The following is a 69,931-nucleotide window of genomic DNA, read 5'->3' as shown; positions in this document are numbered from 1 at the left end:
GTGATGAGGCTAATCCAGCTAAAAGTCAGCCAATATCTTTTCTGCAAATACACACCCAGATCTTCCTGCGCTTGCATACTCATGTACTCAGTAAATAGTCTGTATTTACAAAGTGGAATCTTCTGGCGATAACCTGCCTCCAAACGTTAGGACACATATCCTAGGAGACGTAAAAGTCTCCTACCAAACTGCAGTAAGGAAAAGTAGAGAAGAGAAAAGGTAAATGAATAACATGTAAATGAATCACATGTAAATGAATCACATGAAAATGAATCACATGTAAATGAATCATATGAAAATGAATAAATCAATTAAAACGAGGAGAAGTAAACCCTGTTGTTCAAAATGGCCACCCTGATAATGCTACAGATGTTAGCGAGAGTGTGCTTTCTTCGTGTAGACTACTGTAGTCGACAGTCTGTGTGATATTCGAGTCAAATATTTACTCTGTGTACGTGTGTGTACAGAAAAGATTTCGGATGGGATGAACATCGTTACGTGTGGCATCACCGGTTAAAGCTTAACATGTTTTTGTGAACTTTTCAGCGCAAATGCTAATTGAACTACTTCACTGCGACACTGAAGGTATGAGTGTAGCACTGAGAGTCGCACCGGCGACCGTTCTCCAGAGCTATATATTAGAAGTGTCGTGTCTTAATTCGACACTGTTGCGGTGCAGCAGCGACGGCTGCACACACTTCCTCGCCACGGCTCACAAAGGTCACATTGATGTTATCATAAAGGGACGATATACAGGAAAAGCAAACAGCGTGGGCGTCGCGTATTGTAGGTCATTCCGCCCTGCTCTCGCTCGCAGCCTTGCCTGCGTCGGTGTTTACGTTTGGTTTAGACCAAACACTGCAGCGCTGAGCTGTTTCTCTGCAGCCACGGACACGGATATAAACACCCTGGGGGAACATTCGTGACATGCGCTGTGACAAAAATACTCTTTATCCAAAAAAAAAAAAAATTTAAATACGTTTACAAGCAAAATATATTGACACCAGCTGTTGTTTCTGTTAATGCTTTTTAACGTAAGGTAAAATTGTTATATTTGATTCACGCACATAATATATACAAATTGGGTCGAGTAGCTCAATTTTATATGTACCAGAATGCTTTGTCAAATTTACCTAATATATTCGTTATTATTATCTATGTTAAAGATTATTTAATGCAAGTAAACTATATATATACACATATACATATACATAAATATATATATATATATATATATATATATATATATATATATATATATATATATATATACCGTAACTTAATAATCTTATATACACCTAAATACAATTAAGATTGTATTTAATATCTAATGAACACATTAAACACGATTCAAGACAAAAGACCTGTCATTCATTTAATCATTACACAACTATACTATGAAACTATTTTAAGCACCGTTTTAATTAACACTGGTGTTAACGAGTCTCCAAGGCTGCTAAAGTACTTCTTTTACTCTTTTTTTTTAAATGCAAGAGTTTTGTAAAAGCATTAAAGCAAGCTGTGGCATCTGCAGAATGTTTCATATGTACATTAGGGTCAACTTTACGTACATTAGGGTCAACTAGGGTCAATTAACTGTCAATTAGTCATTAAATAGCTTAATAAATCTGAAGCTAGTGTAATAACCACTTCTTTCTCTTTTTTAAGAAGGAAACTGGAAAAAGGAAAATAAAAACAGTGAACCCAGTGTGAACTTATCCAATGAAAACTGTATAGAAATATACGCATGCTGCCATCTGAGCAACCCCTGAGAATCCAGTATGTATGCAATGCTACTATGTATCTATAAACCTGGGCCTGGGCGTGGCCGGAAACCAGGAAAGGTTTTGTTGTTGTTTTTGTTTTTGTTTTTGTTGTCGTTGTTGTTGTTGCATTGTTTTATTTGTTGATATGAACCCTATCGGCATGCCCCCAGAAACATTACACTGTGGTAGAAATGGCAGCAGTGTCAGCATGGCGTGTGAATTCTGCCTCTGACAGTTCCTCAACCTCAGTTCATAATTTGTCTCAACCAGAGATGACTAATCCCGCACATATTACTCAGGTATTATTTTTGTTCGTCGCTGCCTAAATTTAGTTGCTCTTATTTCCCTAAGATATGATTAAACTAGTGGCATAATTTAAACAGTGACCCTGTTCAGGCAGTCGCTAAAGATGAGTGAATGAACGCTGTCAGTGCACGGAGTTCAGGGTTTGTCTGACTTACATGAAAGAAAGTCCGTCCTACTCACGCAAGTTTTTAAAAATTGTGTTTTATTTATTTATTTATTTGAGGCGGGGGGTGGGGGGGGATTGCGGGGCTGATATACACCCATCTAGTCTCAACCAGATGCCCTGTGACCTGCGTTCAGAACACATTATCGGTTCATTCCAAATAATGTATTCATATTCAGTTCCATCCTCAGCATACAGCTTCTGCTTCACTAGAGGAAGGATGGAGAGTCCATCATTCACAGAGAAGCTAGCCAAGAGCCAAGGATATATGACGGCACGCTGAGGGATATCATGGTGCTCCCTGACACCAGCAGTTGGAGTTGGAAATTTGGTGTTCCTAAAATTGCAGAGAGGACACTTAGGCCAGCCATAATCCTACCAGCAGAAACAGCTAAACAAGTGGAGGAAGTAATAATCCCCCTGGAAGACTGGATGGAGGAAATGCATGAAAGGAAACAGGGGAGGTAGACGGGGTTAACGAGTCTTTATTGGTCATGTATACATTACGGCACAGTGAAATTCTTTTCTTCACATACCCCGGCATGTCAGGAAGTTGGGGTCAGAGTGCAGCCATGATACAGCGCCCCCTGGAGCAGAGAGGGTTCAGGGCCTTGCTCAAGGGCCCAACAGTAGCAGCTTAGCAGTGCTGGGGCTTGAACCCCCGACCTTCTGATCAGTCACCCAGACACCCAGTAACATGCAACACTGTTACAGAAAATCAATCACCTTCTGACCAAACACATTTGAGAATTTTTCTTAGGTCCCATGAGACCGTCCTCAGTTCCACTTACTTTCCTGAATGTATGGTTTCTGTATCTGGCCTGCTCTACCGTTTTTTTTTTCTTTTTCATTTTCCTCTTTTCAGATGAAGGCATCATTTTTCAGGCTTGTATAATCTCTGTGACATGGTTACGTAATACTTATTAGAATATGTGCTTTAGTGTTTTAGTTATAATACTGTAGAATGTATATATATATATATATATATATATATATATATATATATATATATATATATATATATATATATATATATATATATATATATACATTCTACAGTATTATACCTAAAACACTAAAGCACATATTCTACTAAGTATTACATAACCATGTCACAGAGATTATATATATATATATATATATATATATATATATATATATATATATATATATATATATATATAATCTCTGTGACATGGTTATGTAATATATATATATATATATATATATATATATATATATATAGTATTGTGCTTTAGTGTTTTGTGAATTGAAAAGTCATTTAAAAAAGTATTATTATTATTATTATAAAACTGTGTGTGCGTGTGTGTGCATGTGTCTGTGTGTGCACGTTTGCAGGCTGATGTCTGAGTTTGTAAAGTGTTCTCTCTCTCTCTCACACACACACACACACCAGGTGTAAAAGAGAACGGAGGTGGATGTTAACGCTCCTGAACACTTTCAATATGGCACAGAAACTATTTCTCTTCTGCCTGTTTGCTCTTCATTGTAAGTACGTGTGTGTGTGTGTGTGTGTGTGTGTGTGTGTGTGTATACTTCTATAAACTACTGTATACTTCTATAAAAGAGGAACTAATCTATTTCTATTGCATGTAGTTCTGTTGTGTACAGTTTTATATGCTGCACATAACAATTAAGGACATTTCAATTCCATAAAATATCATTCATGAAGAATCCCTATCTTTTTTATCTTTATCTTCTTTTCAGTTCCATATGGCTTTCTTTCTTTCCTAGCTTACTTTCCAGCTTTCTTACTTATTTTTTTCTTCCTTTTTTGTTTAAGTTTTAAGTTTCTTTTATTCTGTTCCATGCTTTCTTTCTTTCTTTGTTTTTGTTTGTTTGTTTCTTTCTTTATTTATTTGTTTCTTTGTTTCTTTCTTTATTTGCTTATTTGTCTCTTTCTTTCCTTGTTTGTTTCTTTATTTGTTTGTTTGTTTCTTTCTTTATTTCTTTCTTTATCTGTTTGTTTGTTTGTTTCTTTATTTATTTATTTAGTTGTTTGTTTGTTTCTTTCTTTCTTTCTTTCTTTCTTTATTTCTCTATTTCTCTATTTGTTTTTGTTTCTTTATTTATTTATTTGTTTGTTCCTTTCTTTCTTTCTTTCTTTCTTTCTTTGTTTCTTTCTTTCTAGCTTTCCTAGTTATTTCTTTCTTACTTTTTGTTTAATTTTCCATGTAATCATTTCTGTTTCTTTCTTTCTTTTTCTTTCTTATCCTTCTTGTTTCTAGCTTTCCTACGCATTTCCCACTTACTTTTTCTTACTTCAATTTTTAATGCAATTTTCTTTCTGTTTCTTTCTTTTTCTTTATCGATCTTCCTTCCTAGCGTTCTTAGTTATTTCTTTCTTACTTTTTGTTTAATTTTTAATGTAATTTTTTCTTTCATTTTCTTTCTTTCTTTTTCTTTCTTATCTATCTTGTTTCTAGCTTTCCTGCGCATTTCCCTCCTACTTTTTCTTACTTCAATTTTTAACGCAACTTTCTTTTCTTTTCTTTTCTTTCTTATCCATCTAGCGTTTTAGTTTGATTTATTTGGACTTTCTCCGTTCTTTCCTTCCAATAGAACCGGTTTTGTTGTGTATTTTCCAGCCGTCTCTCTCTCGAACATCGTCCAGTATCCTGCGGTAGTGAAGGCGGTTCGTGGTGAGACGGTCTCCATGACGTGTAATACAGTGGAAATCTTGTCCAGATGTGATTTAGTCTACTGGTATAAAGTGCAGCCGAGAACCAGAGAGATGATCCTGACCACCGCTGTTCACACTGATCCGAGTCTGAAACTGTGTAGAGGATTCATCTACAACACCAGCGTGGCTGATTCGGGCATTTACTACTGCTCTGTAAAACACAGTGTTATCTACTACACGGGCAACGGCACCACCGTCATCATCACAGGTAGACGGTGTGCATAATAAAGCGCAAATAATATGGGTTTTACATTGCATAAATGAGTTTTGAGGCACCTGTACACTCCCGGACCACTTTAATAGGAACACCTGCTCAATCACGCAGGTCAAGCGCTTCAGTTAACGTTCACAGCAAACATCTGGACAGCTGGGGCGAGTCTGTGCCCTCTGTAGCTTCAGATTCCTGTTCTTGGCTAACAGGAGTGGAACCTGATGAGGGCTTCTGCTGTTGTAGATTTTCTGCCTCAAGGTTCAACATTTTGTGCATTTCTGAGATGCTTTTCTGCTCAACACGTTTGTAACGAGTGATTATTTGAGCTACCGTTGTGCTGCCGCCACATGCTCAGTGTTCCTAATGAAGTGAGCGTAAGTGACAGGGACAGCACGTCCCTGAATGTTTTATTCATGACTTCAGAGGCTATCACGTAACAGGAAAAAGTCTTTTGCAGAGCCTCGTCCCGGTCCCGTCGTGACGCTCTACGTCCCGGACGTGAGTGTCGGACCCTCCGTCTCTCTGCAGTGCGTGGTGATGGGGGTCGTCCCGTCTGAAGCCATCGTTTCCTGGGTCGTAGGGGACTCGGAGATTACCGGGTGGACGGAGTCGGGCTGGACCCACGCCAACGCCTCAGCTGTAGAATACACACGCGCTCATATCAGCATTCCCTCAGAGACCTGGCTGGAGGCTCCGAATGTGGAGTGCGTGGTCGAGGTGGACGGCAGGCGCGTCTCGAAATCTTTTAAAAAAGGTGAGAACAATTTATCGTTCAACTTGTACAGTAAACCGAGTATGACGTGGTGATCTGGGGATGATATTGTGTGAGAATTTGTTTGTTTCTGTGCACAGGCTCCAGTCAGCTGTGTTCATGGTTGATGTATTTGTGCGCCGGCGTTGCCCTCGTCATCCTTACCGTGTTCATCGTTACTCTAGTTTCATTACAGACGGGTAAGAGAACTGCAGAGTTCCGCCACGCGTAACTCTGACCCTGTTCCATATGAAAGACATAAATATCATCTTCGAATCTGATGTTTTCAATTCGCTCTGATACGATCTGTACTGTGGAACTTCTCAGCAGGACAGTGTCGTGTGCGTACCAGGTGCGTCTCTCGCTCCACAACAACACCAAATATTAAACCGTGACTCTTACTCATTCCTCTGTACGTGTGTGTGTGTGTGTGTGTGTGTGTGAGAGAGAGAGAGAGACTAACAAAAGGCTCATTTTCCTTTCAGATCAACTGAATCCCGCTTCAATCAACGCAGTGGTAAATCAAAGTGATTTAAAACCTTTCATATTACATATGCTCTCTATAGGAAGATATATATATATATATATATATATATATATATATATATATATATTAATATATATATATATATATATATATATATATATATATATATATATATATAAATATATATATATATCCATATATATGAAATATATATATGGGGGGGTCATTCAGTTGTTTAAATGAAACCGTATTCCAAAGTGTTGAATTTGTACAGGAACTACCATTATTTTGAATTATTAAACAACAACAACAACAATAACAATAATAAAAAAAAACACCTTGTTGAGTTGTTAAAAGCACTAGCCGTATGCAAAAGTTTGCGCACCCCTAGGTTACATATTTGATTGCTTTTCGAAGTGAAAAGTATTACACACAACCTCTGCAGCAAACTATTTTAAAACATAACATTTTTTTCTGCAAATATTACTGCACGGTCGCTTTATATTTCATTCATTTTAAATAAATAAATAAATAAATAAATAAATAATAAAAAAAATTGTAATTGTGTGATGTACAAAACACGATCTAAATAAACCAGAATCATTTAGAAAACAAAAGGGCTTTGGATTGACGAAGTAAAAAATAACCTGTTTGGCCCCGACCATACAAACACACACACACACACACACACACACACACACACACACACACACACACACACACAAAAACCACCAATTATTTGTAATATGTTTATAAGAAATAGAACCTGTATTTTGGTACACGTTTTGGCAGATAATGGTTGTGCCTTTAAAGGGAAAAGAGATCGTTTAAGTCCCGTGATTAAATGCTAAAACATTTAACACTGTATAATACCCAACATCTGGAGTTTTCAGCAGATGATCGTCAATGCAGTTCAATATTCTCTACATATTAATACAGAAAAATCACATGCAATGGCAGTAATCTTTTTTTTTTATTCGTATGTGAGCGTTATTTAAAATGAAAAGAAGATATTTTAAATCGGTGGTCCTCGACCTGAGGTCCGGGGACTCCCTGGCATGAGAGGTATTATATTTATGATTGAGGAATACTCGTGCTAGTTCTAGTAATACCTTGACTCTAATAAACAGCCAACATGTTATTTTACACACAAATAATAATCAACAAATACATTTGCACTGATGTGCTGAAATAATTTCTTTCTTTATTAAAGAATTAAATAAATAATTAATTCGTTAATTTGTTTGTTTGTTTACATTTAAACATCTGAAAATGTTTGTGAACCCCTGTTCTGATGACATTTTCCGATTTCTATGGTGGTTTTTTTTTTTTTTTTCCATAAATATGCTGATGTAAACACATTTTATGGGGTTACAGAGCTCAAATCTAGGACAGAAGATAGGAAACCAGAGAGAATGTAAGAATTGTCAATGTGTTGTTGTGTGCTGTAGCTCAGGGTCCGTCTGTATCACAGCTTGAAGTAGGTAAGTGGAATATTAAACACAGTTACTGTGTAGTTTAATAAACCGATGCATGTTGTGTTTTCACTCTCAGGAGGCAAAAGGAGGACAGACACAGCAAAGAGATCCTCCATAACGGTATGATGAGATCATCAAGGACATCTACGCAGACAAAACATATCCATAAAAGCTGCAGTGTCTGAATAATTCTCTGTGTTTATAGGAAGTGCAATACGCAAGTTTGGATCTGATCAGTAACGGACAACGAGGGAGAACCATGTTAAACAGGAATGTTTTGCTTAATGAGTGACTGAGTGAATGAATGAATGAGTAAGTGAATGAGTGATTGAGTGAGTGAATGAGTGACTGAGTGAAGAAAAGCATTATGATGTCCTGAAATGTCCAATAAAACCTGCCATCTGATCAACTCTTATAATGGATTATTATTATTATTATTATTATTATTATTATTATTATTATTATTATTAAGAAGTAGTAATAGTTGAATAAGCTACACTAAGTGTAGTTCATACTGAGTAATGAATAACAAACCAGCATTCAATAATTACTATAATACAATACTAACATTAATCAAATATAAATTCATCAAATACATGACATCATTTTATATTAATACACTAATATTTGCATATGGTAATAAGCAGAGAATAAATATATAACATTTCAAGTTTATTATCATGTATAGTGTACATGAAATGCTCCCTCACATGTTCTGCTACAGTAACGTTACAAGCAATACACACAAAAATACATGATTTACATTTCGCACAGTTACACACAAGACCAGTAGTGCTGGAGCATGTAGGATAAATTGGGTGTTGAGAGGTCAGCCTTCTGAACTGTTAAAAGTGGCAGCTGTGTGCAAAAGTTTGTGCACCCCTAGATCACACATTTTATTGATTTTGGAAGTGAACAGTATTAAACACAACCCCTGCAGTAAACCAATTTAAAATAACATGCTGTAAATATGAATGTGCAGTTGCTTTATATTTGATTAAATAAAATAAAATAAAGAATTGTATTTGTGAGATGTGAAAAAGTCTGGAAACGTTTTAGTCATTCCTTCTTATGAGTTTTCCTGCATGGAAGAGTCATCAGAAGGAAACGTCACTTGCAACCTCATCACAAAGTGAATGTCGGATGTACGCAAAACAATATCTCAATAAACCAGAATCGGTTTGTATTGATGAAGTAAAAATTTAACACTTTGGCCGTGATATAGCTGGTGGTGTGTGGTGAGCGTTCTGGAGCACTATGGCTGCTGTCGCATCATCCAGGTGGATGCTACTGTCATGTTTTTGAGGCGGAGATGGATGCAAGTGCAGATAAAGAGCTGAATAATAATGAAAACAAACACAAAAGAAACTATGAACATGTGGCCAAAACACTAAGGCAAGGAATATATATATATATATATATATATATATATATATATATATATATATATATATATATATATACATATATATATATATGTATGTATATATATATATATATATATATATATATATATATATATATATATATGTATGTATATATATATATATATATATATATATATATATATAGTTAACTGCAATGTGATTCAAGTGCAGGTGGTCATGTGACCGTGATGTAGTGCAATGGCTGCTGTGAGCTGTAGTCCAGAGTAGGATATCTATGGGATATCTATGACAGCTACACACATTCGTGGTGGCTGGGGAGACAACCCCCCCCCCCCCCCCCCCCCACCACCACCATACTATGTGAAGCGCTTTGAGTGTTAGGTGCACGATACGATGAAAAGACCACCTTTCAAAAATATTAAGCATGAAGGTGGCGCTATTATGCTTTGGGGTTGTGTGGCAGCTAGTGTCACAGGACAGATGGAAGAATGGATTCCAGTACATATCAGCAAATCCTAGAAGCAAGAAATCAAGAAAGAGCTTGGTTTCTACAGCGGGATGAGCCACAACATAGCATACCTCACCATCCACCCTCCACCATGAACCAAGACAAGGAGAAGTTTTTGACCTTCACAGGCCTCTAGTGTCACTGAAAAGTGACCCCCCCCCCCCCCCCCGCCCCTAAGTGTTCTTAAATTCATCAAATATAACTTTGCATGACTGTGGATTAACAGTTGCAGGGAAATGTTGTTATCGTTCATAGTTTGCTGCAGAGATTGTGAACCAAGGGTGCACAAACTTTTGCATACAGCTTTATTTCCCCATCAGTGTACATAAATTTATATGCATACATCATTGTGTCCGGTCTTATATGATCTTATATATGGTTGCTGCTTATGTATACAGAACATACTAGATTACGTTTAGTTATGTTATAGTCTCCATGAACTTCACTAGTTATATGGAATATGAACAACTTTATTTTTCTTCCGAAAAAAATGGATGTGCGTTAAATATTTAGTCTGTGAACTGTACGTATGTCTCACGCTCTCAAACTCTATTTTTGGCTTGTCTATTTGTCTTTTCTTTTTCTTTTTCTTTTTCTTTTTTTTACACCAGGCTCATGCATGTTAAGGCTCAGAGCACATACATGGCCACTGGTTTCCTTGCAGCAGCAACGACAACAACAAAAAAACCCAAAATGTCACTGTTTGCGCGACATGTGCATGCTGGAGGATTACAGTGCGGATTTCAGCGAAGGGCCGTGAAACCACAAGGAGCTGAAGCGAGCGTGTGTGATGGCCCCTGTACACTCCAGCTACGCTTGCCCCAGTCCTGTGTGGTTAGAACAAAGCGAGCTGCAACACACGGCATCAAAGCAGGATGTCAGGTGGAGAAGGTCCTCTCAACGGACAACAGCGTGCACCTGGTCTGAATTTCAGTTCTCAGCACTGATATTAGCCGTGCTGTTACACCACCTGAGCATACGCTGTGCTCTGAACACACACTTCGGTCACTGCGGGTGGTGTGAGACTCGAATGTGATTTAGCGGCTAAACACAACACTGCCTTCTCTGTTAGACCAAACCACACGCTGTCTGATTCTTTTCCTCTGTCTACTGTACAGTTTTATTTACCGAAGTACCTTAATATTAGGATGCATTTTACATGTGTGAGACCTCATATTTACAGAATATATTTTGTAAGCTTTTATTTAAAATATATTAAATATAGATATACATATAGAGAGAGAGAAATGCCATTAAATAATGGATTATGAAACTGGACAGTTCAAGATTTGAAAAACGTTGCATGGTCTTTTTCCGATCTTAAATATTTGTGTCCACTGGAATGGTCTGGTCTGCGCTTCTATAGCGCCTTTTTAACCTTAGGAGTTCTAGAAAAGAACTTTACACTGTGTCTCGTTCAAACATTCACACACACTCACACACACCAATGGTAGCAGAGCCGCCATGCAAGGCGCTAGCTTGCCATCGGGAGCAACTTGAGGTTCGGCGTCTCGCCCAAGGACGCTTCGGTACGTGGAGACACGCGAGCCGAGGATCGAACCGCCAGCACTACGACTAGTGGACGACCCGCTCTACCGCCTGATCCACATCCGCCGAGATTTCTGTAGCGGGACCCGGTGTGATCCTCGGCCGTCGTAGCACAAAGTTGAATGTATTCTGAGATGCTTTTCTGCTCACTACGGTTGTAAAAAATAAAAAGTGGTTATCTGAGTTATCATCACCTGCCTGTCAGCTCGAACCACTGTCCTCTGAATCCTCTCATCAACTTCAGTCGGATGTTTTTTGTTTTTCACACCACTCCGTGTAAACTCTAGAGATTGCTCTGACCAGCAGCTTCTGAACTCAAACTCAAACCAGCCGCCATGCCACGATCCACGTCACTGAGAGCACACTGTTTCACCATTCTTATGATTTTATATTCAATGGAATCATACACCGTATGTGAAAATATTTATCAAAAGTAGTTCTCTTGTAGTTTGTGTGTGTGAGTTATTCCGAATTATTATTACTATTATTATTATGTTTATTTATGTTAATCTATTGCCAGTAATTCTCTAGTGCACTGTCCTGCATTTGGTCGAATTTTTTATTTCATCCATTTACCAAATTAATTAAAGTGAATCGAAAGGTTGCAGGACGCATAAATTAAAACCTGAATATTTTGGAATGATTTGAATCTGAATTATTTGCTTTATATTATATTATATTGTTTTGGTTTTTTTTTAATTAATTTTTGGTGTTTATTGGAATTTTTTTTTGCAACTTTTTGAATATTTATAGGGCTGAGAGGAACTGATTGAATGATTTTACACCAAGAACAGACTTGTACTTGAGTTACTGAATGAATCCCTACTAAAATTCTTTTATGAGGGCTGAAAAAAGTATACTTTTGGGGGAAATAAATACACATAAAACATAAATTAAACCCATAGTTCTCAAAATGGGGTCTGGAGATCCCCAGAGTCTGTGAATCATAGCCACGGCGTCTACGATTTTTATTTATTTATTTATCTTTGTACTTTATTTAAGTAGGGGCAATCACCACAACGTTATCCGACCTATAAATTGCACCAACAGGAATCTCGTGACAGTTTCAATATCGGGTTTTGATTTTCAGAAATGGAAAAAAAATAAAACTGGTTCGAATATATTTTCAGTGAATAAAATTGCAATCGTTAATTTGAATAGTCTGCGGAATAAATCTGCACTGAAACAATCTGTGGTTTTTAATGACATTTTTATTATCAGCGTGGTTTTATATATTTATTTATTTTATTTTATTCCGTCAAAGGGGTCCACGTCTGCAAACAGCTGGAGAGAAGCCCTGCATTGTACGATATATAGTTTAACACTCAGATTTCTAGACAGACAGAAACGTTACACCTCTTTTTATTTTAAATTTGTAGGACTTAAATATATATATATATATATATATATATATATATATATATATATATATATATATTACAGGTCTCTCTGTTGTCTATCTATAGTAGATGAAAGTTTTCTTATTCTTGCTGAATGGAAAAAAGTCTTTTGTTCTTTTTCGCTGTATGTAAGGGGCAGGACGTCACCTCTAGCCCTCAGTGCAAAACTGCCTGACGCTTCCCTTTTCATCTCGAGATGTTGGAGATAAGAGACTGAACGCTTCGGCATGGCGGCTCGACTGCTGCTCCTCTGCTGTGTTTGTACTCTGAGAAGTAAGTGTTACGTCTTTTCTGTTCCCTCCATTTAAAACTCCGTGACCTTCACCAGGGCTTTATAAATCCACCATGAGCAATATGGTAAGATACAGACATTATTCACCAGCTATAATCACATCATCACAGGGCTTGAAGCCTGGCAACTATAACATGACAGATATAAAATAAACATAAATAAAATGTTACAAGTTAAATTCTTTTTTTTTATTTTTTTATTCAACATCAAAATAATGAATAGGACATAAGCTAACGTCTGTTGATAAATACGCTATTTAATCATACACATTACGTTTTTCATCGTTGGTATTTTTTTTCTATTGCATTATTACACATTAGGTTGTTGTTGTTTTTTTAAAGCACAGTTTAATTCTTTTATTCTTTTATTTATTTTATGACGTTTCAGTGCACTAATGCGAATATAACTCATCAAACATTCAGAAAAAAAAATCCTTTATTTTACATTCAATTTTACATAACCTTATATTAATCTATATTGTATCATGTACACTATATTATATTAGTGCACACACATTACTGTGCAAAAGTACAGGCACCCTCATAATCTTTAAACAGATTTTGCCTTGATTTTTATACTTATTTATTTATTTATTTTATTCCTGTGTGAGTAGAAAAGAGACTTTTAGGGTTTCAAACATTCTCTTTTTTTATTATTATTATTGTTTTGTAAATTAATTCATAATTAACGGAATTAAATCCCCCCCACCCAACGTTGTAGTTTATGTTAATGCTGTTAAAGAGCATTACTAATCAATACTCAATACTAAAGCAGTTTTGTTGTTCTTCTTGTTTTTAATGTGGTGTATTAATAAAATACACTACATATATGTCTAATAAATATCATTATCATTCATTTCTAATCGCTCGATAGTTCACAAGTTACGATTAGATATTTTTAATTCGGGCTACAAATTAAATGCAAATAATGTAATGTACAAACATAACCACTTTTATTTAATAAACAAATGACTCATTTCATTGAGTCAATTACCGTGCTAGTAATTCAAACCGTACAAGAAAGATAAAAGGGCTATTAATGAAAAATCTTCAGATAGGATTACAATTCAACTCAACACTTCTAATTTTTTATTTTTTTTTTTACTCTTTACTAAAAGTTTTTATCTTAATAACTATCTGAAATCAGTGAAACTGTTTCTTTTAATGATCTCTCTCTATCTCATTTTTAAAAAAATTTATTATTATTATCACATTTAAAAAAAAAAAGCTTAATATAAAACATATAACATTTATAACGGTTTTATTTCCTGCAACATATATTTTGCTTATACTGTAATGTACTTAAAATATAATATACAGTATTTCACTGATATTGTACAACACGTTACAATAAAAAATAAATACACATTGCCTTTTTTTTTTTTTTTACAATGTTGTTGTCACACATAACATTATGCTCTCGTTACTAAACTTGATCTTTTCAGATATTGAGAAATAGAATGATAAGGAACCACACTACACTACTTTTTAAGCCCTGACATGAAGGTTTTGTCTTAAAATTCATTTAAAAACCTCTTTCTTTTCTTGCAGCCTCTCTCTCGTCTGCGGTGTCTCAGTCCCCTGAGTTCATCAGTAAATCCGTCAGTGGGTCTTTTACATTAAAATGCTCTCGTGACCTGACGATTAGATATTGCTACAACACGGTATCCTGGTATAAAGTGAATCCGATAACTGGAAAACTGGGTGAAGTCAGAAAAACTGAGGAGGACAAGCTAGAAGATGATGCTAAATCATGTACCAGGACAATCGTTAATGCCCAAGTTCAAGACTCAGGCATTTACTACTGCGCAGCTTTACATCATACAAAGATTTATATTGGAACTGGAACCAGAGTCGTCATTACAGGTGAGTTTCATTTAATGTCAAACTACGCCGTTTATCATTTTATCATTTCCCAGACTACAAAAAGCTCAATCGGTCTAGAACAGATGAATAACTTCGACTTCTTGCGTCTTATTTACAAGAAAGCAGGCTAACACAAGAGAAAAACGCAGAACACGGCGTGCGTGTTTTACAACACTAGTGAATGTTCTTTTTACGAGTGGAAAAGTTACGGTACCGGAAAGTCATATACGCTGTACGGCCAAAAGTTTGTGGACACTTGTCCATCACACCCATTCCAGATTGATTCCGTCTTCGCTGTTATAATGCGCTCCACTCACTCTTCTGGGAAGGCTTTCCAATAGATTTCAGGGCGTAGCTGTGGGGATTTGTGATCATTCAGCTACAAGAGCGTTAGTGAGGATGAGGACAGGTGCTGATGTTGATGTGAGGAGACTCCAGTTCCAGTTCATCCCAAAGGTGTTCAGTGGGGTTGAGGTCAGGGATCTGTGCAGGACACTCCAGATCTTCCACCTTCTTCCAACCTTAACACTTAACACACCGCGTCTTCATGGAGCTCGCTCTGGGCCTCTTAGTTCCAGTGAAGGGAAATTGAAACGCTACAGCAAACAAAGACGTCGTGCTTCCACCTTCAGGTGTTCACATACTTTTGACCACATAGTGTACTTTTTGTCCAGTATTCATTTGATCGTCTGAAAATTCCCCATTGAAATGAACGTTTAACAGCGTAAAAAGTTTCCCACGGTGCAACTTAAAATAACACCAAGCGCAATAAAGCAAGAGCTGGCAGTACGACAGGAAAAGAAATAAAGAGAGAGAACAAGATTCGAACGGATTTTCAATAAGAACTTTCGAACGACTTTTAAAAACGAACAGAAAATCAACATCACTCGAATGACTGTACTTTCTATCCCTTTACGGTTACAGTTCCTCTCACCTGCTTCTCTCTTTCTCTCTCTTGAAGCTAATGAAACAACAAAAAAAAACGTAGCTTGTCATGAAAAGTGAACAGCGCTCCATCCCGAAGACCTTCCTGTGGTGGAAAACTTACTGATACTGGAGACTCCTTCCTAAAATGTTAAACAAACATCGCCTTAGAAACCTTATACGTTTTTACAAATCTGTTCATGTGGAGCATCCACCGTCCAAGGTCCTGTGAACGACCTGTTACTATAGACGACAGAAACGAGCGAGCGCGTTAATATCCTATATAATATTTCGTTTAATTACTATTTGATTGATCAGAGCTGCTGTAATAGAAAATGCATTAATCATTAAGCTGCGCTCTGTTATAAACGTAGGCAAACGAATTTCTTGACATGATCATCTTTATGGACTTTATACACAACGGAAGAGAATATGTCGAAGGTGTACTTTGACGTGTGTGTGTGTGTGTTGTAGATAATGTTCCGTTAAAGCCGTCTATTGCTCTGTACACCCCGACGGACGTGGACTCTCCCTCTGTCCTCCTGCAGTGTGTGGTGATGGACGCCGTTCCCTCTCAGATCAGGGTTTTGTGGTTAATCGACGGAGACGAGCGCACAGGATGGACAGAATCAGGCTGGACAGGACGCGACGATTCAGCCTCGGAATTCACTCGAGCTCAAATCACCATTCCTGCGGAGGAATGGAGGGAAGAGGCTCACGTCGTCGAGTGTGTCGTCAAGTATGGAAACATGAGCGTGTCCCGGACTCTGCGACGACAAAGTAAGCGGACTTCAACGTGTTTCATTATAAACCTGACTACACCTGAGTGCGGGATAAAATATCATAGCTAGTACGCTCGTTGAGTAATATGTATTTACAATTAAAAAATGCGTTTAAGTACATTTCTGCGCTCTAATTGTTATGTGAATCTGGTGGAAATAATTAACCATTTGAGTGTTTTGTTAAAAAAAAAAAAAAAAAATTTCCAATACACTGCATATAATGTGGACATGTTGTCGGAATAGTCCAGAATCTCAGTCAATAAGAACTTATGATAAGGAAGGGGTAGAATATTTGAGGGCACGCTGTTATAGAAAATTAATGAACAAAGCAGAGGTACTGTTATTTTCCAATATCACAGCACAACCCCAAAGTGTTTTATTCCTCTTTTGCCACAGAAAATGCAAACAAAATCATTTTATTTATTAAAGAATAACACAACGCACTTTTTTTTTTTATCCATTTCTAGTTACGTTTAACGTTATGGATCATCCGCATTTAATGAACTGAATATTTCTGAAGGAAATATATATGCGTCTATGCGTAATTCTCTCTCTCTCTCTCTCTCTATCTATCTATCTATATTATATATGTATATAAATCTTCACACTAAATCACTAACTAATGTACTGCTAAATACTAAAACTTACACTACTGCATTCTACAGAAAATCTCTTTAGATGTTTAAAAGATATATTTTTACAGAAACATTGTTATAGAAGAAATACAATGGCGTTGAGTCATGAATGTCACTCGCAGGTCATTCAGACGCTATGTGTACGTGGCTGCTGTATGGAGGCTGCGGTGTCGCCGTCTTCACCATCGCCGTGGCGCTCACCGTGGTTCTGTGTTTACGTAAAGGTGAATACGTTTTTAAAAATCACACACGATACAGGTATATTTGAACGATTTAACCGCTTAGTGGTCCTGCTCTAACGCACCTGATTCAATATAGCAGCTACTCAGAAACACTCAGTAATGTGGTCAGTTAGTTCATTAGTTAGTTAGTTAGTTAGTTAGTTTATAACAACAACATAACTTTAAAATAGATCTGAGATTAGGTTAGGTTAGTTTACCTAGCAGCCACCCAGCTTCACAATGGGTCTGGATCTGTATGTGCGTAGCTAACAGCAGCTTAGTTTCAACTGTGTCTGGACTTGTAGATGCTTAGCTTAGCTGACAGCAGTTTCTTGGCCTGCTTGTGCTTAGCTTAGTTAATAAAAAAAACATTAACTCAAGCACTTGTGGAGTTGGGGGGGCGGGCTGCTGACATAACTGCATCTGTAATAAATAAATAAATAAATAAATACATACATACATACATTTACAAACACATCACATGTATGCTGCTCAAAATTTCAGCACCCATCCTGCAACAATTTCAAAATAGTTTTGGAGCTGTACATACTTCACTTAGCTAACAGCAACTTAAGCTTTAAAACTGATCTGGGTAGCTTAGCTAAGAACAACTTTAAAACGAGTCTGGACCTGTACGTGTTTAGCTAACAACAACAACTTAGCTTCAAAATGAGCCTGGATGTGGATTTGCTTAGCTGAAGTAACAACTTAGCTTCAAAATGAGTCTGGGTCTGTATGTGCTTAGTTTAGCTAACAACAACTTAGCTTCAAAACGAGTCTGGGTCTGTATGTGCTTAGTTTAGCTAACAACAACTTAGCTTCAAAATGAGCCTGGATGTGGATTTGCTTAGCTTAAGTAACAATTCAGCTTTAAAATGAGTCTGGGTCTGTATGTGCTTGGTTTAACTAACAACAACTTAGCATCAGAGCAGAACTGGACCTGTATGTAGGGTGTCACAGCTTTCTGTGAGGTATTTCTAATTGCTTCCAGGCCTCTACTCTTGTTTCGGGAAGATTTATTGTCTTATTAATAGTGTACTGGTTTAAATCACGGTTATTTAACTTTAATCTGTTCTTTTTCCCACTTTCTCTCAGAGAGGCGAGCGACTTTACGGGTTGAAAGGTTTGTCTCTCATTCTAGTGAATGCAGTATGATTTGGTGAAAAAGCATCCAAACACGTTTAGCAAGTGAGAAAGCTAAACTGTCTTTTCTGACCGTATTTTCAGGCATCGCACGAGCGCCGATACTCAGTGTAAACACCAGACCCAGGGTAATAATGACTCACGCTGATATTTTGAGTATTTGTATCAATTCTGTGCTTACACGAACGTGTTGAAAAGTCTACAAAAGTCCATTTCCACTCCACAGGAAAACGGGACACGCTTAGGTCGAATCTAGAGAAACCTTCGACAATATCGGTACGGTATCAAACCCCGTCCGTGCACCACACACACACACACACACACACACACACACCACACACTTTTACACGTACTAACGGTTGCTTCTCACGTTTCCATTTCCTTGCAGGAAGTCGAATATTCCTGTTTGAACCCTGAGATCTTCAAACGGCAACCAAATGATCCACCGTTAGAATTAGATTAGCAAAAGTTGTAGGATGTTTCTTAAGAAAACTTAACAACAATGAGGAAAAAAATAACCGGAGTATAGAAACAAACAGAACATGTCTGTTTTGGTTTTTTTTAAAAAATCATTTTAAAATGTATTTATTGAATTGTAAGTCATTTGATTTATTTAAGGGCGCACGGTGGCTTAGTGGTTAGCACGTTTGACTCACACCTCCAGGGCTGGTGGTTCGATTCCCGCCGCTGCCCCCTGTGTGTGTGGAGTTTGCATGTTCTCCCCCTACTGTGGGGGTTACCTCCGGGTGCTCCGGTTTCCCCCTGCACTCCAAACACATGCATGGTAGGCTGATTGGGATGTCCAGAGTGTCCAGAGTGTATGAATGGGTGTGTGAATGTGAATGTGTGTGTGATTGTGTGCCCTGTGATGGATTGGCACCCTGTCCAGGGTGTACCCCGCCTTGTGCCCCATGCTCCCTTGGACAGGCTCCAGGTTCCCCGTGACCCTGATGGATAACAGGTATAGAAGATGGATGGATGGAGGACTTTATTTAAATCTTTGCTTAGTTCTACGTATGTAGACGTTAGACCGGTGCACACAGCACATTCACTTGTATTATTTTTTTTATTTTTTTTTTTTATGATCCTACAATGTGTAAATTACAGTTTTAATGAAGACACTTGAAATAAAAGGAAATTAATTAAATGCTTTTTCTCTGCGACGTGGTTTTCATTTAATTAAACAGATTTCTCTGCTCATCAATTGGTCAGGGATTACAATGTTACTTTTTTGAATCAGTTTATAGTTACGTGTAATGTTGTGGAAGTTCGTTCCTTTCATCGCTAACATTATAGCAGCTGAAAACGTAAAGTTAACAGCTTTACTGCTGACTGATACGAAGAAAGGAGACTCCTTCAACAACAACAAAAACAGAATAAATAAACAAATAAATAAAAATGGCAGTTTGTCATACTACCGAGTCACCACAAAGCATACACTCCTCCGTCCTGAACACAGAGTGTTTCTGATGCTGAAACTGGAGACTCCTTCCGAAGACAACAGGTCCTCGTGTCCGTGTGTGACATTACAGAAAATTCATTAACACCTTCTGGCCAATCAGAATTGGTGATATAATTATACTAGTGATGTAAGTATTTTCATTTTATGCATTATTATATATTTTAATATGCTTTGCTTATGTATATTTTCTTGTAGCTTGTTGCATTCGTTTGATATGAATCAGGAGTCAGTTTTGCATATAAGGGAACAGACTCTTAGTTTGAGCATATCTCAATATACAGTACACAAACTACATACTGAGCACTAGCGAGACAAAACATAAGAAGAATCCGGTGATAATAATGACCATGGAGCTTTGGAAAGATATAGCAGGGGCAGCTGTGAGGAAAACCAGGAAGCAGGAAACAGGAAGCTTGTGTGACAAGGAAGGTTTTCTCCACCGTTAGGAGTTATGACTCTTTACATGACTCATTATTAATGTGCATCTGTATCTGTGCATGCTTTTTCACATGAACGGGACATATTTTATGATAACGAACGGTTTGTTTACATGTAAGATTTAAAAAAAATGTCGAATAAAATAAATAAAAGTAAAATAGAACAATAGAAGGTGATAAATGTGAGTGAAAAAAAAAAGGTAATGTAAAGAGAAGCAATGTTCAGGTCTAGATAAACACTGACACCTACAGGCTGGAAAAGGTACAGGATCATCTCAGTTCAGCTGGACAAGATAGATAGCGTGCTAATTAGTGTGTTTAGGGATGTAGTTATGGTCATTAAGGCCGTAACCAGGATCAAGATTTATACAAAACGAACGTTCCGTCCTAGGAAAAACATATTACATACAGAATTAAATAAGAAAGTGTTCATGTAAACATTTCTAGTGTCTACATTTTAGTTAACATGGTTAACTATAGGTAAACAGGCTTATCCATTACGGGATAGTAAGCATACCTAACGATCTCTCCCTCTCTTTACCTCCCTCTCTCCTTCTGTCGAGCCACATTCGATTTTATGGAGATGTGAGTGATCCGGACCCTTTCTGCTCTCCGGACCTGCCTGATCCATCCTGATGCCCTACCTCTGGATGGAGCTCTCAAGAACTGGAGGCTATAGCCAAGAGATCGCTGAGGATTGGACCGCTTGAAGTACCATGAAATAGTTTTGGACCTCAATTCCACATGGACGTTCTCGCTGTCTTTGCTGGAACTATGGTTGCTGCGATGGCCTTGGGACTGCAATTACTACATACAGTGTTACACTCAGGTCTCCTTTAGTGAACAGTGGACTAGTTCAACAAACAGACTTCATATTAAACCATCATGAACTATCTTTTACTTTCACTCTATCCGTTGTTACCCAGATGAGGACGGGTTCCCTTCTGAGTCCGGTTCCTCCCAAGGTTTCTTCCTCATATCATCTTAGGGAGTTTTTCCTCAACACCATCAGGGATAAATTCACACACTTAAAATCCGTATCCCGTGTTTATATGTTTCTGTAAAACTGCTTTGAGACAACGTCCATTGTTAAACGCGCCATACAAATAAAACTGAATTGAATTAAAACAGTTAAACCCAGTTATACCCCCCCCCTTCCCCCCTTCCCTCCCCAAGCGCCTAGTGGTGACTCTGAAACCCTGTACATACATGTAAAATAAAAACATCACCAAAAAAAAAAACCTTCTAAAACTATTGAAATCTGGACCTCTGTCCTCATGGCTAGTTACGTCACTATACATCTAATGATGTAGAGTCTTCCAAACTGAGATGAGACAGTGCACATATTTACTCTTTCAATTCAATACCATTTTTAATTTGTATAGCGCTTGCCACAAAGCAGCTTTACCGTAAAATATCAATTCAGGATATACATTTTAAATTTAGAGACATATCCCTAATGAGCGAGCCAGAGGTGACTGTGGCGAGGAAAAACTCCCTGAGACGACATGAGGAAGAAACCTTGAGAGGAACCCGGCTCCAAAGGGAACCCGTCCCCATAAATAATTCTCTTCTATAAACGTGGCCAAAAAGTGCAATTGTGTAACCAGGAGGTCCATTATAGTTTTTACATGAAGTCTTTCTTTGTTGAAGTTATCAACTGTTCACTGATGGAGACTTGAGTGCAAAACTGTTCATGGCCATTGCAGTCCTAAAGCCATCTTCATGGTTTTTAAGTGGTACCATACTCAGTAATCTCACGTATCTTCAGGCTGTCCTTTTGGGGCCATCCTCAGCAACAGCAAGTGATGAGAACTCCAACCAGAAGTAGGGCATCAAGATGGATCAGACAGATCTGGAGAGCAGAAGAGAAGTGGCATGTGTAGCTTGACAGAGAGAGAGAGAGAGTGAGAGAGAGACTCTCGCAGCTACAAGTACATCTGAACCCAGCCCAGGGTTCAGTGTTAATGATGGCTTGGTGAAGATTTACTGAAAGCTGGAAGTAGGTAAACACGTGTACCGACACCCTGATTGATTCAGTCTGTCCTGATTGAGAACGGTGCACCACGTCAGCCCGTGAGTGAGTGAGTTCCTGGTTCCAGCACCGTGCCGACTGACTCCGTGTAAAGTGTGAAATGTGCTACGAGCCATCGCCTTTCACCACAAGTTTCAACAAGCTGCAGAACTGTCAGAGGAAATAAAATATGGATGGGAAAAACAAACATGATGAAATGCTCTGAATTAAAGTGGAGCTTGTGGAGCTCAGTACGGAGGAAGAGTATAGAGCTGCTGAGATGACATGGTGGTGATTTATTTATTTTTTTTTTATAAGATCTGAACAAGAATTAATTGATCGACACCACAAGTTAAGTTTCTGGAGATCTGCTTTGTGGTCACAAACGGTTTTATGCTAAAACAAGGGACACACGGACAGATTGATTGACGTACAGTAGCTCGTTGAGGCCACATACATACGTGTGGAGCACTTTTATGGAACATGGTTTATGGTTTCATCTTGGAATGATGAATTAAAGACACCCTGAAGTCATCGGTGTTGAGACATGGATATATTATTAGCCTACTTCACCTTAAGCAAGTAAGACGTGAGATAATTCATATTCAAAATATTTTCACAGGGCCTGAGTCATGATTTCACCCCCAAAAGATCCTGCCCCCAACAACCCCCCCATCTCCCTACACCAAATCTACATATTTACATGAATTCATTTAGCACAGACCATTAAGCAGTTAAGTCATTCGCCGTTTTTGTGTAAAAACGTCAGTGTTTCGGCCATTTAAAAACCCCGCCCCTTATGCGTATCAGCTTGACTCTACTAGCTGGAGCACCGGGCATATGTAAACGAACTCGTGAATATTTATGCCCATGGGTTGCACTGCTTTGGCACACAAGCGGTGAGAATCACTCTTCTCTTCTGGCAGAGTGCGTGATGCATCATGCCACGACAGCTCACCAGCAGTGAGGAGCCATGCTGCCCAGCTGCACATGATGTAACGCCATCCAGACTTGCTATTACAAAGCTTACTTCTACTTGCCTGTTAGCAGAAGTACTTCTGTCTTGTCGAAATTAAGTAGTTACTCAGCATTTAGTGTCTAATGTTCTTTACGTACTGTTTTATGTAAAGTTGATATCGTAAACTTTGTTGTCCGTCATATAGCCCTGAGCCAGGACAGAGCTGTCCAACACTTATTTTAGTCTATCTAGAAAAACATTACGATCTATGGTCTCAAAAGCTGCACTAAAATGAAGCAACACACGCAAGGAAACAACGCTGATTGGAGTTCAGTAGCAGGTCATTTACTACTTTAACCAGCGCTGTCTCAGCACTCTACTGAGGCATATATCCTGACTGATAGATTTTATGAAGGTTATTCCTATGTGAGTATAAGCCTAACTGCTGAGCTACAATGACAAGGGCTGAGGTCAGGTTGTTTTTTGTTTTTTTTTTTAATCAAGGGTTTGATAACTGCTAGCTTTAATGAATTAGTTCCATAGCCAGTGTTAAAGGAGGAATTGGATCGATTGGTTCTGGTAACCTCGTCCAGATGAATAGGCAACAACTGTTTATTCTCCACATTCTCCCTCATGTTATTCTTCACATGTTCTCTACATGAGTGCTTTATTACATTCCTCAGCTTTGTTCCGTTAGTGTCTGTCATGTGGCTTTGCTGAAACAAACACTGTAGCTGTGTGTCAAGAGCAAGAGCTTTTGAGTTTAAGTAACACATTACACATTCTGACTCGGTTATGAGTCAGGTATCCAAAGTGTGTGTGGCAAGTGAGGAACGTCTCTGTACTGAATACGAACATGAACAACGTGTTCTGCGGAGAACTCTTCTAGTGTTCCTCTTTAGATCCATCACTTCTAGCAAAAGCAGTGGCGAGTCAAATGACGTGTACACGAGGAATGTGTCTGACCGTGTGTGTGAATTGATCTGTATGGATATCTAGTCTTGAGATCTCTGGAATTTTCTTCCAAGCTCTCCAGTCACCGTGAGAGTCATCTTTCTGAGCGTCATATTTTCGCATCTTCCTTTGTCGATGCAATGGCGTCAGTCTCTTTCGAATCTTTTGTTGCCTTAACTCGAGCCAGATTTCAAACATTTCCTTCTTCGAAGGGGATTTAAAACATACGTTCACAATAATTTTGTGCTGACTTTAGCATATTTCATTTTTCCTCTTCTGGGAAGTTTTATTTTGTTGTCGTTGTATAAAATGCACATTATTATATTCGCTTGAACAATCACGTCACCTTTGCACGCAGCTACCTTCGGATAGCATTCATGTACATCATCTGTACTATGTTTGTTTAAAGTGTTGCTACTATACTAGAGAAAACGTTCTTTAAGGGGTTCTTAAAAGGGTGACTTAGAAAATTAAGTAGAGCCTAAAAAGGCTCTACTTCAACCCACTCTTTCATAGGTATACACTTTACATAGAACCTTTAAGGGTCCACCCAAAGAGACAACCAAAAAACCCCTTTGAGTTCTACATTTTGTAAAATTGTATTTAGGAGCTGTTGGTATATTGGTGATACTCGCACCTACCTTGACTCTCCTTTCTATATGTTGTCGCGAGGTAACTAAGGGTTATGTGCTTATATAATGTGGGAACAGGAAATGAGCAGAATAACCAAGGAAGTGATTGAAAACTGGGGGAGGGTGCGCTCTGGCGGCTTGGAGAAAGGTTGTCCATGATGGACGTTATAGACGGTATGAACTTACTCAGATGCTATTGGCTGGGCTCAACCACCGAAATCACCGAAACCAATCACCTTAATGTTATTTAAAATGGACTGGGTATCGGGATGAAAAACGCCTGCATAATGTTATCGATATATTGATGGCATCATACCAATACACCGTCACGCCCCGTGGTAGAGGACATGATAAAACTGTGTGAATAGAATTGGTGGAATTTCCTTTAAAACAGCAGAGACAACCAAACACATCAAAGAGCTGAACAACAGCCTGACTCGAATCAGAATCCAGACTCACTGAGTCATATCCTGTACAAAACATTTTCACACAATGAGCATTTCTGTGTTTGTGTGAGCATGCCTAGGAATGGCATAGACACAGGGTGAGAGAGAGAGAGAGAGAGAGAGAGAGAGAGAGACGGGTTTTAATAACAGTAAAGTATTATAATGAATGAGAGAGTCATCAGTGTGATAGCAAGTGAATTTTCCCCAGTGTAATTACTGTCGCTCCTTTCAGTACGCTGAGATCTGTTTCAAGTACATGCTGTAAAATATGCACATAAACTATTTACGATACTTATTATACAATACTGTAAAACCAGGAGATATTCTGACCTGCAATAATGTAAAACCAGGAGATATTCTGAGCTGTAATACTGTCACTATGCAGTTATTCAACTTGAGTTGGAAAAACTGGCGGATGTCACTGTAGCTGAATTCTGGCAACCGGCCAAAAATGTTTTTTTTCTTTTCTTTTCTTCTGCCTGTACTTCGCAACCTCTACTTTAAGAAAATAACTATGTGTGGAGTTCCTGTGCATGTTCTCCCAACGTTTCCAGGGTGTTTCCTGAGTTTCCTCACACCTCCCAAAAATATGCCGTTAGGTGGAACAGTGACTCGAAATGGCCCCTGGGTATGAACATGTGTGTGCATGGTGTCCTGCAATGGACTGGTGTCCTACCCAGCACTCCCAAGATCCAAGCTCTGGATCCGCCCAAATCCTGACTAGGATAAAGCGCGTACTTTAGATGAAGGAATGAATCAAGCTGAAGGGTCAAAAGCCAGTGTTGGGGCTCCCGAGTGGCGCAACAGAACAGCATTCACGGTTTGCTGCATTCGACACGAGCCAATTGTGGACATGTGAGAGCATGTATGCGGAAGAGGGCAGATAGAGGTTTCCTCTGAGGGTGTTACGCTGTCCCGTGGTGCAGCCCGAGCAGCAGAATCGATAAGATGTGATCGGCTGGCTTCACGTATCTCGGAGGAATCCGTTTCCTCACGTGGTAGCCGTTGTAAAGCTGGCCGGCGGATGGGGTTTGATAAATTGAAAGAAAATTGGGAAAAATGAAAAAAGAAAATGCCAGCTTTGGTCAGAATTCTGGTCCGGAAACAATATAGAAATGTTTTGTTTTTTTTATTCAGTTTCTCAACTTGCCTAGGCTTATTGTAAATATCATTTGAAGTAAACAAGGAGCCAGTTCAACAGACACCGCGACGAACACAGTTATTCTGCTTAAAGGTGTTTTAATCGAGCGTTCGTTAGCTAAATGTTAGCTTTCCTAATGCGATGGATGTTGTTTTGACATGGTTTCGATATGTGCTATTGAATAACAAACATACACCAATATACACAGTCAGGTCCATAAGTATTCGGACAGCGGCAAGACCAAGTTTCGTGATTTCGCCTCTGTACGCCACCACGACGGATTTGAAGTGAAGCAGTTGAGCTGCGATTGAAGTGTCGACTTTCAGGTGTTATTCAAGGGGTTTAACAGAAATACTGCATTAACCATTTAGGAATTACAGACTTTTTATTTTTACAGACTCCTTCCATTTTCACAGGCTCGAAAGTAATTGGACAAACGAACGTAATTGTAAATATTAGGATTACTTTTCATACTTGGATGCAAATCGTTTGCGGTCAGTGACTGCTCTCGGTCTGGAACCCATGGACATCACCATATACTGAGTTTCCTCCCTTGAGATGCGTTGCCAGGCCTTTTCTGCTGCCGCATTCAGTTGCTGCTTGTTTGTGGGTCCTTCAGCCTTCGGTTTTGTCTTCAGTAAGTGAAAAGCATGCTCACTTGGGTTCGAGTCCATCAGACATTTAAGAACATTTCATTTCTTTGCCTTAAGAAGCTCTTGGGTCGCGTTCGTGGTAGGTTTTGGGTCGTTATCCATCTGTACTGTGAAGTGTCGTCCTATCAGTTTTGCAGCATTTGACTGCTGATTGAATCTGAACAGAAAGTAAAGCTCTATACACTTCAGAACTCATCCTGATACGTCTATCAGCAGTCACATCATCAATACACACCAGTGACCCAGTTCTATTTGTAGCCGTACACGCCCACGCCATAACACTTCCTCCACCATGTCTGACAGATGATGTGGTATGCAATGGCTCATGAGCCCTTCCTTTCCTTCTCCATACTCTTCAATTCCCATCATTCTAATACAAGTTAATCTTACATCACAGCTGGTCAGACCTCTTTTTTTAATGTTTTTTTTTTTGGTTTTTTTTTGACTAAAAAAAATAAATAAGTGGGTTTTTTAAATAAAAAAAAAACTAGTTTAATTTATTACATGTTAACGTAGATGCGGTTGCTTTGGCATCTCTCTCGTCGGAGACCATATCTCACAATGCAGTTTTGCATGTTTTTACTTTAACTAGAATGTAAAATACTAGAACTTTCCCTGTGATTTAGATACATGCAATGGAGACATTATACTTCATAGAACGTTTCCCCAAAGCCACCACGACGTCTAGATCAGTACAATCTTCCACCACCGCATCTTCCTTCTAAATGAATCTTGCTTGGTCTGAAACCGATTCAAACTCCGAATATTCTGAGAAAACGTTCAGTTGTTTTTTTCTGAGAGCCATTTGCTCTCAGATCCACCGTCACGGCTTTCGGAAAACGGTTACACTTAAAAGCAGTCGAACCCTTTTTACTAAATCTGTTCGACATTTCTATTTACACTTCATACCTGATCCTGAGCACGGCGACTGCCTGGGGGTGTAACTGAAACGTATTTCTCTGCACCCCACTATGTGTGTGTGTGGGTGTGTGTGTGTGTGTGTGTGTCACAAACCTGTCATAGCATGAAAGCGGTCTGTGTGAAAATAACTGCGCAGAAGTTGTAGAGCGAGGTAGCTTTTGTGTGTAATATACATGATGTTGCACAAGATCGAGCGTTTAAACGTGCGAGGGTGAGTGTGCCAGACTTTTGGGCTCGGCAAACGTTTGAGTCGAACTGTGTAGGATTTTAGGATTACTCCCTGTGTGTGTGTGTGTGTGTGTGTGTGTGTGTGTGTGTGTGTGTTAGAGTAACTGGAGAGTCCTAAAGACGCAAACTAGCCAAAGTGCATGATGTAGTCCACTACAGTCTTTATATCCAATATCTCACACACACACACACACACACACACACACACCGTTGTTACAAGATTATTTCTTCATATTCTGATCCCATTCTCTGGTTCTCTAAACTAATTCCACTAATGCCAGCTGGCTCATTATACTGTTACTTCATTTGCAATGCTACTTGCATGATTACGTCGAACTCTCCCCCAATCACACCCTAGCATTCTAAACAACATGACGGGAACTTGGTTTCTCATCATTATAACAAGCGGTGGAGCAAGAACTAAAACACCCGAGGGTGTGCTGTTTTAGGAAAGTAATCAGTGAGAAGGTCGTGTGACGCAGCTGATTAAACCTTAAAGTGGGCATTTCCTAACATTAAATGTAACCAGAAATGGTTAAAAAATCATCTTCAGAGTTGAAACACCGGAACATGGGAACAGAAGACGTGCAGTTAATCCTCCAAAGCCACGCCATGAATGTGTAATAAGACCCGGAGAGTTGTTAGCATTAGCCTTCGTTTATTTAAACCGCGTTTGCTGGCTGGATCGCTGACCGTGATGAAGTGAGCATCGCCATCTTACATTCATGGAGGTACAGTATTGTACTTTGAGTTGCTGAGTCATAAATACGCTTCACGTGCCACCTGAAAAACAAATACACGCTGGAAAAAGACACCAGAATGTCGTTTAACTGCCACGACTAGCGATGAACAAACATTAGCCCCTTGGTTAGAGCATGTGAATGCTAGTGCAAAAGAGAGAGGCTCTCTGGATGACAGGCAACATGATTGACAGGTCTACAGACAGGCAGGACTTTTCGTGCTGATTTGTTGGATGCCGATGATCTTGTTTGCAGTCTGGGGCGCCACAGAGACTCGAGCAGTGGTCACCAACCCTCTTCCTTCCTGCAGGTTTCTTCGACAATCCAAAATCTAACACACCTGGTTTAGTTGATCAAGAACTTCTTAAGGCAGTGATTAGATGGTCAGGTGGACACGATTATGGTTGCTAAAGATGTTAAGCTAAAGTCATCAGGAAGATGGATCTCCAGGTATATGGTTGGTGAACACATCTGGGCTATGGTCAGAAGGTTGTGATCTTAAATCCCAAGCCCACAAGCTGCTACTGTTGGGTCTTTGAGCAAGACCATTAGATCTACTCATCACTAATGGGGGTAGTGGTGGCTTAGTGGTTAAGGCGCTGGGTTACTGATAAGAAGGTTGGAGGTTCAAGCCCTGGTGCTGCCAAGCTGCCAAGCTGCCACTTAGCAAGGCCCTTAACCCTGTCTGCTCCAGGGACAGCATCATGGCTGACCCTGCACCCTGACCCCAGCTTACTGATCTGGGCTATGGTCAGAAGGTTGTGATCTTGAATCTCAAGCCCACAAGCTGCTACTGTTGGGTCTTTGAGCAAGACCATTCATAGTCGCCTGGACACGTGCATTTATTTATTATTTATTTATTATTAAATGCACGTGTCCAGGCGACTACGAATCGAACAAACATGCCAAACAATCTGCTTATCTCTGATTTGTTATTCATTGCTTACAGTTTCTAATTCTTAAGGATTTAACTCGATTCAGTTTCTTGAGCTTTAACTACTCCGTAAACGTTCAACCTTTCCTCTGACAGTGTATTCTACGTGGCGGTTGTTTTAGTTTTTCTGCTTCGCTACAGGATCTCGTATTATCGAGTCAGTAACTCCGGGATTTCGCGATTGTAGACACGAACACAACATCAAGCGAAAACTCCACAACGTTCAGCGTAGCTTCCAAATCGTTCGAAAATTACCGCCGATTTGAGCCGAGACACGTCAGGCGACATCAAGCGCCTCTTCGAGTCACATGCGTCGAACGTGAGCACAGCTAAAGAGTCAAATTTATCAACAAACATCGCCGCAAAAGCACCTGCGATTTCGCCAATCCGTCGACGGCATTCGGCAGACGCCCTTATACAGAACGACTTTTTTTATACAACTGAGCGATTGACGGCTACGGGCCTTGCTCAAGGTGTGATTGGAAGGTCGTGAGTGCCAAGCCACCACTGCTGGGATCTGAACTCACGACCTTCCGATCACAAGTCCAACATCCTAGCCAATTCAAGTAGTTTCCTGCAAAAAAAAAAACCCCACAAAAAAACGCATTTTAGACCGCAACAACTCTGCGAAATCCTGTATGTACTGTCAAGCCTGCGATTGTGTGGGTGCGGGGACATTGCGATCAGTTTGGACACCGTTCTCCTTTCCAGCCCCGCCTAGCTGGGGTCGATTCAACGCTGACAAAACTCTTCACCAGTTTTACAAACGTGTTGCGTTTGCACTTCATGTAGTTCGTTCGTGTCGTCAGGCTGCGTCTTTTTCCTGTTCCAGCGAACAGATATAAAGCCACAGAAACGGAATCTGCTTTAATATCATTAATAAGACTTTCATCTGATTAAGTTGCGCAATCTAATGAGCGATCTCGGTGTAAACTCGAACTGACGGGCGTTTTCCGAGCGCACAAAAGATCCCCAGCTCCAGTCAGTCTGTTCTTGTCAAAACAACAACTGAGATGTGTTCCAACTTTCTGCTGAGAGTTTCCAGATGTGAGGAACTCTGTATGCGCGCGTGTGTGTGTGTGTGTGTGTGTGTGTGTGTGTGTGTGTGTGTGTGTGTGTGTGTGTGTGTGTGTGTGTGTGTGTGTGTGTGTGTGTCCTCTGCTCTGCTCTGGAACACTAGAGCGAAGGGAAAATAGTAGACTATGCACTCATCTCCGCCCTGTCCACTTTACAGTCCCCAAGCATCGAATTACAGGAGTGGTTTTTTTCTTTCTTTTCTTTTTTTTTTTCTCCCCTCCTCCACTGCACACTGACACTGTAGGTGGTGGGTTGTACTTTTTTTTTTTTTTCGCCCTGAGTGGGAGGATTCAGGATCTCAGCCAAGATGTGACAGCAACGGAGGAAGGTCGAGCACCAAATTGCTGAAGAGAAGGAGAAAGGAGCGGCTGAAATGGCGGAACAGGTAATGGCTTTTCTTTTGCTTTTTCGCGTGCGTTTTAGAGAAGAAAAAAACACGAGCGTCTACCTGGAGATCGACGGGTCTTCGGGTTGCTTTGCTAAACGGAAAGTTGTTTACCAGATCCGAGAAACGACACGCAGTTGTCATGTCAGGGTTTTTGCTTTTTTCTTTTCGGACATTAATGCCAGCTCGAGTTTTGTAGAACGATTTTTTCGCACGTTATTAACGAGGATCGTCTTCGGAACGCTACGGAGAAGACCGCAGATCCTGAACGCGCACGGTTTTCCGTCAACATTAGCTACGTGTCTACCGCAGTAGGCATGCCAGGAATTCTCTCTGGACCAGATAAACCTCACTCATAACTCTGAGGATCAGTGTTACCGTGCACACGAACAGCGCTGTCGGGATTCTCATCTGCGTAACTGGGGGGTTTTGTGTGTGTGTGTGTGTGTGTGTGTGTGTGTGAGCGTGTTGAGAAATTTTTTTTTTACATTTACTCTTTTTTTTTAAATCTAATAAAGCGCTGATCAGATGGCATGGAGATGAGGTGGTTTAAGGAGTGTCAGTGAAACGGTCTCGGAGCCTTTTAGTGGATGTGACCCTGTGCGTTTGCTGAATTCATACCAATCATGTTAATTGAGGCCATATGCTCCACTGGGCGTCTCTCCATTGTGTGTGCACGCGTGTGAGTGTGTGTGTGTGTGTGAGAGTGTGTGGAAACGGAAAGCATGAGGAATCAATCAGTTCATCTGCATTCCTTTATAGAACACAGAGAATATGGGGTGTTTCAGTCAGTTTAGATAAAGAGAGGACCGAACGTGATTTCGCAATCGAAATCCGCACATCGTGTCCACTTTATTAGGAACACGCGTACGCCTGGTCGTTCGGTGTGCATGTCAAATTTACATTCACTGTATTTTTGACAGAGAATAGCCCTTATCCAGAGTGACTTTCATTTATCGCATTCATGCATCTGAGGGTTAAGGGCCTTGCTCAAGGGCCCAACAATGGCAGCTTGAACTCACGACCTTCTGAGCAGTCGGCCAACACCTTAACCACCGAGCCACCACTGCCCTTGAATACATGTCTGCATCTGAGACATGGTTGTTTGGGGCACAGTAGTTCAGAAACGGCTGATTCCCTGGGATTTCCACGCACCACACTCCGTAGAGTTGACACGGAATGGTGCGAAAAACAAAAAAGACATCCGCTTCTGCAGGCCTTGTCGATGAGAGAGCTCGGATGAGAACGGCCGGACTGGTTCGTACTGACAGGAAGACCACTTTACAAGCGTGGTGAGCACAAAACGTGAGCTGTTGTAGCAGACGGGCTTCAACAGCGGAAGACCACATCGGGTTCCACTCCTGTCAGCCAAGAACAGGAATCTGAGCTATAGATGGCACAGGATCACTCAACGTGGACAAGGCTGGAAAAACACCAGGCGACTTTTATTTCATCTGACAGTTTAACCTCAAACCTTAACTTCAATCGAGTCGTACAAATCTAGGGACAGATATGACACCGTGCTGCAGATTTCCTACAAATCTTGCAATAACTTGAACTGTATTAACCTTTCATACGGTTACAGCCCCAGACAGACTGTTGTGTCATTCCGGCAAAACGCCGCGTGTTAATCGTTAGATTATGGATCGGTACGGCTTCTTTCAACGAGCTCTAGCGGGTCTTAAACTGACTCGACCCCTATGTGCGTGAGGCTTGAAGACCAGGCGCGACTGGTTTAAACAGCCCTGTCGTTTCCCTGCATGGCAGGATGCGGTGTTTTCAGGCTCAGGTGTGTCTGTGGGTAAAAAGAGTGTAGGGGGCGGGGCTGCCGTGGCTCGACTTACAGGTATTACAGGTATGGGCGTGTAGGTGATGCGCCGGATTTTGAATGTCAATAGTTTTAAGACTGTATTCAATCTATGAGGAGAAGTAAGAGTATATATATATATATATATTTCCTTTATTTTTTTAAATTGAGGATAAATTCTCTCTCTCTCTCTTTCTCTCTCTCTCTCATTCAGTTTTCAGACCTGGAGAAGGCCATCAACACTCTGGTCACAAACTTCCACGCTGCTTCGGGTGATAAAGGCTCCACGCTCAAGGTAGATGAATTCAAGAATCTCCTTTCCTCGCAGCTGCCCAACCTCGTCAAGGTAAGTACACGCCCAGCTTCTTACCACACACTCACAGGGTGTGGCCGCAGATCCCTGTTAGGAAACTCTAAACCACCCGGTCCTGGCTGTCATTTTGTTATGTAGATTTTTAAAATTTCTTTCCTCGGTTCAGTCGATTCGAACACGTGTCAGACGGTGGTGGTGGAAACGGCTCGAACCGAGAGAGGAAGGAGTTCGGGCTGCTTTAGTCAGAGCCTGTCGTTTCCGTTCATGTTTCGGCAGGCTGCCTCGGGCCTAACGTGGAATTTCGGGAAAGGAAAGGAAAAGGGGGAAAAAAAAACCCAGCTGGTTTTGCAACAGGTTTATAAACCAACAGAATAAAACCACAACTTCACTTCAATGTGACATTCAATACGACTACTGTTAATACTCCGTGGCAGGAAACAGGAAACCATACAGAAACACAGATTTCAGATCAGTTCACGCAGCGCAGGGACGAGGTACAGGAGCGAGCATGAGATTTCTGTTAACCTACAGTACAAAGCACGTTTATTTACATTCACTGCTGAGTTACTAAAGAACGTCCGTTAGTTTCGCATCGAAACACTCCTACGCTAAAATATTACACACTTTTACTGTTTACTGTTACCTTCACATCCTTTTACATCTGCCACTCTTTTAATGATTCCATTATTAACCCTTCATTAGGCACACCCACTTCAGGGAATCGAGCCGTCAATAGGACGGAAATGTGAGAATCATTATATGATCAGGTCTGTATAGTAAAGTATAGAATCGGGGCTGTTATTACACTCCAGATCTGTCATGCGAAACGCAGAGATTATTTTATTGTAGATTATTTCTGATATTTTCCACAAACCGCTCGTCTGTGTTATTAAAAGAACTTACGGTCTGTTTTGTCGTGTGTTCTGGGGACAATTTCATGCATTTTAACAAAGTTATTCGGACGTCGTGTAATTTCATTCTGTACGGCTATAAAAGGTCACTGAGGCTTATACATTTCGTAGAGCTTACAGGAATAAGAATAAAACTTGATCTAAAATTGAATCAAATTTAATAAATAAAAATTAACCCAGAGCGACTGAGGAAAAGATGCAGAACAAAGAAACAAAGAAAAAAAAAGTAAAGAAAGCAAGAAGGAAAGAAAGGAACAAAAAGAAAGAAAGAAAGGAACAAAAAGCAAAAATGAAATAAACAAACAAAAGGAATAAAATAAACAAACAAAGAAGGAAAAAGTAAATGTGAATGAAAGAAGCAAACAAACAAAAGTAAAGAAGCAAAGAAAGAAAGAAAGAAAGAAAGAGAGAGAGAAAGAAAGAAAAAAAAGCAAAAATCAAATGAACAAAGAAAAGGAATGAAATAAATAAATAAACAAACAAACATACAAAGAAGAAAAAACGCAAAAATGAAAGAATGAAGCGAAGAAAGAAAGAAAGAAAGAAAGAAAAAGAACCAAACAAAAGTAAAGAAAGCAAGAAGTAAAGAAAGGATGACAAATGAAAAATGAAAGAAAGAAACAAACAGAAGGAATGAAAGAAATAAACAAACAAACAAAGAAGGAAAAAGCAAAAACGAAAGAAAGAAGCAAACAAAAAGAAAGAAAAATAAACAAACAAACAAAAGGAAAAAACAAGAAGGAATGAAAGAAGCACATAAAAGTAAAGAAAGAAAGAAAAAAGAAAAGACAGGAAGAAAGAATATAAATGAAAAGAAAAGAAAGAAAATAAACCATTTACAAGAAAGTAAAACACGGGACCTTTTTTAAGGATTTTATTTTCTCATGAACGTTCATAAACAAAATTCATAAACAAAATGATTTCCTTACATAAAGTTACAGCTTTATCTCTGACTGTTACAAAGCGCTGACACTGGAGACTCCTTCCAGAAATGTTAAACAGAAACCCATATCAACAATTAGATTTTTTTTTTTTTTTTGATGTTCACCGCCCACCGTACACGTCCCTGTGCAAGTTGTTACTATAGAAACGATAAGGTGTTGTGACTAACAGTAAGAGTCCTGTCGTTGGTTCTTCCCGTTTCAGACCGGAGGGTCGGACGCAGGCTTCGGGGAGGTGCTGAAGCAGATGGGGGTGAAGGATGGAGAGGGAATATCCTTCAAACACTTCTGGAGCCTGATCCAAAACGTGGCTACGTCTCAGTTCGGCCTGCTGAGCCACGAGAAAGTGTCCAAATGCACCTGCCTTCTACTGTGAGCGCCGCTCTTCAGTTAGGTCAACACGGAGGGATGATTTCCACATTTTCTAGCCAATAAAACATACTCTCTCTCTCTCTCTCTCTCTCTCTCTCTCTCTCTCTCGATCGCGCTTCATTTAAGCATCGTGTTTTTTCTCTCTCTCACGACACTAACCGTACGTTATTCCAGTGAATATTCCGCCTGATGATGTTGCTGATGCAATCCAACATGACTTCAAGCCATTTTATCCAGCTGTCACCAAAAAAAAAAAAAGTAGACACCGTCTAAAGGGAACAACAAGCGTAAAACTGTACTATCACTTTAAATCATGAGAAACTGGAGTTTTGTAAAAAATTAAAAAATAATAAAAATAAACCAATAAAAAAAAAAAAAAAGTCTATTTTTTTTTTCTAAAATATTTGTAACTGAAATCAGTACACTGCTACTGAACGCTTTTCTACATGTAACACTAGTAATGCCTCGTGACGTGTTAAGTGTGTTTGTGTAATAACACTGTTCTCACCTTCCTGTTTTTACAATACACTACCAGTCAAAAGTTTGTGCACCCTTGCTCGTTTTTTTGTATTTTTTTTTTTTTTTACTATTTTAGAATAATAACGAAGACGTTAACACTATGAAATAACGCGTATACGGAACGATGACGCGAACGAGAAAAGCGTCCGGAATATTTTATTCCGCCTAAATTGCGAAAGAGAACTACATGAAGACCTTTTGATTCAGAAATAAACTGATCTCTGGGCATTATAACGTCACAACACGTTCCCAAGTGATTCGTTATTAAAAATCCCTTTAAAGCCAAGCGAATGACATTTACTCATTCCGGTCCGAACTTTTGACCTCTAGTGTATACGAGTGCCCTAAAATTCTCTAATCCGCTCATACATCCTCGGACGTATTGTTCTGACACCATTTTCTCATATTTATATTTTTGAAATTCTCCTCTTACTATGAAATGGCAACCTGAAACATGTGTTACAATTAAAGCCAAACCATGATCATCTTCCTGTTTCTGTCTTCAATATTGTGATGTTCCTAGTTTTGGTCTCAATTCTACTGAGATACCGCCAGATACATCAACAGACGCAGCGATGTGAAACCTGCTGGACTTCTCGGTCCACTACAGTACACACACAAAGCGTAAACAAGTGAGGAATGAAATATCCAGGGGCTTGCTGTTTATAGGAAAACAATCAACGAGGTGACGGTGTTATGAAGCTGAGTCACTGTTACCGCATTAAAGTGGACAGCAGTTTGACAATGATCCGAATTTATTTGATTAACAATCATCACGTTGTACTTTTTATCCTCTTACGGTTACATCTGACGTTGCGGGACGTCTGCGAGAATAGCTAGGTCCTGTTACGTTCGAGCAGCTATGAACACTCGTTCAATCGCCTCGTTTCTCCCCTCGACTGAAGCGAATCGAGGACGTAAAACCTCGGCTTGTCACGTTACTGAGAAACCGCAACGTGTAAACTCTGACACTGGAGACTCCTTCCGACGACGTTAAATAAACATCCCCTTCCAGAGAGCTTCGTCGTATCTTCGCCGTACGTTATTCCTTGGTTCATAAATCCATTTATTATATTAATACTAAAAAAATGAGCCGTTCCGATAGAAACGATAACATGAGTACAAGTGCAGTGATTTAAACCTGTGATTGGCAGGTGCACTATTGTCAAGGCTGCTGCTACAGGAAATTAATCAACACCTTCTGACCAATCACAAGCCAGAATTCAACAGCACTGCTATATAAATCTTTGCTTGTATTTCCTCGTTTGTAAATCGCTTTGGATTAAAAAAAAAAAAAAAAAAAAGTGTCTGCTGCGAGACTGCCCGTGACGTCACGCCCAGCTCGTACTCTGATTGGCTGGCTTGCATGTTGCGCTTGTATAAGGAAGAAGAAGACAGCCATCTTCGTGAGGTCGAAAGGTAAGTCTATAAATGCGCTTCTACAGACAAAATGGCGAGTATTGTATTTCAACTGCGGTTCAAAGACTCAAATTTCTGTAACGGGACGTTAAAGCGAAGGGTGGGGAAAAAAATATATGAAAGTAATGTGTGTACACATATACACAACAGTGCTGCAGCGCAGCTAGCAACGACACCGGGTTTCAGAATAATCACAGGTGTTTTTGGTAAGCATTTACAGCTACAGATCGTGTCCATCACCGTGACGTGGAAACGAGCAAATACTTATTCGAGATCGATTAAAAAGCTGCCGGGGAACGTGGAGGAAAATATTACACGCTGCTTTGGTGAGCATCAACAATGCGCAAGAAGTACGCAATATGTGTTACTGCGCATGCGTATTCTATATTTAAAGGCGCAGTGCTGAATATCAGGTTTTATGTCAAATTTAGAATACATTCTCTCTCTCTCTCTCTCTCACACACACACACGTGGCAGCAGTTTTTAATTAGAATGTCTTGAAAAACACAGACTAGTTGTGTAAACTTCAGGCTTCCACATGATACAATACAATTTGGATTCTTAGGGCGACGATTCGATATTCGACGATACCACTGGATCTGCCCCGATCCAATATGACTCGGTAGCCTCGGACTGATACGTGGCCACAGAATCTGGGGCAGACCTAGCATTAATTTACGAATAATGACGCAGAGATGGACTGTTTTAAAACTGTCAGAGTTACAGGTGAATTATTTCTACATCAGTTTAAAAATATGAATCATTTTTTTAACACACCACTTCTTTGTCTTTCTTCAGTAAGAATCGCTTTTATACTCGATTGCGATCAATAACAGTTGATTTATGATTGTTGTATGGATTCATTTAAATTCTTTTATTAAAAAAAAAAAGAAAAAAGAAAAGAAACATTGCATGGATGAGTTGATCCAAATCGTCGGGTTGTTACATCCGTAGCCCGAGCATACCAGTAATGGCGTAAAGAATATACCAAACTAATTAACGTACGTAATTATATAATGTACAGAAATATCTCTCTATTCAGTCCATAGAGGAGTTTTTTTTTGTGATTGTTGTGGCCAAAAATGCTTGATTTTGTAGAAAATGACGCGAAATCGCAATCGCACGAGATGTTTGTTGGTAAATGAGACCGTTTTTGCTGTACTCGCGTTCGACGCGCGTGAATCCGAGACGGCTTTGGCTGAGTGCGTGTCGTGATGACGTCACATGACGCGTCTCGACCTGGCTCTGCAGAATATCTGCGGTAATTATGAAAAATTGCGAGCTCCTCCGAATATTGCGGAGTTTCCCTGATTTGGTTCATGTCTGCGAAAATCACAAAATCCTAGAGGGACTGTCTATTGTGTCGTAACTGACACTAAAACTGTCAGTATTTTGTTCTGTTAAACTAAATTTAGGCATACTGGGGGGGGTTTTTGCTTGTTTTTTTGCTTGTTTTTTTCCTCTAGATGCCCAGACATTGCTCTGTCACTGGCTGCAAGTCACGTGACAACAAAGAGGCTCGTTTCGCTGGAGTCACCTTTCACAGGTGAGTGAGAGCTGCTACTTTACTTATGTCTTTCATTTCTGAATTGATACGAATAGATTTTAATGCGAGTACTTGTAAGGAAAAATCCACCCAAGCGTGTGACCTTCATGTGAACTGATTTGGAGGGGCGGGGGTTTCCATGGAAACTTCTTTCATCGAAATGTTGGTCTATTTTCACTTTGATCAATAGTTGCGTACATTACCCAACACGTGTTTTGACTACCAGTGGTGCAGTGGGATTTATCCCTCGCTTCACCTCTACCTAAAGAGAGCGATGCAGCGGCGCTTTAGCAGCATTTTCGCCAACATCTTCGCCTTGAACGTCTTGTTGAACGTCTCCATGTGACATCAGAGCAGCACACAACTGCTAACGTCTCACAGGAATAGCGAAAATACAGCACCAACCAGAATCACTAAACACATCAGAAATCCTTCAATATAAACATATTTAATGTGCTTTGGGGAGGAGTTTCCCTTTAAAGTTGAAACAGTCTTTGTCTTTATGCTGGCACAATATGCTTTTGTTTTTTTTCCTTTTCATTTGATTTTAATGATGTTTAGGTTGCCAAAGAAGGGAAACCCTCGCCGTACTACCTGGATTGTCAATGCTCGGCGCAAAGGTCCCGGAGGAAAAGGGCTTTGGGAGCCTCAGAGCGACTACATCTATTTTTGCTCCAAACATTTCACCCCCGACAGCTTCGAACTCTCCGGAGTCAGGTGTGTGTTTCAGAATGTGTGTGTGTGTGTGTGTGTGTGTGTGTGTGTGAATGAGAGAGACGGAAGAGAAAGAGGAGTGGAGCAAGAACTAAAACGTTATCCTAGTTCCTCTTGAAGAAACGCACCTAAGGCTCCTGAAAACGTGACTTATGAAGTCAGAATACTCAACATGGAGGTGTTGATATTGTTTTATCTTACTCTTTCATCCTACAGCGGATATCGCAGACTGAAAGATGATGCCGTGCCCACACTGGTTGAAATCCCTTCTGGGCATAAAGGCAAATCCTCTAGAGGAAGAGGAAAAACACAGAATGAGGACAGACAGTTGAGGTACGTCTCAGCTCCAGCACACACACAGATAAACTGCTTAGAACTAGATGTGGCCTCCGTGTCAGCCCCGGTGAAGTAGGCGTGGCCTCCATGCCAGCCTCGGTGAAGTATGCGTGGCCCCTGTGCCAACCTCGGTGAAGTGGGCGTGGCCCCTGTGTCAGCCCATATGAAGTAGGCGTGGCCTCTGTGCCAGCCCCAGTGACCTGTCGGTCTCTGTGAAAGAGGCGTGGCCGTTGTGTCCGTCCGTCTAGGTGAAGGAGGGGTGTCCTCCCACAGCCCCAAATCTATTTTGTTAAACATTAATTAAACTTCCTGCACAATATTGAATCACGTTGCGTCATATCTCGGTGAAACAGCTCACCTTTTGAGAAGGAGCGAAACACACAGTAGTATTCTGCTAGTATTTAATGGAGATCTTTACAGATGACTGTGTGTATTTGTAGCAACGGATCAGTCCTATCATTTAGTTCCTGTCGATGATGATATACTGCGTATATAAGAAACATTAACTCTTAGAACACTGATTTGTCTGAACATGCTTGTTTGATATGAATTTCTCTCCAGCACCACGACCAGAGCTGATAAAGAGAGCTCAGACAGTAAGGAGACCCAGATTAAAGTGGCTCTGGTACACATTGTTGGACATGAAGAAGCTGAGAGCGTCAAGATAACCAAAGAAGAACATAAAAATGAAAACGTCGCTCCATTATCTTTACCTTTACAAGAATCTGCACCTGATCAACCCACGGAAATCCCCACTACTCCACCTTCCCCGTCTCGCTACATGAGGCGCCTCCCTCCACCTCCCGGCTTTTACCTTGCCAAGGAGCACAGCTACGCGCAGCTCTGCCCGCTGGAGTGGCGGAAACGCTATGAGAAAGCCACGGACAATTTGGAAAAGGCGCTGCGTTTGCTCAGGGCCGCTCGTCGCCGGGAAAACCGTCTCCGACTCACAATGCTGCGCCTCCAAGAGAGCAGACTCAAGCAGACTTTATCTCAAATTCAAGATCGAAGGAAGGAGAGCCATGAAAGCCAAACTCGGTCGAGTCGGGCTCGTCAGAGTGGGAAGCTGGCCAGACCAGGACAGGACAGGGGTCTGGAAGGGCTGGAAGAGAGTGAGATAGAGGGCACAGGGGAAGAAATGGAGCTTCTTACAGAGGAAAGTTGGAGGAAGGAACACGCTGCTAAGCTGAGGGATGGCGTGGAAGACGAGGAAGGCTGCTGTTTTTATTGTGGACGAGGAAGAGAGGACGAGGAAGCCAAAGAAGGCAGGGATCAAGCGGGATCTCAGAGAAGCACAGCGTTCCAAGGCAGAAGAGCAAGAGGAAGGAACATGTCCAGCGTGTTAAGAGAATCAAAGGGCCAATCGAAACCTCCCGTGCATCAGAACATCAATCCTGAGCAGCTTACCCTTCTTCACCCTCAGCCTGAAATGCTCCTGCAGATGCATGCACTTTCTGGACCTACGCAATCCACAGCAACGTTCCAAGACGTCACTTCTTCGCCTCAGCTACAGCACCTCCACCTCCTGCAACCCGATCTGGGCCTTCTCCATCCAGATACGTCAACGACGGACATCGGCGTGACCCAGAGCGAGGACGGAGGAGATGGGATGTGTCATGTATTTTTGGTTCCTGTGTCTTCTGAAACCAAAGAGAAGAGCAGGATTGGTGGAGAAGGCTCCATTCAGCAAACCCATTCGATACTGGTGACGGAAGAAACCTTGCAGCACGTGGTTAGCGAACAAGGAGACGGGCTAAACGTTCAGAGCGACGACATGGGGCTGAGTCATACCGCGCTGAAAAATGACCAGCAGGCAAACGTCCGAGCCACGCTGGTGGGTGGAGACGTCACGCAGAGACTAAAGGAACATCTGGAAGGGTTTCAGCTGCAGCTAAGCAGTGAATTTATCGATTAGTTATGCTGATTTATTTATTTATGTATTCATTCATTCAGTCATTTGCCTAACCATACCAACTATTTAACGTACTATTGCTTACTTCCTGTACGATAACTTACTCCGTTCTATCTGGAGAAATAATCATGACATACACTTACCGCGTACTTTATTAGAGACACCTGCTCATTACAGTTATCCAATCAGCAACGCGTAAACTCTTTACGACCGTGGTGCACAGAAAAGCATCTCCGAACGTACAACACGTTGTAACTTGACGCGGACGAGCCACTCCAGCAGAAGACCACATCAGCTTCCACTCGTCTCAGACAAGAACAGGAACCTGAAGCTGCGGAAGGCCCGGGATTCTCAAACTGCAACACTGGAAAAAGGCGAAAATGACCTAACGAGTTCATTAAACGCATGACGAGCAGGTTTAAAGGTGTTCCTAATAAACTGGACAGTGAGTGTACGTCACTTAATTTGTGTACGTTGAGTTAACGTACTTTTTTTTACTCGCATTTAAAAGTCCATCGTGTTTTCGTCCGTGACTTCTAGCTCGCTCACGACGCGTAGCTACTGCGACGATAACAACCTCTCGCTCTAATATTCGCGTATCTGGCTTCTCATAAATACTTCATAGTATGTAACGCCCAAGCTAGCGAGTAGCTCACAAATATTTAGGTGTTTACTGATGAGTCACTAAGAAAGAACTGACAGGGCTGGGTTAACAGCGAACTGATTTACGGCCGTTTCTGTAGCGCGGCTGTGACTTCAGCGAAAAAAAAGAAAGCGATATGTAGCGTGAACTCGTTCAATCTGGTGAACAAGGTGTCGTCGTTATTCGTCAGTATGAAAGAGGAATACTCGGAATGCAGTATTTTAGGAAGTGTTCCAAAGCCTAGTTTTGTCGAGCGATATAAGGTTACTAATTACTCGCAAGATTTGTTATTTTTTAAAATTTTTTTTAACTTATTTTCATAATTTGACCTTAAGTCAAGCTGTAATTATAGATCATACGTTTTCTCTCCAGAATTTCTGTCAATGTGGATAAGTGTGTGTGTGTGTGTGTGTGTGTGTGTGTGTGTGTGTGTGTGTGTGTGTGTGTGGCTGATTTAAAAGAAAAGATGACTTTGGAGGATGTACTATATTGGAACAAATGATTTAATGTCCCTCTTTGAGCACTTGTTTTTCATTCATAAATAAACTTATTATTATTATTATTATTATTATTATTATTATTGTTATTATTAGAATTTTTTTTACAAATAAAAGTTTTGATGCGTTCTTCATGAGCAACGTCTTCACTTTTGTTCGGTTCTCATTTCGCCGAGGAAATAACGTTCCGATGCCCTTTATCTTTACGTACCTCGTTACGTACTTTACAAGTCGCACACACTGGATATCGCTTCAGCGTTCTGATTTCCTTTTCGTTTTGTAGACGAATTGTAAAATACAGTTTCCTTTTTCCTCTCCGAGAGACGCACGCGACCGTAGTTCAAGCCAGAATTAGTGTTGCTTATTAAGTATTATTGTAGAAATAAGTGTTCCGGATGATGAGGAAGAATTGTTTTGAACCTGTAGTTAATCACATACCTGTCTAAAGTATACACGATCCATATGCAGAAGGATTTCTAACTGTTTATTTTCTTTTATTTATCTTCGGTAAACTCTTTATCCCGATCAGGGTCGCGGTGAATCCCTGGAACAATGGGCATCTGGGGTGAATCGGACACACACATTCGCACGTAGGGGCGATTTAGGGCCGCCAGTCCACGTAGCGACGTGTTTTTTTTGGAGGTGGGAGGAAACCAGAGAACCCAGAGCAAAGATGAAGAGGAGTGAATGATGACGAAGGAACAATAAAGAAATGATTTTCCAACCAAAAAGGCTTTTACATTTGAGCGTGACTTCACCATGAGATAAACATTTTATTCTAACAAGGTGAAGAGGTTTTTGGTTTTATGAAGTATGCAAATTTATGAGGGGGGTTTTAATTAAGTATGCAAATGTGTGTGGGTTTTAATGAAGTATGCAAATCTATGGGGGGGTTAATGAAGTATGCAAATCTATGGGGGGGTTAATGAAGTATGCAAATCTATGGGGGGGTTAATGAAGTATGCAAATCTATGGGGGGGTTAATGAAGTATGCAAATCTATGGGGGGGTTAATGAAGTATGCAAATCTATGGGGGGGTTAATGAAGTATGCAAATCTAGGGGGGGTTAATGAAGTATGCAAATCTAGGGGGGGTTAATGAAGTATGCAAATCTATGGGGGGTTAATGAAGTATGCAAATCTATGGGGGGTTAATGAAGTATGCAAATCTATGGGGGGTTTAATTAAGTATGCAAATCTAGGGGGGGTTAATGAAGTATGCAAATCTAGGGGGGGTTAATGAAGTATGCAAATTTATGGGGGGGTTAATGAAGTATGCAAATCTATGGGGGGTTAATGAAGTATGCAAATCTATGGGGGGTTTAATTAAGTATGCAAATCTGTGTGGGTTTTAATGAAGTATGCAAATTTATGGGGGGTTAATGAAGTATGCAAATCTATGGGGGGTTAATGAAGTATGCAAATCTATAGGGGGTTAATGAAGTATGCAAATCTATGGGGGGTTTAATTAACTATGCAAATTTATGGGGGGTAATTAAGTATGCAAATCTGTGTGGGTTTTAATGAAGTATGCAAATTTATGGAGGGTTAATGAAGTATGCAAATTTATGGAGGGTTAATGAAGTATGCAAATCTATGGGGGGGTTAATGAAGTATGCAAATCTATGGGGGGTTAATGAAGTATGCAAATCTATGTTTTTTATTATTATTATTAAGTATGCAAATCTATGCATATTAATTCCATACCGCCTCATTTGAATAAGCAATTATTCATTTTTAAGACGTTCCAGTTTAAAAAAAAAAAAAACAATCGACTGGCAAAGATATTTATTGTTTTGGTTTGTTTTTTAAATAGTACTAGATTTACCTGTAGTGTCTCACCTTAAATCAAATTTAAGATAAAACGCAGTCTTGGCACAATGACTCAAAAGAGAACAATCTAAAACTTAATCCGTGAAAGTAAAACACGTAAGACTAGCCACTGAGTTCAAACAAAAGTAATGGCGCCCTATAAAAGTGACACCACGTGGGGTCGTAAAAGAAACTCACTTTTGTTTGACTCATTTATCTGACCAATTAATATTAGAAATACTGAACGTGGATTTCGTGCGTTAATAGTTAGAACTGTCACGTTATTAAACGAACTAGCATTGTGTCTCAAATCACGTGCTTATGTACTACACTAGACCCTTAATATTGAATACTAACACTAACTAGTTTTCCTATTACAGTTCGAGTTTAGGGATTAGGGAATACTTTTGTATGCGAGGTCGGAAGGTCCAATTAAGGTGCAGATCATGACAACAATCACGACGGTGGCGGAAAGTGGGGGTTTTTTTTAAACGTTGCTGTGCATAAAATTGCTAAACATTTTACAGTTCAACTTGTAAACCTGATGGACGGGGATGTTTTGGATGTTACCGCTGGACTGGTAAGTCGGTGCAAGGAATATTCCTTTGGTTTTTAGTCACGTCTTTTCCACGTATGTATGTTACTAACATAATAAAATGTTCAAATGTTACAGTGGTCGTATATTATACATCTGGAATGTAAAAGATGTAGGCGTGGTCAAGGCTTGGGGTCACAGACCATTCATAACGTCTGTTTGGGTTCATTTGCCCAAACAGTTGTATTTGAGAAGCCCAGAGTTACTGTGCGTAATGGACAGAACAACATTAGGAGGCGCTCTTTCACCGTTCTGTCACCATTTTGTCCTTTGCAGTTCTTATTTTCTATTTTTTCAATAAATTAAGTGTTTACAGTGAGCATCAAGCTCACTCAATAAATTGCTTAAAATCTAATAAATAAATAGAGTATGGCTGTATAAAGATGTATAGATGTAAATATGAGTAGGAATGAATAGGTGTGTTCGACTTCGGCCGCGGCTGGATGTAACCGATCATCGACGATTTGAAAACGGAGCCGTCAAGCGTTATATACGTACCCAGCAAACAGGGGACGTCCCCGGGACGTCACGAACGTCCACTTAAGTCCGCATTCGGTTCGGTTTATAACATTCGCTGGCGGACGTTCCGAGGACGTCAGAGGATATCAAGTCATAACGCTACTGAATGTGTTCATTTCAGCGAAAGTCCCCTAAGCGTCCCGATTGGCCGCTGGACGTCCTGTGAACGTCCCCTTGAACGTCCGTAGGAGCACGATGAAGAGGGGAAATTCCTAAGAGCACAACGAAGGGGGGGAAAGAAAACAGTTTCGTAGTGGAACGACGAATGTGAAAAAAAAAAATAATAATAAAAATAACGCTATTAAAGAAAGAAAGCGTGCGTTCAGAACTCTAAGAAACCATCTCAGTCAGGATAACCTGACTGATTATCAATGGAAGGAAGCGAGGGCAAGGAAAGGAAAGACCAGATAATGTACAGCTCAAACGACATGGTCAAAACATGGAAAGGGGAACAGAGTTCTAGGTTGTGGTTTGATGAGAAACATATACGGAGGAATCATATTAATCAGATTGAAACAAAATGTAAAAAGGTACCGAATCTCACGAGATCAGTGGAGCAGACACTTCTCTCATCACTTATGGATATTTATAGGGCCTCAATACGGCCGGGTGTTGATTATGGGTGTATGGTATACGGCGCAGCAGCCAAAAGTGCATTGGAAAAACTTGACAAAATTCCGAAGTGCTAAGACTCAGTACTGGTGCGGTTAAAACCACGCCTACTAATGCATTGCTGGTGGATGTTGTCGAGTTACCACTATATCTAAGACGTTCAAAGTTATCATAGGCATATTGGGTTGAGTTGAAAGGATCTGGAGAGGAACAGCCTGCTGTAAAGGTGCTGTGTGATTGTTGGGAATATGCACAACAAAGAAAAGGTCAAGGATTTGATTGGAATATTCATACAGTAGCTGAGGAATACGGTCTAAACAGGTTAGACTATGGACCAAACACTGTATCCCTCCATGGATATTCCCAGTACCCTTTCATCTTGTGGAACAGAAGAGAGAAGAGGTAATATTGGATATTTGGTCCATGATTATGTGAAAAGGAATTCTTTTAATTACATGCCAATATTTACTGATGGATCTAAAGACCCAGGGAGTGAGCATGTAGGAGCAGGAGTGTATATACCGGAGTTTCATGCTGTCATACGCAAAAGAATTCACGATAGAGTCTCTGTACTCACAGCTGAAATAGTTGCCGTAATCCTAGGATTACAATGGATAGAAGAGGTACGGCCTGAGGGAGTCGTAATTTGTTCAGACGCTGCTGCAGCTCTTAGTAGCTTGAGCTCGAAAGAAACATCTAGAGATGATTTACTGCTGGAAATATTTACAATGATGTGAAGCATACAAAGGCTCATGTTGGTGTAGAGGGTAATGAGAAAGCAGATGAGATTGCAAAGAGGGCACTGAAATTAAATGAGAAAAGGGAAAGGCGATGCCAAAGAAAGTGTGTCTGAAGAATGTAAAACCCTGATATTACACACTCCTGTACAGTAGGTGGCGGTATGCCGTTATATATGCTGGGTTTGTTATCCACATTTCAACCGAAAAAATAAGAAGAGCTCATGCAAGCGCTCTTTAAATATAGAAATATATTTAAAATTACATGGATACAAAGCTATATTCGCTCCAAAGATCAATTATGGTATTATATCCATAATATTATTTTTGGAGAAGTAGGTGGTATCGAATTTCTCCTTAATTGTTATTATAATATTAACAAGCTTCCCATAAAACTTTCCAATTTTCATAAACAGGCACTGTTACTGTGGATGATTTCATACAAACACAGTTCCTCCCCTCACAAATGCTTAATTTGGAAGAATAAACCCATTATACACCAGAATATCTCTCTCTTTTTAGTTCATTGGTTTAAGGAAAACATTTTTTTTGCTTTTATTTTACATTCCTGTCAAGCAGTATATGATGGTAATCGATGCCATTCCCTCGGAATAATATAACTGGATTAAACTGGATGGTATAAATTTAAAAGACAAAAAAAAAATTAGAATAATAATGATCTCAGAACAATTTGCCATATTTGCACTGTTCCTTTAGCCACTGGATTTTGGAGATCACAGTTTCAAGATGTCCGCCGGAAAGAGACCTTTAAAATCTCCAGACGCTTTTGTATCACCAATAAAATGAAAGCGGTACCATTTAAGATTGTTCATCATGTTTATCCTGTAAAGCATGTAATTGCAAAGATTTGTAAAGATATCGACCTGAAATGTGTTTTCTGTAAAGGCGGAAATGAGAGCATCGTCCGTTTATGTTATGATTGTCTTTACGCAAAAACTATTTTGGTGTGATTTGGCTTTTTATTATTATTTTAAAAAAAATAGTACTAACATTGAATTACAACTCAGAGAAGAGGATGTTTTCTTTTTCGACTTAAAAATTTGGTAGATTGCAATTTTAAAAAGGAGAAGAAGAAGAAGAAGAAGAAGAAGAAGAAGAGGGTAAAACATGACATTAGAGAACTTGCTGGGGAAAACATCTGGGAAAATCCACCGCCCCCTTAATAAACTATCTAAAAAAATACTGGGATAAGTGAGAGACTTTAGTAATCTAGTAGGAATATCTAGTATATAGTTATTTATCTCTTTGTTTTCTTTTATTTACGTATTATTGTTTTGGTATTATTATTATTAGTTTGTTTTGTTTTTTCCTGCATATCTACTGCCCACACTCCAGTCCAGTAGGTGGCGGTAATGCACCTTTAGTGGTTTGCCAACCGACATTAAAACAAAATAATAATAAGAAGAGGAAGAACAAGCGGTTGCGCTGGCAACAAACATTATAACCGGCATGCACTGCTTCGAATCCGCCGCCGAAGTTGAACACACCTAATGACTCCCCACGTCCCTATGAAGAGGGTCACGTGGGGCTTACCAAGTCTTGTGATTGGCTGTTGAGACAAGCTGCCTAACACGCTTAGTTTGCTGGGGTTTTATCGCCTGTAAGTTTCTTAATATTATTCAAAGAAACATGAGGAATATCCTAGATTTATATCCTAGATTTATATCCTAGATTTATATCCTAGATTCATCCTTCGTACATGAATACAGACTGAGTGAATAGTCAGACCTGGGAGAGGAGGATTTGTGTAGCCACATTTCTCATCTTCAGCTCATAAAGTTTTTGATTTTAATCCCACATGCAGAGCTGTGTGATAGTTTTATTCTGCTGATTTGTTTAAAATAAGAATATTTATTTATTTATTTATTCATTCATTCATTCAGCTAGTAAGAGCTCCTAGATGTCCTACAGCTTCATGTGTAATGTTTGGGTTTTGATGTGTTCACTTAAACATACAGTAGCTCTTTAGTTATAGAGCAGTTTCCTAACATCACAGTGTTCTTCTACGTGTAAAATTCATTCATTCATTCATTCATTCATCTATCTTCAGTAACTGCTTCATCCAGGTCATGGTGGAGCTGAGGCGTATCCTGGGAACACTGGGCAAGAGGCTTTTTATTCCTCTTACACCACAGGCATTCGCCAATATTTACACGTTTAATTGACTCACGAACAGCGTGATTCTTTCTATGCGTTTCGTTTTTGGTTGATGAGAAAATTGTGTTGTTCTTGACATTTTAGCAGCAGTAAACCGTCGTTCCCTCAGCAGCTTCTCTTTTTCTTTCCCCTCTCTGTCTTTCTTGAAGTTAATAAGAAAACATGCACCCGGTCTTGTCACGTTGCCAAGAAACCACAATCCACCCTGAAGACTTTTCCCCCCATGGTGAATGAATGAATGACGCTCCACTTCTTATGTGCTTTACAGACCTGGTCGAGGGATGAATGAAGGAACGTCACCTGGTCAGATGGACTCGCAGGGTTTCGCCTGCTGCGCTTCGTGCGGTTTGATGTTTGGTCCTGAAACGAGTCCGCAGCTGTTACCCTGCCTGCACGCCCTGTGCGTCTGCTGCTTCGCCGTGTCCGAGAAAGTTACAGGCACGTCGCTTGTCTGAATGAATTAAAGATTAATGTATATGATGTGCATATGCTGTGTTTCTCATATTCTTACGCCATGGATTTTTGTGTGTTTTTTATTTATTTATTTTTTTAAATCTCTCAAGGGTGTCATTACTTTTTGCTTGTTTACAGTGTGTCCTGTTTGTCAGGAGAAATACGACGCGAATGAGGTCATCAGTAACCTTTCGTTGGCCGAACACCACGTCAATCTCCGTGAAGGTAATAAGGTGAGTGTGAGCCTTGGACAGGGCCTTGCATACGTCTTGCATAAGTATTCGCCCCCATTGCTGTGTTCTGTTTGTCATCAGTTAAATGGATTGGACCTGTGCGTGCAGTTACAATGTCGCATGATCTCAGTATGTGTTCCTGGACAAACAACCCAGAGTTTGTTAGAGAACATACTTAATACTGGAAAATCAGGATTTGGTCATGGAAGAATATCCCAAATGTATACTTTAATCCTGAGTGACTTAGTGTAGGGTTAAGGGCGAAGCTGTCTGATTGAATGGTTAAGGCACTGGGGTATTGCTCAGAAGATCATGAGTTCAAATCCCAGCACCACCAAGCCGCCATGGTTGGGTTCATGAGCATGACCCGTAACCCTCAACTGCTCAGCTGTATCCGGGTAAATGTAAACGATCCCTAATGCACAACTTTAATATCTCTCTCTCTCTCTCTCTCACACACACACACACACACACACACACACACACACACACGCACACACAGTGCAGCAGCTGTGATGACCCATCCATATCCGGTTGGTGTGTTGAGTGTCAGGACAAGTTGTGCGCCGTGTGTGTGGCAGCTCATAAGAGAGCTGAAGACACGCGTGAGCATTATGTCCATACTGCAACTCCAGGTCAGCTCACACACTCCGCCATAACACACACACACACACTCGTACACACCGATACTGCTCGTGTTTTCACATCGTATTATTCTCTATGGAGTTCAGTGTACCATCCTTATCCTGTGTCTTCGTTATCTTCGAGATGTCTTTTAAGATTGATTAAGAAACACTTACACATGTTTATATTTTAATATAAACGTGTAAGGATTAAAACAGTTTTCCATTTAAAGGCAAAAGTAACCCCGCTAACCCCGGAGACCCCTTTCATAAATCCTAAATAAACATGTCCTTACAGAATACATAAACGATTATGATTTTCTTTAAACGATGGTTTGATTTTTTTTTTTTTTATCGATCGTGCGTGTGTCTGCCCTGCGAGTCGAGATAAACCCGTGGGCTGCTGTTATAGAAAATGAATCGGCACCTTCCGACCAATCAGAATGGAGAATTCGTCGGCGCGGTGGTGTAATGTGTTCTAATAAATCTTCCCGTGTGTGTTTGTCTGTAGAGTCTCCGAGGCCGGTCATGTGTCGGATCCATGAGCAGGAAGTGATCAACAGTTTCTGTCTGATGTGTGACCGACTGATCTGCAGGAAGTGTCCACCGCTTCATCCGCATCACCTGTAGGAACCGTTGATTGCGTAATAAAAAATAACAGCGTGGTGGATTATTCTCCCCTCGTGCGTGTGTAGGGTGGATAGAATGATTGTTCGGTTGTTATAATGGTGATTTACAGTTGGAGATATTGTATCTCGGAACTTTAAAGTCCTTGCCTTGAAACGCACGGCGTTATTCGATGTGTTGACGTCATTTCCACTGAGACAGGAAATCAGGGTGGGGCGTTTCGAATGGCTCCTCCCCCTTTTTAAACAGCCAGTAGCATTCAGCTAAGACTAACTGGACGGTTAGTGTGACGGGTTTTTATAACGTTGTGGGGGCGGGACACTTCACATTCCAGAGAGCGTTTGACTGGACAGAAAATCTGAAGTGCAGGATGATGTCATCAAAATTGTCGATCCGTATCGGTGGTAGAAAGAGACTAAATGTCGAACGCGTATATCTTCTAAATGCGTTGCGTCATTGTTTTGGCGCTCACTAGCTTATCGATAACCTTAAGGCTGACACGTAGTCATGCTAAAACCGAAACAAAACTTCCATTTTGATCTCACGGGGATTTTAAGGTAGTTTTATGAATGTTAAAGGCCCAATACATGTTTTGAACAGAACAGACAGACTGTAAACATCTCTAAAATAGCAGGAAGACGTTACGAGGATGTTCGGGGAAACGACTCCGTTCGCGTGATGTATTGTCAGCGGTCTGTCGGTGTGCCTGATGATAAAGTACAATCCGGATGGGGTTTCGAGTTTGCCGCTAAACCTGATTTTATCTCCGTCAGACTGCAGTTGAGTCACCAGGCGGTGGGCAGGCAGAGGAAACAGATCCGCCAGATGCTCCAGAAGGTGCGGCAGAAAAGCCCGAGTGTCCAGAAGAGTCTAAATAACCTGCAGGGAAGGTGGGTTTGCAGTGAACCATTTTAAACCTCAGCACTAATAAATCATGTTCTCCGACGGCAGCTCACAGGCTCGTATTAATACACTCCTTCAAACACGCTGTCGTTTCTATAGTGACTGCACACCCAGGGACGGTCCACGTGAACGGCTTAAAATGCGAGCGCGGTCGTCGACGTGGTGAAGTTTTCTCTAATTAGAGGTTTATTTAACATTTTTGGAAGGAGTCTCCGCTTTCAGGAACGGTCCCGAGTTAAAGCCGTAACTTGACCTTAAACGACACGGAAAAGTCGTATTAAATTCAAGACAGAAAATAAAGAGAGGCTGGGGAATTATTTTTGTTCGTTTGTTTGTTTTACCGTTTATAGCCGCTATAACGTAAGCGAGACTCGTTTCCGGGACGTTCCACAACATTAAACGTAATTAGAAACGGATAAAAAGCCTAACGTCGTTGTATAATAACTAGAAAATGTTAAATGCTTTGGTGCAAGTGGAATAAAACACTTCAGGTCATGACGGTATAGAAACATAATCAACTTTGGGGTGGTAATGGACTGTTTTTATATTTATCTTACAAAGCATGACGCAAATCAACCTTATACCCCCCAAAAAAAAACCAAAACCTAGTAGTAGTAATATTAGGAAATTGAAATAATTACTAGATAGAAAATGTACACTATACTATGCTATACACTTTCACCTCCTTAAAAATGAGACGGCGGTTAGGCTCTTTAAAGGTTTCACAGCAGATGTGCCACATCTGGAGGGGATGCTTTACGTGATTTCTGTGTTCACTAGCATATTGGGAGCGATGTCTGTCTCTCTCTCACACACACACGCAGTACGGAGCGTCATGTTTGACCGTTTTCCTGACAGTTCCCACAAAAGGAAGTAATAAAGTCTTACATTCTTCCTTCTCTCTCTCTCTCTCTCTCTCTCTCTCTCGCTCTCTCTCAGACTGTCGGACCTGGAGGAGCTGCAAGCTCGACTGCGTCTGGACGTGAAAAATACCGTAGGCAGACTCTGCAACATGGTCCTGAAGAAAGCAAGCAAACTCCTCAAAGAGATAGAGGTACAACAAGCACACACTTTTAATCATGATGTGGATTAGCATTCCAGCATGCCGTCTGGATTATTTTCGGTCTCGGGTACCTGTTTAATAACCTTTTTTTTTTTTTACGTCGCCCCGGCTTCGTTGCAGGACGTGTGCAGGAGCGAGAAAGAGAAGATCGACGAGAGGAGGACGATACTCCAGAGACTGAAGGGGAAGCAGGACTACGTGCTGACCTTCAGTGAGAAAGTTCTGGACTCGCAGGACTACACGGTCCTCCTGTCCTGCAAGAAACAGGTGGATGTTAAATTTTTTTTAAAAACCACAGCCTTTTCGAGAGAAAATGATAGCAGGCGAAGATATTAAGTCAAGTGGGTTTTTATTCTCATTCCTCTACGTGGCTTGTATAAAGTGCGAGACGAGTGCAGGACGATAAAACACGCAGGACATGGGCTGTAAACTGTTCTGTTTCTCATTTAGTAATGTGATCCTAAACGGGTACCCGAGTGCTAAATATGCCCCGCTGTGACGTTTTCCACTCAGATTCACCGTCAGCTTCAGTGCCTGTTAGAGCAGACGGCATTTCCCATGACCACCATGATGGAGCTGTACTTCCACAGCAACGAGCTCAATGTAAAGAAAGTTCTCAAAGCCTTTGGTGAGACTTCCAGATTCACTTCTACATCAAGATAAATGAAATAAAGGACAAAACGAGCATAGCAGGAACATAAACGGAGCTTATGACGTGTTCCGTGGCCTCGCTGATCCATTACGAAGTACGTAGGTTAGTCATTTCAGTACAGGTATCGACAGACATCCTCGTACTTCTGTTCCAATGAAGCCTTTGAGTTGAAAGCGTGTAAATACTTCACTCTGTCGGGCTATGTTGTTGGTTGTGTGTGTTTTTTTTTTAAAGCGCGTATAGAGCTTCGTGTATGTGTTTGGTACATGTTTCCCAGGGTGCATCGAGGCCAGAGAAGTTCCATTCGCTTGCTCTGAACGTGGGAACGCTTCCAACCAAATCCTCACCCCAGACGTCCAGAAGACCGCTCCTCCGTCCATGACGGGTCAGGATTCACTTCCGTCTGTCGCTCTGCGACGGATCGGCCCGAGGAAAAGTTATAAGGACGATCGCAAAGGCCTGGCTTTTTCTCCGAACTCCTCCATCCGTGCTCGTCTCTCGTCGTCATCTTCGCAAGACAACAGATACTCTGACTGGCCCGGATCGAAGCGGTCATGGTCTTATCACCCGTACCAGCCTAGAGACACTCCTCGGCTTCTGCGGTCGTCCGGTAAAGCCATCTCGAGTTCGGATAAAGGGTCACTCGTTGCTCAGACTTCGCCATGTGAACCATCTGGAAGTGGTGCAAGCCAAGCAGAGCCCGGTTCTAGCTCCACGTGGCCAGACAAAACCCCAATGCAGCCGATTCCTACATTTGAAAAGGTGGCGTCTGGCGTTCCTTCCACAAGGTTACAGGAAGATGGCGAGCTAGCTGGGGATCAGGCTCGAGTGCAGACTCGCAGTCGTTCTCCTGAAATTGTTGGCGCCAATATCCAAAGCGTCGACTCGTGTCTCAATGCGCCCCCTAGTGGAAATGACGCAAACAACCAGGAAGTGAAGCTTTCTGATCCTTCAGCCCAACCCCCGAACTCGAACCCAGATCAGTCAGGACCGCAGAAGTCCAAACAGCCAGATCTCGAAGGAAACTTGTTCTGCGAGTCATACGGTTCAGCCGACCTCCTAAATCCCAACAAGGCTGCGAAAACAATCAGTCCGGTTTCTGCACGCTTTCACGCGGCGAGCTCGAAACCCGATCTCCGAGCCGGTGAAGCGGACTCCTCCACTCATCAAAACCTGCCCCCTGTCCTAAAGAGTGTAAACGAAGACGACACCACATTACAGGAAGCGGAGGCTCCGGAAGAGACTTTAACCGATACCATGTCTGACAAATGTCCACCTGAGTACGTGCTCAAGCGCGAGAAAGAACAAACCGATATCAACACGCTGACTAACGCATTGCAGATGGAGCCTGCGCAAACGTCGACTCTTAGCGTCTCGGTTAAAGAGCAACCCGAGACCGTAGAGGTCGCAGAACTCTCGAGCGGTCACTCCTGTCCTCTAAAGGTAACAGTGGCGTGTATTCACTGCAATCTCCAGTGTTTCTAGCCTAATCTCTGTCTATTGCATTTGTATGTTTATTTTAACACGAACAAACAACTTCAACACGTTTTCCTGGGCAAACCTTCTTAAACTTACTATAAAACAACCCGTAAACATATGAGAGAAAATCGTACAAAAGCTATTCCTGTGGAGTTTCATACCACAGCGCTGTTGATTTCTTGATTCTGATTGGTCAGAAGATCTCGGCCTGCTCTGCCAGTAGCTTGGCTACAAGTGTTTTTTTTTGTTTGTTTGTTTTTTTTTAACTAACGCATCGTTCTAATACGTTAATACGCAACTTGAACAGGGACGGCGGATTCTTCACGTAAACAGATTAAAAGATATGGAGACTGGAATTAACATTGACGGAAGGAGTCTCCAGTGCCAACGCTTTGTAACAGTCAGAGGGGTTTACGCTTTATGGTTGCTCAGTAACGTGACCACTTACGTGTCCTCAGCCCAGGCGAACCTGTTGAAGTTGCCGTCTGCGGTGATCATACATACTAAAGACGAGCTAGATAGAGGTCAGCCTGAAAGGATTGATTTATTTATTTATTTTAAAATGTGAAACATCAGACCAGTATTTTTTAGATGGCAGTAATATGCACCCTGCCCGTGTCAGCTCTCTGGATGCGAGAGAGTTCTATCTGTCCTGCTTTTCTCCCAACAGGAGGAGGATGACGAGAACGGTACACCTGGAACAAAGATCCGAGATGATAAAGGTGATGTAGAATAAGCGCTTGTTCTAGTTTGCGTTCAGATGAGAACCGTATTAAGATTTACGATAACCAAACAACCCGCTTGTTTCATTATTTGGTGACGGAACTTGCTCGATTATCGTTCTTCGTTTTCAATGATTTAATTTTTGTAATCATTCATAATCCGCTTCTGGTATTATTATTATTATTATTATTATTATTATTATTATTATTACACCCCTGTGGGATGATATAAGATGACGCACGAATCAGTGACTCTCTGTTCACCTAGCATGATTCTGATTAGCTCGTTGGCTTGGGTTTAAAGTCAGACAATACGTGATGATCGTGATGTTTTGAGAAAATTTGTGGATTAAGGACTGTATATGAAATGAGTCAGTACTCCATATATAGGGATATACAGTATGTGGCTTTAGATAATAAAGTTTTATCCCACTTGATAGTGCACTATATATCAAAGAGGAAGCCATCTTGGTTTAACCAGTAGTGTGTTGATCATTAGCACAGTGTGTTGTGCGTTATATAAATAATTTTTTAAAAAGTGTAGAAATCCTAAAATTGCCCCAATCTGTTTAAAGCCTATCCAAGTCGTTTAGTTTAAAGGGACGGTTTGTCGTTGTTTTTTTTTTAGACTTATCTGGTGTCTGCAGTGTTGAGCCTGAATGTTTTCCCCAACTAATCCCGTACGCTCTGTTGAAAGTATTACTCGTATTTTTCCTTTTAAGAAAAACAGGGCGAAGCCGAGTGTCTGTGGTCTGTCTGGAGGCGGAGCTCATTTCAGGGCCAGAAATTGCACAGTAGAATCGTGAAATCTTGAAGAAATCGTTGCCTCACAGTATCGCTGTTGACGAGACGTCTTCAAAATCAGGATTATTGCGTTAATGTTGCAAAACCTAAACATTTCTACCCTCTTCAAGAAATCTAGATTTTACGAATATACAGAGTTGAAACCCCTCAAACCCTGACGTGCCTTGGCTTGGGGCGGAGCTTATTTCAGGGCCGGAAAAACGTCAACGGAAGCATTACGTTAAAAAAAAAAAAACAAGCCAAGCCTGTTGTTCCTTTTGTCATGACTGCAACACTTACAATTCATGATACCACCTTATTGTTAAAAAAAATACATACATAAATAAATAAATAAATAGAACGGACGTCTAATAAAACTCTTCATCACTGACATGTTTTATAACTCCTTATACAGGAGATCTGGTTGTCCTGGACTCTCTGGGAAGGTGAGTGACGGTCTGATTGTGGTCCGTGGTTTGTTTACGTGTTTATTCGTGTGTGCTTTGTACATTTTTATGAAGCCAAAAAATGTATTTGACCCCATTTCCTGCAGAGACTGGCTGCCTCGTATCTCACTCTGCCGTTTATCCGTCCGCGATTATCCGTCCTCGCGTCCTCCTGCTTTCTCTGTTGTGCGGAGAAAACATAGCGATGGATTTCCCTCCGGTGCGGCCCGGGAGGACGGACAGGTAATCCGCATGGCCCTCGTCTCTGAAACGAAACCGTGTCTGTCGTGTCCTAAAACCCAGAGGAAATAAATCCACTTAAATTTCCCTTTCAGTGCCATTTTTACGTTCAGTTGATTTTTACCGAGCCACACAGCCACAGTGAGCATGTGTAACAGGGGGAAAAAAACAACAACTTTACTTATCATTAGCTAAGTTAGCTACATAAACACAGGACTGTGCTAACATTGCCAGCTAAGCTAAGTAGTTTAGCAAAGCAAGCTTAGCAAGTCTGACCTCTCCTGTAGGTTTTTATCTTTAGTATCACGCTAGCTAGAGTTCAAGTAAGTAATATATAATGTAATGTCATTAAACCAGGAGCTAGCAAGCTAGCTAACCTTAGCCTAACTAGCATAAGATATGAAGCAGTAGTCAAGTTTGTTAGTCAAAAGTAGGTCAAGTCTTTAAACCACAGACAGTTATGTTAGCAAGTTAACTAAAACAAAACGGCTATTCGCGTAGTTAAAGCCAGTGGTCATTTTTGTTAGCTAGCTAGCAAGCAAGAACGTGTTCGCTCTCACACTAAGATTGGTTAAATAGAAACAGAGAAAGTGGGTGGGGATTAGAAAATGATCTGCGTTCATTTGATTACAGTTTAATATATTTTTATATAAGTGTTTTAAAATGGTATTCATGCTTGTTTATTTTACAGCTAGCATGCTAGCGACCTATTTAAGTGGATTTCTGTCTACCAAGTCTCTCTTTCTCTCCCTGTTTCGCTTTACCTGAGAATCTGTCTCTCTCTCTCTCACTCTCTGTCTAAACATAATCTGTATTTTCTTCTATTTTATCAAACATTTTAGCTCATAATCTAACGTAGAGTGTTCATTTCAATTTAACTTGATTTCCTCTTCAGTCTGTTGTTCCCAGATGCCTGTCTCGCCCCCTGCTGGTGAAAAAACAGCACTGCGCTGCCTGCAGGATCTCGGGGAAACTCATCCAGTGCCGTGTGTGTCGACGGGCTTTCCACAGAGAGTGTCACTTACCACTGATCTCCTTAAGCAAGTGGGTCTCCTACACACACACACACACACGCAATCTCTGTCCAAAGGTTATGTCAATATTTATGCAGGAAAAATTATTCAATCAATCAATTTGATGGATTATTCATTCAAGCAGGAGCCAAACCTGATTTTTCGACCTGTTTAATCAGTCGGTCTCGTCTTTCAGTAGACTCGGGCGTGCCCTCTGCTTGGCTGGAATGAAAACCTGCACCCACCCCGGCCCTTTCACATTTAGATTTATTCCTTTAACGCACGCTTTTATCCAAAGCGACTTCCGAATGAGGAAATACGAGTAAAACAGGCTTTTCCGGATTGGGCTGAACACCCCTGATTTAGACGTTATTATTACTAGTATCCTCAGATTCCTGTTCTTGTCGGGCAGGATCGGAACCCGACGTGGTCTTCTGCTGTTGTAGCTCCTCCACCTCAAGGTTCAATGTGTTGCGCGTTGTGAGATGCTTTTCTGTTCGCCGTGCTTGTAACGACTGGTTATTTGAGTTACGTGATTTAATGCATCGTGTTGGCGCCACGTGATTGGCCGATCGGAAGATCGCACGAATACAGTTGAAGGTGTTCCTAATAAAGCGGTCAGTCGGTGTAAGTAGGCAAGAAAAATTCCTTATTAAAATACAGTGCAGTTACTCTAAGGGTTGTCCCTTGCAGGACTGATCAGTGGCGGTGTGTGCTGTGCCGAGATTTATCTCACACCGGAGATTGGGACGTGGATCCGGAACCTGCTGCTTCTCCGTGTCTCAGTCTGTACGAGCAGAGGGTGAGAGTCACGCCCCGTCTTCTCCTGCACGCGACACCTCGGTTTTAGCTGAGCTAGCTCTGATTGAGTTATTTATTCATTTTATTTGCTTTGACTTTGTATTCTCGATGACAGAAATGCGAGTACCTGCTGCTGTCTCTCAGCTGCCACAAACACAGCTCGGCCCTCTACAGGTCGGCTACGGTAAGCCCAAGATGTCCCACTGGATCACGTGCACATTCTCTCACACACACACAGTCACAAAGTATCTACGTCCTGTTTTCATAGAGAATAAACACCGTATAACGCTGCAGCATGGAAACTTCTAGAAGCTTCGTGAGGATCACGGTTAGCCTTCAGAATAGCTTCGCTCTGATTAGTCAGAAGGTGTGGGGTAATTTTCTGTAACAGCAGCAGGACAAATCATAGGCGTATATTAATTCCCTTTTTCGAATACGGTATTGTTCCGTGTTCCGCGTGAACGCTTTTTCAAAAATGGGTGTAATCGTGGATACGGTGACGTTTCCGTAAGGCGGTTTGGAAGGAGTCTCCAGTGTCAGCACGTTGTAGCTTTGTCTCCAGGGCAGAGGACCGTGAGGGTTTTCATGTTTCTCCATACCATGATGAGCTGCATTTATTTTTTCTTTTAATTTATGTTAAATTCGTTGTATTTTATAATAATAAGGAATTTTAAGGGTGGCGTAAGAGGAATAAAACACTCCATGACCTAGGAATACTGCAGAATCCCGAGTGTTCGAATCTTCAAAATATTCCCTTTCTTGGTTCGGACATTTTCAAACGTCAAGAGCCTTCTGTTGGTTTATTTCCGGTTTGAAATAAATAAATAAATAAATAAATAAATAAATAAATAAATGCCAAGACTTTTAACGTGGTGTCAGATTTGTGGACCCCACTGTGTAGTTACTGTACGATAGTACATACATATAGTTACTGTATAATGTAATATAATAGTCACGTGGCTTTTCTTCTCCTCAGCCGTCGTCTCCGCGCTACGTGGACGTGACTCTGGTGCGAGGGCGTCTGCTGGGGAAGCTCACACCTCCGTATCGGACGCCTGCGGAGTTTGTGTCTGACCTGTGGCTTCTCCTCGACACGCTGCGCCGTTCCTCAAAGGTAACCGGGATCTCACCGTTTAGAGGATTTAAAAATGTGCAGCGTAGCCTGTGCCTTCAAATGGGTGAAATATTATTATTATTATTATTATTATTATTATTATTATCATTATCAAAAATGTTCCTAAAGAGAGCACACTATTAACTTTTTTATTGTTTTAAATGAATTTAAAGGAGCTTTGTGGCTTCTCCTCAGAGCAGGCACATCCCATGATCCTGATTTTAAAGACGCAATTATGAGAATAAATATCCCGTTATTAAAAACGTCGTCGTGTGTGTCCATACGAGGATCGTTCATGAATGACGGACGAACGAGTTCTTGAAGTGATGTTTGTGCGTTCGGTCCGTCTGTGCCACCAGAAAGCGCTGCATGTGGAACATCTTCAGAGCTTCTTCTCTAAGCAACTGCGCGGCGTGTTCGGTACCGGTTTACACCCGTCGCTCCTGACAGACCCGTACAGAGGAAGGAGAACCGAGGAACGGAGAAGGAGAGAACTCAAAGCCGCACAAAATAAATCTGATCACTCTTGCTGATGTTTTTGCACTTTTGCACAACCCCCCCCCCCCCTCCACCCCTCCACACGTGAGAGCAGTGTGTCATTGGTTTGTGTTTTGTTTTATTTTCTGAGAGAAACTGTGATCAGACACTAAATCACTTCTCGGATTTAAACGGCCGATTAGCGAGGAGCTAGTTTTAAACGTCGTTTATGAAAGATATAGATTACATGCTGCATTCACCTAAAGGAGAAAGAAAATGCACCTGGACCCACATGCGTATTGTTCTTTATAGTCATATAATGTGGTTTTGGTTTTGTAATGAGGTCACGTCTTTATGATCTTCTGTGGTGGCCGAGACTTCTGTAATAAACACATTGAGTTGGCTTTTTGAGTTTAAACTTATTTCAGCATGTTGGTCACTTAACTTACATCCTGCATTTCATCGTTTATTCACAAATCTCACTTCCATTATTTTGTTTTTATTGTTTAGTTTAGTCCAGAAACCCCCCCCCCTTCCGACCAGGATTAAGCGCTAACTGAAGATCATTGAATGACTGATGATGGTTGGGGTTTTTGTTTGTATTGTTTTGGTTATATTTAGGTGTTTGGTGTTTTTTTTTTTGTTTGGTTGTTTTGTTTTTTGTTTTTCATTTTTGAAATTCACATTTTTTAAAATGTGTACAAAAGACTTGGATGAATAACCCAATAGTGCTTATAAATACAAAATCATTTGGCCTTGTGTTTGTGCCAGGAACATATATTACACCGTGTTCATTCCAAATATTACTATACATTTTATATTAGTAAAATGTATGTGTGTGTGTGTGTGTGTGTGTGTGAGAGAGAGAGAGAGAGAGAGAGAGAGAGAGAGAGAGACTGGTATTAGATGTGATCTATAAATACAGGAATCTACATATTGTCAAATATATTGCCCACTTTTTGGAAACTGTCCTGCAAGTTATACCAACCACCAGAGGGCGCAAAATCTCTAAATAGAAAATAATAATAAGCCTCTACATCTCCAAAGAATAGAACATAGAGGTGATTTTTTTTCCCCTGCACAAATAAGCAGTTTGTATCTACAACCTGATCAGACCTGATCCAGAGAGGCTGCAGTTCATACTTTTAGGATCAGTACACAAGTACAAACTTGTCCTGAGGTCTCTGCAGCTGTGTTCAGAGTTGCATTGCTAATGAAGCACACTTAACGAGTCGCTAACAGCCCTATCTCATCCCTGTGCACTTTTCTATTCAGTGCCTGTTGGAGCTGTTTCATGCATTATAAGCTGCTCTGAATGATCCTCATGAAGCCCCATTTCGAAATAAAACAAAAGACTGGAATATTTGAACACTTTCAGCTTAAATCACAGACAAATGCACAGCGCTTTTGTGTGCCGACCCGCTTGAATCGAATCATTCGATTCGTCAAATGTCTCTAAAAAATTTTTGATTCAATTCTTCCTCATATCATATTCTGTTTAATCCCAAATGGGTCATGTTTCAGCATGTTTTTTAAAACGGCCAAATCACCATGCTTTGGGGGGGAAACAGCAACAAAGTGGTTGTTTGTTTGTTTATTTATTTATTTATTTATTATAAGACCAAATGAAGGGTGTTGCATACAGTATTAAAATACGTGTGTGCATTCATTATATAGCTACAGAATGTCTATAATCAAGTATAATTTACTTCTTTTAAAATACACCACAAATTCAAAGTCTGCTTTGTTACAAGCTCAGAAAAAAAGTGCTATATATTTTATATTTCAAGTTTAATATGATACCACAAGTAACAGTGGGGTTTTTAAGGCTTTCTCTCTCTCTCTCTCTCTCACACACACACACACACACACACACACACACACACACACACACACACACACACAAGTGTGTGTGAAAATAAGCCTTTATAATGAATGGTGAAAATAGCAGGTAGTAAAAATGTGAGTATGGTTCTTATGATTGATTACAAACATAATCACAAAACACTCGCACGGACCGTGGATTATAACGCAGACCTTCACCACACGGCACACTGTACGACTATTAAAGCATATCTGCCTGAATCAAAATGAATCACTGAGTTAAACGACTCCGAATCACTACAAGACTCGTTTTTGCGGATATGTAAATCTATCAGCCCGCGCACGGAGTTCCGATTGGTCGGCATTGAGCGTGAGGCCACGCCCACCCACACCCACTCAGTTTATATAAAGCGCCAGTGCGCGGCACAGCGCTTCACACAGAGTTACCTGCCTGGCTTTGGGTCCGGTTCACTTCACAGATGGTGGTTCAGGTGGAGACTCGTATCCGCTACAGCAGCAAGAGGATGGACACAAATCAGCCCAAAATAGAGGCCAATATTTTACTGCTCGGAGCTGAGAAAGTGGGGAAGTCTGGTGAGTTTGTGTGCAATGATTAGCATTATGGGATGTCAACATTGTTACTTAGGATATGTGATGTAGCAAGAGACTCGCCATGTACACGTGTATTATCACATGCATTAGTCATTGAAAATGTATTTTGTTTTCCCTCCTTTCATCTTCTCAGCACTAATAGTGCGTTTCCTGACTAGAAGATTCATTGGAGAATACGGCTCTATAGGTAAGTAGCACGAAACTCCATGCAAGCCTTCTGGAAAGCTCTACAGATATAATAAAGTTCAAGATTTCCCCAGTATAGTTCACTAAGAAATGTTTCCTTCTTTCAGAATCCATATACAGTCATCATGATAAGATTGACGGCCGAGATATCTGCTTCAACATCTGGGACTCACTTTGTCCACAGGTAAGAAAGCTCGTTGTTTGTTTGTTTGTTTGTTTGTTTGTTTGTGCGAACTGGATTTTGAAGAGGTGGGGACGGGGAGTTGAGACTGAACTTTGCATCCTGTAAATACTGGATGCCGTCTCCCCCCTTCTGAGACACGGATGGTTCAGTCCATCTCATAGTTAGAGATTAATGCCTGATCCAGGAGCCTTTGACTGGTCGAATCAGGGTTATACAGGAATTCATGTCCGTCAGAGTGTTTCCGTATTAGAAATGGTGACGAGTAGAATCATTTTTCGAAAGCAAACAAAACCTTAAGTACACAAAGCCTGCTAGAAGGGCTCTTTATTTAAGAGTGTAATGCCACCAGGTCCTTTTCCTATGAGCAGAGATTCATCTGAAGTACTTTTTGTTCTATTTCAATCTTTTCAGTAAAAAAACGAGAAGTTCTTACTTTGTTTGAATGATAAACCTGCAAAAGTGTTCTTGTTTAATTATTCGCTGTTTGATTTTGAAGACGGTTAGTAAAAGTTAGTTAAAAACAGCGGATTGATGACTCCCTCAAACAAGACCTGCGATGAAGGAGAAAATTTACATAATACGCCACATCTCTCGGGAATGGTGGCATTCGAATTGACCATTAAACCGATGTATTTATAAAAAATAAAAACAGGCAAAAATCAACAAATATCAGAGGATTATGGTAATAATTAGTTTCAGACATCATTCGGAGTACAATAGAAACCTATGACAGTCTGGGTTTGAAGGTGAAGTAAAGACACCCGTGACGATACAGCGTGATGTCACGAATCTCAAAAGCACAGCATCTAATTTCAAACTCCTTCCTCACATCTTTCCCAGAATGCTGAAGAAGCGGGCCACATCAGCGACAGGCAGCTGCAGTGGTCCGACGGCTTCATCCTGGTCTACAGCATCTGCGACCGGGCCAGCTTCAACGTGGTGCGACAGCAGGTCCAACATATCCGCCAAGCGCAGCAGAAACTCTCCAGCTCCGCCCCGCTCATCATCGTGGGGAACAAACGAGACCTGCAGCACCGGCGCACCGTGTCCAGCGAGGAAGGACGGCTCCTGGCGTTCTCGGCCGACTGCGACTTCTTCGAGATCTCCGCGGCCGAAGCGTACCACGGCGTGCTCATGGTGTTCCACGAACTGCTCGACCTGATCCGCGAGGCCAGGGCGCTCAAGAAGGGCACGGCCGGCTTCAGGGGCATCGTCAGGAGTATGTCTGCTGTTTTTGGGAGGAAGAGGACCGAATAGACTGAAACGTTCCTCAGGAAAGAGGAATGAATATTGCGTCCACATTGGACTACGATTATTGACTTATCGTGTTGGGATTTGAATGCTCTGTGAATGTTCGAATTCAGAGACGTCTTGCGGGGTCTTCAAGATGTCAAGGACGATAACTTTGTCTCGCACCACAGCACTGTTGCATTCTCGAATCTGATTGGTCAGAAGGTGTTTTGTTTTCTCTAACTTGTCTCGTAGACGTTCCACAATGGTACATATAACTATAAACGGATAAAAATTAAAAAAAGCGCGATTTGACGTCCGTTAATAAATGAAGAAATTGTAATCGTTGCCAAACTGCTGTGGTATAAGCAGAATAAACCACTTTGAGACGTACTGTTATAGGAAAAGAATCAGCTTCAGCGTGCTGACGGTCATTGTTTCCCATAACAGTACCCCCCCAAACCCCCCCCGTCTTAATCCCTTCTTTCCATATTGTATAAGAAAGCCCTTTATTGTTACATGTACATAGTCATTAGGAGGTTATTTCTATGCAAAGCAGACATCTATCTGTGTGCATGTGACTTCAGTGCATAATGAGCCTTATCGGTGGACACGGCGAGTCTCGGACATTAAACCACATTGCCTGGCTGACGATCCTCCCCAGAGAACACTAGATATATTCAAGATGAATCTTACACACGATTACACCGGCGTGCACACACACACACACACACACACACACTAATTTTGCTTTCTTTTCTTTTTTCTCTTTTTTTTTTTTTGAGTACTCTGACCAAAGAATCTGAATCCTAATCTGCCCACACAGACATGGTGGTTATTATGAGCTCAGGACTCGCCTTGAGTCAGATGGGCTTTGATAAAGCTTTGCACTCATTTCACACTGACTGGAGAAGTGTTGCGTTACTTTATTACACACCCTGATGGTTCACCTTCTTTCTTTTTTTTTTTTTTTCTGTTTTTTTAAATACAAATGGATCTGGCACAAATCTGTTTCCTTTATAGCTGCAGGGTGGTGTGTGTATTGCTTATAGTACAGAGAAGTCTGTTAATGACTTTTATAATAAAACATGAATTGCAGTAATCTGTGTAAGTCGTCTTTTTTTTTTTTCTGTTTTTTTAAATACAAATGGATCTGGCACAAATCTGTTTCCTTTATAGCTGCAGGGTGGTGTGTGTATTGCTTATAGTACAGAGAAGTCTGTTAATGACTTTTATAATAAAACATGAATTGCAGTAATCTGTGTAAGTCTTCTTTTTTTTTTTTCTTCTCCTCCTCGCAAATAATCCAGACACTTGGGCAAGAACGTATACCTTGAATAGAGATTATAATAAAACTATTTATTAAGGCTATTTAAAGACACTTTTATCATTTGAAGCTTTTTATTTTCAAGGCAAGTAATAAAGTATGAAAAGTCCAAAAAAAAATCAGAATGGAAATTTCTGCAAAGCACTCTTGAATTTTTTTTTTGCCCCCCCCCCCCTCCCATAATAATAATCATCTGTAGACCTATTTACATTACTGCAAGAAAACCAACTAAAGTATAGTGAATATGAGAGGTAAAATGGGTGATGTGTGATGGTAAGAATATGACACAACTGTGAATCTGCCTGGACCTTAATGTCCAGTAAAAGTCAATGATGGTGAGCTGGAGATATATATATATATATAGATATAGAGATGTGTATATATATATATATATATATATATATATATATATATATATAGATATATATATATATAGATATATAAAATATCAAAAATGACCCACACTAAATAAGAAACAAGTTGGGAAATGGTTCTGAATAAAATGCCCAAATGACTTTTTGGTAGTTTACTGAATGACGAGTGATAAACGTGATGTACTTTATAAAAAAATTGTGTTGGTTTAATCATTATATACAGTGCTGTGAAAAAGTATTTGCCCCATCCTGATCTTCAAACGAAATACAACATGAAACCAAGGCAATCTGAGTAAACGCACAATACAGTTTTTATTGATTTATTTTATTGAGGGGGTAATCAAACACCTACTACTCATGCGCAAAACTAATTGCCCTCTTAAACTTAAAATCTGGTTGTGCCACCTTGAGCAGCAATAACTTCAACCAAACGTTTCTGATAACTGGAGATCAGACTTTCACTTACTTCTAGGACTAGGATTTACTCCTATGCTTTGGATCGTTGTCTTGCTGCATAATCCAGCTAAGCTTGAGTTTCAGTTTACGGACTGAAGCCCGGATATTCCCCTTTAGGATTTTCTGGTAGAGAGAAGAATTCATGTTTCCCTCAATTACTGCAAGTTGTGCAGGCCCTGAAGCAACAGAGCATCCCCACACCATCACACTTCCTCCACCATGCTTGACCGTAGGTATGATGTTCTTTTTGTGTAATTCTGTTTGGTTTACACCAGATGTAACGGCACCCCATCTTCCAAACAGTTCCACTTTCGACTCATCAGTCCACAGAACATTCTCCCAAAAGGTTTGAGGATCATCAAGGTGTGTTTTGGCAAAATTCAGACGAGTCTTAATGTTCTTCTGGGTTAGCAGTGGTTTTCACCTCACCACTCTTCCATGGAGGACATTTTCCCGCAGAGTCTTTCTGATAGTGGAGACATGAACAGTGACCTTTATTGATGCGAGAGAGGCCTGTAGGTCCTTTGATGTTGTCCTTGGCTCTTTTGTGACTTCCTGGATGAGTCGTCGCTGTGCTCTTGGAGGAATTTCGGAAGATCGGCCACTTCTGGGAAGGTTCACTACTGTGCAGAGTTTTTCCATTTGGAGATGACGGCTCTCGCTGTGGTTCTTTGGAGTCTCAGAGACTTTGAAATATCTTTGTAGCCCTTCCCAGACTGATGTATTTCAATCACCTTCTTCCTCATCATTTCTGGAATTTCTTTCAACTTTGCCACAGTGTGTTACTGAGTAAGATCTTTTAACCAACTTCATGCTGCTGAAAAAGTTCTATTTAAGTGTAGATGTGATTGAACAGGGTTTGCACTAATCAGGCCTGGTTGCATCTAGTCCAGCTGAACCCCGTTATCATTGCAGTTCCATAGATTTGAGGAATCAGTAACTACGGGGGCAAATACATTTTCACACAGGCCCAGTCGTTACTGGATAATTTTTTGCAACAATAAATAACATTATCATTTAAAAACTGTATTGTGTGTTTACTCAGGTTGCCTTTGTTTTATCTTAGATTTAGTTTTAATTTCTGAAACTATTTAGTATGGATACAAACAAAAACAGAAGAAATCAGGATGGGGCAAATACTTTTTCACAGCACTTTAAGAGGAATAAAACACTGGTATGGAAAACAGCCACAGGTGTGATGAAGTGGGGTCACTGTTATCACGCTGAAGCTGATTATTCTCCCCTTATACCACAGCAAATTGCCAGCGCTAAGCATTTTGAAGCAGTTTTCCTGGCAGCATGCGCTCACGCAGCACGGACACACACGTGCAGCGCTTCAGGAGGAATATTCCAGAAGTCCCCTCTTTGTGTTTGTGTGCATAAATAAGCCTTTCATTAAAATCAGTGCCCTCGCTGCAAATCCGCAAGCAAGAGCAAAACCTTACATTACACCCCACGCACAAGCGGGAGAAAGAGCAGGGTCCTCTGGGTAGAACCCTGCACTGTGTAGGCGTTCACGGTGGAAACGGTTGGCATGGCGATGGCCGCGGAAACCCTCGTCGCTGGATGCCGTTCGTCATCTTCTGACATCACGGGAGCCTACATCCAAACACAATCCTCAGGGATTCACACGTCCAGATTCCGGCCCCTGTGCTTTTAGACACACACACACACACACACACACACAGAGTGGGTCCATAGAGACTTTATGCATCACATTTTCTGAAGCAACAATGCAAAGTTAGAGATAGACAATGGATATGAGACTTTTGCTACACGTGTGTGTGTGTGTGTGTGTGTGTGTGTGTGTGTGTGTGTGTGTTCAAAATAGATTTAATGTAGGCTAGATTAAGTCCAATACTTTCTGATAAGTGTATATTGTGATGTAATGTCCCACAACATTGATATCATCCATCAAAAGGGTCTATACCACAGCGCTGCTGAATTCTCTCTCCTGATTGGTCAGAAATGATCGGTTATCATTTCTATAGTAACAGCTCACTATATAGCTCCACCTAATCTGTTTAAAAAACATGAGTAACTGATATGAAGTTCTCTGGAAGGAGATGTTTCTTTAGCATGTATGGAAGGAGTCTCCAGTGTCAGCGCTTTGTAACAGTCAGTGACGACGTTTACACGGACAGCGGTAATCTAATTACTGACCTTATTCTGA

General features: G+C 40.7%; 6 protein-coding genes across 17 annotated transcripts; all 6 read left to right on the top strand.

Annotated features, from left to right (window-relative positions):
• Positions 1 to 3,601: 3,601 nt before the first annotated feature.
• On the top strand, positions 3,602 to 8,275 carry LOC128616205 (uncharacterized). 7 transcript variants are annotated; one of them, XM_053638759.1, is made up of 8 exons: positions 3,603 to 3,744; positions 4,845 to 5,147; positions 5,608 to 5,904; positions 6,003 to 6,101; positions 6,232 to 6,253; positions 6,387 to 6,428; positions 7,943 to 7,986; positions 8,072 to 8,275. In XM_053638759.1, the coding sequence occupies exons 1-8, from the start codon at positions 3,675 to 3,677 to the stop codon at positions 8,104 to 8,106; spliced, it is 912 nt and encodes a 303-aa protein (XP_053494734.1). In that variant the 5' UTR covers positions 3,603 to 3,674; the 3' UTR covers positions 8,107 to 8,275. The 7 variants fall into 7 exon arrangements, with proteins under 7 accessions (XP_053494735.1, XP_053494734.1, XP_053494733.1 ...); XM_053638758.1 differs by having other exon boundaries at positions 3,604 to 3,744; positions 6,229 to 6,253; XM_053638756.1 differs by having other exon boundaries at positions 3,609 to 3,744; positions 6,387 to 6,418.
• Positions 8,276 to 12,836: 4,561 nt separating this feature from the next.
• LOC128616112 (immunoglobulin lambda-1 light chain-like) lies at positions 12,837 to 19,723 on the top strand. Its single transcript, XM_053638622.1, has 8 exons — positions 12,837 to 12,983; positions 14,553 to 14,867; positions 16,266 to 16,571; positions 17,331 to 17,432; positions 18,525 to 18,552; positions 18,657 to 18,700; positions 18,799 to 18,848; positions 18,961 to 19,723. The coding sequence occupies exons 1-8, from the start codon at positions 12,938 to 12,940 to the stop codon at positions 19,033 to 19,035; spliced, it is 966 nt and encodes a 321-aa protein (XP_053494597.1). The 5' UTR covers positions 12,837 to 12,937; the 3' UTR covers positions 19,036 to 19,723.
• Positions 19,724 to 31,437: 11,714 nt separating this feature from the next.
• Positions 31,438 to 36,904, top strand: s100v2 (S100 calcium binding protein V2). Its single transcript, XM_053638272.1, has 3 exons — positions 31,438 to 31,554; positions 33,576 to 33,707; positions 35,732 to 36,904. The coding sequence occupies exons 1-3, from the start codon at positions 31,543 to 31,545 to the stop codon at positions 35,900 to 35,902; spliced, it is 315 nt and encodes a 104-aa protein (XP_053494247.1). The 5' UTR covers positions 31,438 to 31,542; the 3' UTR covers positions 35,903 to 36,904.
• A 515-nt stretch (positions 36,905 to 37,419) lies between these two features.
• On the top strand, positions 37,420 to 44,371 carry thap7 (THAP domain containing 7). 3 transcript variants are annotated; one of them, XM_053638270.1, is made up of 5 exons: positions 37,420 to 37,836; positions 39,303 to 39,382; positions 39,944 to 40,099; positions 40,313 to 40,429; positions 40,994 to 44,371. In XM_053638270.1, the coding sequence occupies exons 2-5, from the start codon at positions 39,303 to 39,305 to the stop codon at positions 42,345 to 42,347; spliced, it is 1,707 nt and encodes a 568-aa protein (XP_053494245.1). In that variant the 5' UTR covers positions 37,420 to 37,836; the 3' UTR covers positions 42,348 to 44,371. The 3 variants fall into 3 exon arrangements, with proteins under 3 accessions (XP_053494245.1, XP_053494244.1, XP_053494243.1); XM_053638269.1 differs by lacking the exon at positions 37,420 to 37,836 and having other exon boundaries at positions 39,289 to 39,382; positions 39,573 to 40,099; XM_053638268.1 differs by lacking the exon at positions 37,420 to 37,836 and having other exon boundaries at positions 39,302 to 40,099.
• A 4,743-nt stretch (positions 44,372 to 49,114) lies between these two features.
• On the top strand, positions 49,115 to 61,969 carry LOC128616220 (transcription intermediary factor 1-beta-like). Of its 4 annotated transcripts, XM_053638786.1 has the most exons (17): positions 49,115 to 49,379; positions 50,205 to 50,622; positions 51,125 to 51,257; positions 51,757 to 51,871; positions 52,646 to 52,762; positions 53,715 to 53,829; positions 53,959 to 54,105; positions 54,352 to 54,466; positions 54,768 to 55,933; positions 56,640 to 56,691; positions 57,890 to 57,920; positions 58,028 to 58,163; positions 59,056 to 59,204; positions 59,867 to 59,975; positions 60,090 to 60,158; positions 60,951 to 61,088; positions 61,448 to 61,969. In XM_053638786.1, the coding sequence occupies exons 2-17, from the start codon at positions 50,407 to 50,409 to the stop codon at positions 61,619 to 61,621; spliced, it is 2,982 nt and encodes a 993-aa protein (XP_053494761.1). In that variant the 5' UTR covers positions 49,115 to 49,379; positions 50,205 to 50,406; the 3' UTR covers positions 61,622 to 61,969. The 4 variants fall into 4 exon arrangements, 3 of the variants coding, with proteins under 3 accessions (XP_053494761.1, XP_053494760.1, XP_053494762.1); XM_053638785.1 differs by lacking the exon at positions 49,115 to 49,379 and having other exon boundaries at positions 49,883 to 50,622; XM_053638787.1 differs by lacking the exons at positions 49,115 to 49,379; positions 51,125 to 51,257 and having other exon boundaries at positions 50,603 to 50,622.
• Positions 61,970 to 63,442: 1,473 nt separating this feature from the next.
• zgc:64022 (Ras-related and estrogen-regulated growth inhibitor-like protein) lies at positions 63,443 to 67,242 on the top strand. The gene is made up of 4 exons (XM_053638952.1): positions 63,443 to 63,983; positions 64,135 to 64,188; positions 64,295 to 64,371; positions 65,212 to 67,242. The coding sequence occupies exons 1-4, from the start codon at positions 63,869 to 63,871 to the stop codon at positions 65,626 to 65,628; spliced, it is 663 nt and encodes a 220-aa protein (XP_053494927.1). The 5' UTR covers positions 63,443 to 63,868; the 3' UTR covers positions 65,629 to 67,242.
• The last annotated feature ends 2,689 nt before the right edge of the window (positions 67,243 to 69,931 follow it).

Source organism: Ictalurus furcatus, chromosome 12, assembly GCF_023375685.1.
Source record: "Ictalurus furcatus strain D&B chromosome 12, Billie_1.0, whole genome shotgun sequence".
NCBI lineage: Eukaryota > Metazoa > Chordata > Actinopteri > Siluriformes > Ictaluridae > Ictalurus > Ictalurus furcatus.
Note: the sequence above shows the minus strand (reverse complement) of the source record. Positions and strands in the feature narration are given on the sequence as shown.

Excerpts from the sequence above, each read along its gene's own strand:
- LOC128616220 (XM_053638786.1), top strand. The coding sequence starts at position 50,407 with ATGTATATGATGTGCATATGCTGTGTTTCTCATATTCTTACGCCATGG. Across the intron at positions 51,872-52,645 it reads CCGCTTCATCCGCATCACCT|ACTGCAGTTGAGTCACCAGG; the intron begins GTAGGAACCGTT and ends TATCTCCGTCAG. Across the intron at positions 56,692-57,889 it reads AAAGATCCGAGATGATAAAG|GAGATCTGGTTGTCCTGGAC; the intron begins GTGATGTAGAAT and ends CTCCTTATACAG.
- zgc:64022 (XM_053638952.1), top strand. The coding sequence starts at position 63,869 with ATGGTGGTTCAGGTGGAGACTCGTATCCGCTACAGCAGCAAGAGGATG. Across the intron at positions 64,189-64,294 it reads TGGAGAATACGGCTCTATAG|AATCCATATACAGTCATCAT; the intron begins GTAAGTAGCACG and ends TCCTTCTTTCAG. Across the intron at positions 64,372-65,211 it reads GGGACTCACTTTGTCCACAG|AATGCTGAAGAAGCGGGCCA; the intron begins GTAAGAAAGCTC and ends CATCTTTCCCAG.
- s100v2 (XM_053638272.1), top strand. Across the intron at positions 33,708-35,731 it reads AGCTGCCCAACCTCGTCAAG|ACCGGAGGGTCGGACGCAGG; the intron begins GTAAGTACACGC and ends TTCCCGTTTCAG.
- thap7 (XM_053638269.1), top strand. The coding sequence starts at position 39,834 with ATGTGCTTTGGGGAGGAGTTTCCCTTTAAAGTTGAAACAGTCTTTGTC. Across the intron at positions 40,100-40,312 it reads TTCGAACTCTCCGGAGTCAG|CGGATATCGCAGACTGAAAG; the intron begins GTGTGTGTTTCA and ends TTCATCCTACAG. Across the intron at positions 40,430-40,993 it reads AATGAGGACAGACAGTTGAG|CACCACGACCAGAGCTGATA; the intron begins GTACGTCTCAGC and ends ATTTCTCTCCAG.
- LOC128616205 (XM_053638755.1), top strand. The coding sequence starts at position 3,675 with ATGTTAACGCTCCTGAACACTTTCAATATGGCACAGAAACTATTTCTC. Across the intron at positions 5,148-5,607 it reads CACCACCGTCATCATCACAG|AGCCTCGTCCCGGTCCCGTC; the intron begins GTAGACGGTGTG and ends AGTCTTTTGCAG. Across the intron at positions 6,419-7,942 it reads CCGCTTCAATCAACGCAGTG|GAGGCAAAAGGAGGACAGAC; the intron begins GTAAATCAAAGT and ends TTTCACTCTCAG.
- LOC128616112 (XM_053638622.1), top strand. The coding sequence starts at position 12,938 with ATGGCGGCTCGACTGCTGCTCCTCTGCTGTGTTTGTACTCTGAGAA. Across the intron at positions 18,701-18,798 it reads GTGTAAACACCAGACCCAGG|GAAAACGGGACACGCTTAGG; the intron begins GTAATAATGACT and ends TCCACTCCACAG. Across the intron at positions 18,849-18,960 it reads AGAAACCTTCGACAATATCG|GAAGTCGAATATTCCTGTTT; the intron begins GTACGGTATCAA and ends ATTTCCTTGCAG.